General features: G+C 55.5%; 2 protein-coding genes across 2 annotated transcripts; both read left to right on the top strand.

Moving 5' to 3' along the window:
• The first annotated feature begins 4,282 nt into the window (after positions 1-4,282).
• Positions 4,283-21,093, top strand: MAP1S (microtubule associated protein 1S). The gene is made up of 7 exons (XM_047849601.1): positions 4,283-4,429; positions 5,756-5,857; positions 7,326-7,408; positions 8,414-8,554; positions 9,215-11,564; positions 19,776-20,011; positions 20,848-21,093. The coding sequence occupies exons 1-7, from the start codon at positions 4,303-4,305 to the stop codon at positions 21,001-21,003; spliced, it is 3,195 nt and encodes a 1,064-aa protein (XP_047705557.1). The 5' UTR covers positions 4,283-4,302; the 3' UTR covers positions 21,004-21,093.
• Positions 21,094-34,358: 13,265 nt separating this feature from the next.
• On the top strand, positions 34,359-60,656 carry FCHO1 (FCH and mu domain containing endocytic adaptor 1). Its single transcript, XM_047849824.1, is given in 29 exon segments — positions 34,359-34,376; positions 39,375-39,419; positions 40,175-40,245; positions 43,346-43,437; positions 44,470-44,544; positions 45,589-45,730; positions 47,373-47,525; positions 47,625-47,729; positions 49,050-49,148; positions 49,242-49,338; positions 50,273-50,317; positions 50,435-50,513; positions 51,017-51,041; positions 51,363-51,420; positions 51,851-52,029; positions 52,115-52,139; positions 52,479-52,504; positions 52,506-52,531; positions 53,376-53,467; positions 53,824-54,099; positions 55,953-56,065; positions 56,181-56,268; positions 56,405-56,513; positions 57,219-57,374; positions 57,692-57,824; positions 58,300-58,499; positions 59,390-59,445; positions 59,815-59,979; positions 60,391-60,656. Coding segments are annotated over 27 exon segments (2,664 nt in total). The 5' UTR covers positions 34,359-34,376; positions 39,375-39,419; positions 40,175-40,218; the 3' UTR covers positions 60,414-60,656.
• The last annotated feature ends 8,430 nt before the right edge of the window (positions 60,657-69,086 follow it).

Here is a 69,086-nt window from a genome sequence, read left to right on the forward strand (position 1 = left end):
CGCACGTGTGCTCAACTCCTCCTCCTCCCTCAGGTCCTGACTCAAGTGCTGCTTCCCCCCAGGAAGTCCTCCTAGATCTCTTCAGATCAGGTAAGGACCTCCCTGTTCTGGTCACAGGTCTCAAATGTCTCAAATGCATAGACCTCCATCAACAAGTCCTCCTCCATCACCATTACACCACCAGGCCCATAGGGAAGGGTTATATGTTTTTCCTCCCATATATCTCCCCTAGAGAGACATAAGCTCCACTGGTGGGAGGTGGCTTGGAGGAGGTCCAAGCATCTCTTTGAGGCAGAACCATGTCATCTTGGCCTCATTTAACCCAAGCAATATATTCCAAGGCAAAATCATTCAGCACCCGCTGCTTCTGCTCTGGAGGAGCAAATTGGAGCCACACCCTCCTCCTAGGAGACCCCTGTTGGGCCCCTGAAGAACACCCATGTTCCTTCCCTCCAGGGCATCTTTATGCTCTCCCTCTCCTTGCAGCTCATCCATGACCTTTAGGGAGTCTGTGACTGGTTCTGACTCTCCCAGCCCGGGGACTCCTTGGGACCAGGCTGGGGTGAGATTGGCATAGAGGTTTTGGCTGGAGGTGTTTGCTGAATTAACGAATACACCTTCTGCCCAGTGAACTCCTATGCACTCTTCAAAAGCCTAGTTCCAATGTCCCTTTTTTGAGGACACCTTCCCTGTCTCCCCAGACAAAGCCCTCACTCCCCCTACTCCCAATTCTTCCAGCTCCTGGCCCCACCCTCCAGCCCAACCCTGACTCCACAGGGCTAGGGGACATCTGTGGACAGCTCTTCCTCCTGCAAACTGAGGTCTCCTTGGGGACCAGGACTGAGACCTCTTAGGGGCACGGGAAAGTTGTCAGGAAGTATTTACTCAGCAGATCAATGAACACATGAATGAGTGAATGAATGAATAACTGTTTCAGGGCTTGGAGTCAGTTGTCCTGGGTTCGCATGCTGGCCAGGGTGCTGAACACTGAATCTGTCCCTTGACCCCTCTGAATCTCACTTCCCCATTTATTAAATGTGTTTACTCAGAGGGGCGCCTGGGTGGCTCAGTCGGTTAAGCATCTGACTTCGGCTCAGGTCATGATCTCACGGTCCTTGAGTTTGAGCCCCGTGTCGGGCTATGTGCTGACGGCTCGGAGCCTGGACCCTCCTTCAGATTCTGTGTCTGCCTCTCTCTGACCCTCCCCCATTCATGCTCTGTCTCAAAAACAAATAAACGTCAAAAAAAAATTTTTTTTAATGTGTTTACTCAGAGACTTTGCCCCACGTTGCTGCAAGGATGAAATTAACAATACATAAAGCACACAGCCTCGGGGACCTTAGGCTTCCTCCAGTCCCAGCCCTGTGCACCCAGGACCAGCAGTTTTGTTCCCCTCCCCAGCGCCCAGAACTAGTGTCCTCGACAGGTACACTTAATGGATGCTGAAGTACAGGGTTGGTGAGAGGGGTAGAGGAAGGGGGGAAGACAGGCAAATATTACAAAGGCTGAAACCTGGAGTGCCTGGGTGGCTCAGTCGGTTAAGCGTCTGACTCTTGATTTCAGCTCAGGTCATGATCTCGTGATTGTGAGATCGGGCCCCGCGTCAGGCTCTGTGCTAGGCATGGAGACTGCTTAAGATTCTCTCTCTCCCTTTCCCTCTGCCCCTGCGCCCTCGAGCTCTCTCTCCTTCTCTCAAGAAAATGCCTGAAACCTAAGGGTTGCCGAGGATGGAAGTGGTCTGGCCTCCCTCACGGACCACTTGGGCAGGCAGTCTGGCCGTCTCTTACCCCATCTCCAAGCCATCCTTCCCCTAGGCATTTACTGGGAGAGAATGAGGTATAGTCCCCGTAAGACAGGTACAAAAAAGGCTCAACACAGGTTTATCCGTGATAGCCCCAAACTGGAAACAACCCAAATGTCCACCAACAGGCGAAATGAACAATTAGTGAGGCAATGAAAGTTTTATGGAGCTGGTATTAAGTGAAGGTTATACCACACTGGGAACTAAATGTACTGTCATTGAATGACAGACTTTAAAATCCTCAAAACGATAGGTTATGTGTTTTTTGTGTTTTGCCACAACGTTAAAAAATGGTACCCAAGAATACTCCAGAGCCATGAAAAGGGGCAACGCCAGCTTCTCACCGTAACATGGGGAACAAGGGAAGCCAGATCCAAGAACACATACCCTCTGTGATCCCCTTTAATGTGAAGTTCGAAACCAGGTAAAACTCACCTATCATGACAGAGGTCGGGGCAGGGGAGGGGAGAATCAACTGGTGAGCCCCAAGAACTGCCAGGAGCTGGGAATGTCCTAGATCCTGACTGGAGTGTCATTGCCCTTGTCAACCTCCACGTTTGACATTTGTGAACTTGACCATGTGTATGTTAAGCCTCAAGAAAAAAAAAATGTTAAAAAGAGAAAAGAATTGCCAGGGTGAGAAGACAAGAATGTCCATCAGTCCTGAGGGCTAAGGGTTCCATTTTCCCCACAAATGCTATTATCTGATCCCTCTAGGGACGGATGACCTAGAAACAGGCCTGGAGCTGGGTGGGGACAAAGGCAGGAGGGCAGTGACCTTAGTCTTGCGCCTGGGATTTCAGAAATGATCCCCAGATGCTTCATCTCTGGGGAGTTGCTTCCCACATTCCCCATACGAGGGTCCCCAGTCTGGATGGCATCATGAGACAGGAAATCCTCAGGACTCCAGAACACTCAGAACACCAGCCCCCAGAGTCCTTGGAGAGGACCTTTCCTCCCAAATCAGACACCCTGGTGAAGACACATTCTCACACTTCAGGGCCCTTTAAGACAAACTAGAATTAATTAGCAACAACCATAACTCACAGCCTTGGGCAGAAGGAAGAGCACGGACTTCAGTCAGAAGGTCCTGGGTTCAAGTCCTAACTTAATCACTACACGTGAAGGAATAAATGAATGGTGGAGGGATGGGCTTTTCATCCCCATTCCACAAGGCCTTATGATGCATTTGCAGGATGTTCAGCCTTGTCCTACAAAAGGCTGGGGGTCCAGAGAGGCCTCTGCCTGGCCTGGCCTCCAACGAGCTCCCAGCCTAGTAGGGGAGACGGAGCCTGACAGAGACACTCCCATTCCTATTATTGCTCAAAGCAATAATACAAGAAATCACAGGCAGCCAGGACACAGGGGAGGCAGCTAAGAAGGAGGGACTAGGGTAGAGGAAGTATGCCAGGGCCAAAAGAGAGAGAGGAAGTGGAGTACTAGAACATTAGACAGCACGTGGCCAGTGACTGTTACACACTGACCAGGGAGGAAGTTGGGCTGAACGACCCCAGATAATGAAGGGCAGCAGAAGGCCAATCCTGCTTCCCAGGCCTTTTCACTTCTGTCTTGATTTGTTTTGTATACCTCCAGAGATGGAGGCCTCAGCGCCAAGAGAGACGGCCCAGCCCTCCCTGGGCACAGGCAACTGTCAGAAAGTTTGGTGCAACATGATTTTTTTTTAAAGCAGTGACCACCATAGTTAAAAGGGCTGGGTGCGATTGTTTGGGGAGGAAGGGTTACTACCGACGTGAGGCAGGCAGTCGGCACCTGCTGCAGACTGGATTTAAAATCAGACTCCCCTGGATTCAGCTCTCTGCTCTCTACTTAAGGGGCTCATGACTTCATCTCTGCAAGCCTGCTTCTTCTCTGAAACGACCATGATAACATCGCCTACCTCATAGGTTTATTCATTGAGCTAATGGAGTAAAATGCCTGACACTTAGGTGCAAGCGTGTCACCCTGCGCCAGGGCCCAGAGTGCTCTGGAATGCGTCCCAACCGCAAATGTACTTTCCTACCTCTAAAGCGTTGCGCATGCTCTAACTTGCCTCAAATGCTCTTGCCCCACCACTCATACCTAGCAAACTCCTACACATTCCTTAAAGCCCTAGCTGTAAGATACCTCTCTTTTCTCTGTTCAAGCCCTGACCCAGGGACTTAGGGGCATGTGGGCCTGGTTCTCACTGGGCCCACTCTTACGTGATGAGTTCCCTGAGAACACGTGGTGGGCATGCAGTCAAAGCTTCTTGAATGAACGAATGGATGGATGGATGAATGAATGAATGAATGACCACTTGGGAAGGGTGGTCAAAGCGGAGGCCCAAGAGCCTGTCAACCACTTCGGTGCCCACGTCCCCAGCTCCCAAGACCTGAAGGGGCCAGCGGTGGCACACGAGGGGCGAGGGGGCTTCCGGGCGGGGTCTTCAGGTCTTCCGGTACGGCCCCTTTAAGGGGCGGGGCCAGTGGGGTGGGCGCTCGGAGCGTCAGTGCGGCGCGAAGATGGCGGCGGCGGCGGCGGCGGCGGGCCCCGGGGCGACCCAGGCACCGAGCTCGCTGCTGCTCGTGGTGGGCGGCGAGTGCGGGTGCTCGGGGCTGCTTGCTTATGTGCTGGAGGAGCTCGAGCGAGGTCGGGTTGGCCTGGGGCCACGGGGTGCGAGAGGCGGGCGCTGCCGCGCGTCTCGGCCCGAGGGTGGGGGGGGGGGCGGCGGCCGGGCTGGGGGCGGGGAGGCGATGGGCGGCGGCGGGATCCTGGGGGCCCAGAGGCTCGGTCTTCCTCACGGTTAGGCTTACGGCGCGGGCAGAAGCCTTGGGCGCGCACGGAGGAAGCGGTACCCGGGCCTGGATTGGGCTGCCTCGCCCCGCCCCGCCTCGGGTGTAGCCCGGGGACGGGACGGGGGCCCGGGCTTTGGGACCCGCGCGATTGGGCAACGCGGGCGACGGCTCGGCTTCCCGCCCAGTGGGCCCGCCGAGGGGAGGGTGGGGTCGCCTCGAAGCCCCGGGTCATAGCAGCTTGGATGTCCCGGAGGGAGGAGCTGGGATGGAGAGACTGGGCCTGGAGCCCCGGGGCCCACTTTCCGTTGCTCCACAAGGAGCGTGCTAATTGGGGTGTGGGCGGGCGCAGCCCGCCCAAGGGATTTGGCATCTGGGGAGATGAATCATGTAGGTGCACCTGCGAGGTTCACCTGCAGCCACTTGGCACAGGCGTCGTGCACCCCACACCGTGTTTGGAGGGCATTCATCCCCCCCCGCCCCCATTCAGATGGGCAGGGCCTTCGGTCTGGCGCCTGCAAAATGGAAAGGCAGCGCACATCTCTGCGTACTTGGGAATGTCGTCGTCTGTGCCCATGTCCTCCCCCACCTCCACCCCGCCCCGTGCGCAGGGATAGTGTGGAAACCACAGGTTCAGCTCTGCCCTCACGGTGCTAATAGTCTGATAGGGTGCAGGATCCAAAATGGGTGAGGACAAGTTTGAAGCTCCCAGGCTGTCAGGAGTGCTCAGAAGGATGCGAAGCGCTGAGGGCCTAAAGGGTGGGTCGGGAGACAGAGGGAAGGACCTCCTGAGAGCGGGAAGAGCTGGTGCAAAGGCCAGGAGGTGGGAACATTCCTGGCAGGGCAGAAGGGGCTGTGTGACAGTGGTGGGGGTGGGGAGATGATGGAGGGGACCAGATGACTGTTCAGGAGCTGGGGGCTCTTTTGTTGATGTTGTGAACCTTCTCTGTGAAATGCCAGATTAACGCTTTGGGTCCCTTGGTGCGGATGCAGAGAGAGCGCCAGAGGCACCTTAGGTGGTTCTGAGTCTCCAGGCTGTTGCGTACAGGGGCAGGTTGAGGGGAAGGGGCTGGGAGGGCTCCCACCTGCCAGATGCTAGTTAACTGAAACATTGCGGGAGCTGGGGAGCCTAGTTGACTTCCTGCCTCACCTCTCCGGCCACCACCCCCCTTGCCCCCAACAGGCATCCGGTCCTGGGACATTGACCCTGGCGTTTGCAGCCTTGATGAGCAGCTCAAGATTTTCGTGTCCCGGCACTCTGCCACCTTCTCCAGCATCGTGAAAGGTGAGACTGGAGACCCCCCCATGTCCCAGCCGCTCCCCTTCATTGGGCAAGTGTTCTCTGAGTGCCAGCTGTGTGCCAGGCACGGGGGAGGGTTCGGGTATGGCTGTAAACAACCACAGTAACAATACAGCCGAGATCTGTCAAGTTGGAGCAGGGCTGGGCCCCGACCAGCACTGCTAACTCCCTTGGTCATCAAGTCCACACATGGCAGGAACTCGTATTTTTGTCCCCATTTTGCAGATGAGGCAGCTGAGGGGTGGGGGACAGGGAGACCTCCAGGAAGTGGGCGTTTTGGATGAGAGGCATCTGGGGGCTGATGTGTCAAGTGGAGGGAAGGGCCCAGGCAAGGTGAGAAGATATTTGGAAAGCGAGGGGCTGCTGAGTGGGTCTGGAGGGTAGAGTGTGGGCCCCGTGTGGCAGGGACTGTGTATGGTTTGTGGCTGTGACCCCTGTATGGTAGGTGCTCAGTGGATGGGGAGCTGGGAGAGGAGCAAGATTGAGGGAGGGGTTGGGACGCCTGGGCCAGCCCCACACGGCCCAGGATGACCCACAGAACAGAGCAGCTGGTGGGCGGGTTCCGGGTATCACCGGCAGCCCCTCTTGCCTCAGCCAGCCCGTTGAGTCACCTCTAGGCCGCTGCAGGAGGGGAAGGAAGTGTCCTTCGCCTCATTGTCCCAGCGGTTCCTGGTGGCTTCCTGACCCCTCGCAGGATTTGGGGGTGGGAAGGGGCTGGAAATCCCATCGGTTCTGTGTGACCTTGGCGGCCATTTCCTCTCTCTGTGCCTTGGTTTCCCCACCGGAATGGGGCAATATCCGTACATGATGATAAGCGTGTGATAAACTGATAAAGGTTGACCAGTGCCGAAAGGTCCTTGCCTCTCTAGCCTTAGGCCTGGTGCTCCATTTCTGAAACCTCTGGGCTCTGAGGGACAGACGAGGGTTCAGATCCGGGAATCATCCCCACTCCCCTCTTCCTGGCCCACGAGGCCTCCCTGGCCCCATGCTCCCCCATGCTCCCCTCGCTCTAGCCTCTCCCGCCACTTCCTGATCCTCACTTGGAGCCCAGTCCTGCCTCAGAGCCCTTGCCCGTGTTTTGCCCTCCTCCTGGTGTACCTCGTTGGCCCTCCCTGGGCTCAGGCTCCTTACCTATATGGGGTGACAGTGACGTCCCCCATAGGGCTGACTGCTGTGAATTGGGGCCTGTAAGCAGGGATGGCCTTGTTGTCACTGTTTCCAATGTGAGGCCTGCCAATGCTGGTTTCCTGTTCTGGCCTCATCCTGACCCGCAGCTCTACCACGTGCCTGTTGATTCTCAGATGACCCCCTGGCTGGGGTTTCCCGGAAGCAGAGTCCCGGAGGGGCTTGTGGCTGCCTGGGGTCACACAGGGAGGCAGGGCTCGACACCGGGACCGCCTGACCCTGTGCGCAAGGCCCAGCCCCAAACTCACAGAGCCCAATACCCCCACAGGCCAGCGGAGCCTGCACCACCGCGGAGACACCCTGGAGACACTGGTCCTCCTGAATCCATCAGACAAGTCCCTGTGCGACGAGGTAGGGAACAGTCATCCGCAGGGGGCAGGCTGTCGGGACCGGCACCATCCCAAGTCCTGACTTCCTACGTCCCTGACTTTGTGCTGTTTGAAATTCTCTTGACACTCAGCAGCCTCACCCCCTCCTTCAGGAAGTCTCCCTGGATGGCCTCAGCTTCAGCTTGTCACCCCCTCGGAGGTGACGGTGGGAGGAACAGGCGAAGTCAGGAAAGACTGGAGTTTGCAAGGAAGGTCTGGAGGCAGGAAGGCAGGACTCGGCTGACGTTTGCATCTTGTGCCTCTCTCGCTGGCTGGGCCCCCCGGGAGTTGTCTGAATTGACTTTTTTTGTTGTTTTCTTTGTTTGTTTTTTAGTTTGTTTATTTATTTTGAGAGAGAAAGTGCGTGAGAGCACAGAAGGGGCAGAGAGGGGGAGAGAGAGAATCCCAAGCAGGCTCTGTGCCATCAGCTAAGACGAAGAGTCGGACGCTTAACAGACTGAGCCACCCTGGAGCCCCCGAATTGACTTCCTAATCCTTCTAATTCATGGCCATCTTATGCCCTTCTCCTAGTTACCCATAGGAAAAATGGCCAAGATGAAGCCCAGGACGCCCCTCTAGAGACCCCGGTATAGGTGGATTCCTCTGATCAAAAATGCTCCGTTTTGTGCCCTCAAGGAGCTCTGAAGGAGATAGAGCCAGACACAGATACACTCTTCTCCATGGCCTTGAGGCTGGGCCAGAGAGAGAGTGGGCTCCAGGGAACCCAGAAAGGGTATGGTGGGCTTCTAGGAAGAGGAGGCCCCGGAGCCTGGCTTTGTAGGAAGAGCAGCAGGAATTTGTTGGGGGAAGGGTGTTGGGCTCAGCAGGAGGCCCGGAGGGTACCCTTCCAGCTTCTAGTGGAGTACTGGGGTGGGGACAGGGATTCGGGTGGTTGTATGTAGATTTGGGGCTGGGAGCCGTCTCAAAGCAGGGTGTAGACCTTGTCACGGCACAGAGTGGGGCCTTTAACAGTCTCCCCCTTCCTCAGCTCCGGAACCTTCTGCTGGACCCTGCCCCTCATAAGCTGCTGGTATTGGCTGGGCCCTGCCTGGAAGGGACAGGGGAGCTGCTGCTCCAGACGGGGGGCTTCTCGCCCCGCCACTTCCTCCAGGTCCTAGGGGACAAAGAGGTAAGCCACCTCCTCCTCGTCTTGTTTCCCCTGGCTCTGAGTTCGGGCTGTGTGGCCCTAGTGACCTGTCCCTCTCTGCACCCCATCCCTTCCTCTGTGGAGCAGCAGCAGTGACACATGTCCCTCCCATTGTCGGGCCCCAGTTCCCTCACCCACGACGGTGTGTGGTTTGAGGCTAGGCCTGTAGATCAGCAGACATCCCAGAGACCTCGAGTGGCACCCCAGCTTCCAGGTCCCAGCTGGGTAGGGTCCTTTCTAAAGTCCTTCGTCCGGGTGTGGCAAATGAACAAAGCCGGCCGATAAACCACCTTTTTCCGTTGTAGAGAGTGAGGTGACGACGGTGAGCTAAAAAGCAGAGGTGGGGAGCATGGAAGGTGTCCCTGGAGGGAGCTGTGCTGTAGAGAACAGCAAGTGCAAAGGCCTTGGGGCAGGGAGAGTGAGAGGGGAGGGGAGGGGAGGGAAGCAGGTGGTGAGTCGGAGCATGTGTCTCTGCGGACCGTGGGGATGGCTGGGTTTTGTCGTAATGGTGACGAGGGTCGGCCAAAGGACTCTCCCAGCCCCAGGAATCAAGATGGAGGGGCCCTTGCCCACTTTTCCCGAGGCGCTGGGTGTTGCCCGGCTCCAGGGGGCTTCTTAACCGTCACCCCCGCCCCTCTGTAGATCCGGGATCTTCTGGTGTCCACACCCCCACCTGCAGACCTGCCGAAGCTCACCATCACCTGCCCAACCTTCGGTGACTGGGCCCAGCTGGCACCTGAGGTGCTGGGCCTCCAGGGCGCGCTCCGGGTGCAGTGGAACCCACCCGTGCAGCTGCCGGCTTCCGAGGGCCTGCGCCAGTTCCTGGAGTACGTGGCTGAGTCGCTGGAGGCCCCGTCTCCCTTTGAGCTGCTCGAGCCGCCAGCGTCCGTGGGCTTCCTCAGGCTCGCCCGGCCTTGCTGCTACATCTTCCCCGGCGGCCTCGGCGACGCCGCCTTCTTCGCCGTCAATGGCTTCACCGTGCTGGTCAACGGTGGCTCCAACCCCAAGTCGAGCTTTTGGAAGCTGGTGCGGCACCTGGACCGGGTGGACGCCGTGCTGGTGACCCACGCCGGCGCCGACAGCCTCCCGGGCCTCAACAGTCTTCTGCGGCGCAAGCTGGCCGAGCGAGATGAGGCGGCGGCCGGCGGGGGCTCCGGGGACGACAGGCTCCGCAGGCTCATCTCCCCCAACCTGGGGGTCGTGTTCCTCAACGCCCGCGTGGCCATCTCGCGTCTGGTGAGCGGCGAGGACGAGGCGGAGCTGGCCCTGAGCCTCTTGGCCCGGCTAGGCATCGCGCCCCTGACTCTGAACCGCGGGCCGCTCCCGGCCGAGCCCACCGTGCTCTTTCAGAAGATGGGCGTGGGCCGGCTGGACATGTATGTGCTGCACCCGCCCGCGGCTGGGGCTGACCGCTCGTCCGCCTCCGTGTGCGCCCTGCTAGTGTGGCACCCCGCGGGCCCCACCGAGAAGGTGGTGCGCGTGCTGTTCCCCGGCTGCACACCTCCCGCCCGCCTCCTGGATGGCCTGGTCCGCCTGCAGCACCTGGGGTTCTTGCGAGAGCCTGTGGTGACCCCCCAGGACCTAGTGGGGCCTCGGCGAGCTGAGAGCAAGGAAAGCGTGGGCTCCCGGGACAGCTTAAGAAGAGAAGGCCGGACAACGGCAACGGCCAGGCCTGCCCCGGAGCGCCCTGTGGGGGCCCGGAAGGACCTGCCTCGAGTCGAGGCCCCCCGCAGGGCTGAGAAAGAAGCCAGGCTCCCCCGGGAGGTGAAGAAGGACCCCAAGCCAAGCGTCCCTCGGACCCAGCCCCAGGAGGTGCGCCGGGCAGCCTCCGCTTCGGTCAGCGTGAAGAAGGCGGGTGCCCAGGCCGCCCCCAGGCCCCGCAGGGCACCCAATATCCCCCACCCGGGCGTCCCGCCGGCGGAGAACGGGCCCCACAGCCCCCCCAGCTTCCGCTGTGGAGAGGCCAGCCCGCCGCCGCCAGAGGCCTGCGGCTCCCCCGCCCCCCAGCTGGTGGCCACCCCCAGCCAGGAGAGCAGCCTGGAGCTGGGGCTGAGCCCGGCCGGGGAGGACGGCGGCACCTTGGAGGAGAAGACGCTGGAGCTGCTTTTGGGTGCCAGCACCCCCCGGCCGCGTACACCCTCGCCTACTGGAGCCCACCAGGGCCCGGCAGAGGGCAGCGGGCGGCTGTCGCTGAGCCCGCTGCGGGGCGGGGAGGCTGGGCCGGATGCCTCGCCCACGGTGACCACACCATCACTGCCTGCCGAGGTGGGATCCCCGCACTCCACGGAGGTGGACGAGTCCCTGTCCGTCTCCTTCGAGCAGGTGCTGCCGCCGCCGCCTGCCACCACGGGCGAGGCTGGGCTGAGCCTCCCCCTCCGCGGCCCCCGGGTACGGCGATCAGCCTCCCCGCACGACGTGGACCTGTGCCTGGTGTCACCCTGTGAGTTTGAGCACCGGAAGGCTGTGCCGGTGGCGCCCGCGTCCCCGGGCAGCTCTGATAGCAGTGCCCGGTCCCAGGAGCGGGCGGGGGCCCCGGGAGCTGAGGAGACCCCACCCACCTCCGTCAGCGAGTCCCTGCCCACCCTGTCTGACTCGGACCCCCTGCCTGCCGCCCCCGGCATCGCGGACTCGGATGAAGACATGGAGGGCGCAGGGGTCCCTCGCCGTGACCCGCTGCCCGAGCCCCTCAAGTTCCCCCCGCCGCTGCCCACCCCGCCCAGCATCTGCATGGTGGACCCCGAGGTGCTCCCCCCTGAGCAGGCCCGGCTGACGGAGGGCCACGGCCGCACCCGGAAGTCCGGGGTTCGCCCTCACCCCGGCACTGCCGCCTCCAAAGCCACTCCCGCGACCACTGCCAAAACCAAGGGACTGGCCGGTGGAGACCGGGCCGGTCGGCCCCTCGGCACCCGGAGCGAGCCCAGTGACAAGGGAGGTCGGGCACCCCTGTCCAGAAAGTCCTCGGTCCCCAAGACGACCACTCGGGGCCCATCCGGTAAGTACCCAGGGGCTGGAGTCCTACAGCAGGGTTACCGGCCCAAGTCTTTGTTCCCTGTTTGCTGTGTGGCCTCAGCCGTGCCTGCCACCCTCTCTGAGCATCAGTTTCTCCTACAAAATGGAAGCTCTGGCTCGCTTGTAATTCCGAGGCATTCAAGCAGTGCCACCCGCGGAAGCATCACGCGAGCACATCTGTCATCATGAGGTCGCTAGTGCCACAGCGAGTAGAAACGGGTGAAATTAATTTTAATAGTATATTTAACCTGTTTGCGTAGAGATTCCCAAGCCCCCCCCCCCACCAGGCTCAGTGTTGCAGTCAGGACTCGGGATGCAGTCCTACTCCTGGCTCAGCTGTGTTGGAGCAAGAGGATACAGAACGGAATCGGCAAAGAGAAGGGGCATGGGGAGGGGGGCTCGTGGGGGGGGGGGGGCAGGCACAGGCTTGTAGAGTCGTCTCCCAGTGTGGTCCCACCGTGTGCTTAATGCCCGAGCAGCGTGCCCTGGTGACCCATACGAGGTGGTGTCCACCAGGGATGCTCGTTAGAGACTGAGCGCCCAGGGTGTTGCTGGTCGCGTTGGCACCCTCTGCCTGACATGTGCCAACATCCCAGACTCCTCAGCAAGGGTGAAGCAGGCGTTCAGCCTGAGCCACGCTGCTGCGGAGCAAACAGGCGCGGTGAGCCACTCTTGTCGCTTAGGGGTGGGAACCTTTCTGAAATCCAGGCTCCCCAGACTCCAGCCAGGGCCACCCCGTAAGCAGACCTACCTAAGGATAGCAGTTTTAGGTACGCTGCGGTAACTTTTCTTCCCGGTTTTCCGTAGTTGTGATGAGATCTCTTAACAGGACATTTAGCACCTTAGCCATTGCTAAGTGCCCAATTCCGTAGCGTTAAGTACGTTCGCATTGCTGTGCCACCAGCCCCACCAATTGGTCTCCAGGGCTCCTTTTTCTCTTGCAAAACTGAAACTCTGTCCCCATTAAAAACTAATTCCCACTCCTCCTCTCCCAATCCCTGGCACCCTCTGGTTCTGCTTTCTGTTTCTATGAATCTGACTCCTCTCGGGACCTCCTGCAAGCGAAATCATACTATATTTATCTTTTGTGACTGGTTTATTTCACTTAGTGTCATGTCTCCATGGTCCATTCACGTTGTAGCCTGTGTCATAATTCTCTTCCCCTTTTTTTCGTTTTTAAGAATTTCCTTCCTTTTTAAGGCTGAATAATACCGTGTTGCACGGATGGACCAAATTTTGTTTATCCGTTCACCCACTGATGGACTCTTGGGTTACTTCTGCCTTTTGGCTACTGTTGAATAATGCTGGTATGAACGTGACTGGACAGATACCTTGTGGAGACCTTACTTTCAACTCTTTGGGGTATATTCGCAGAAGTGGGATTGCTGGATCACACAGTAATTCCATTTTTGAGTTTTTAAGGAACCACTGTGCTGTTTTCGACAATGGCCGCACCGTTTTACATTAATGCCACCAGCCGTGCAAAGAAGGTTCCAGTTTCTCCACATCCTCGCCAGCACTTGTTATTTTTTGAGTAGCCACCTGATGAGTGTGAGGTGACACCTCGTGGTGGTTTCGATTTACATTTCCCGAATTAATGATGTTGAGCATCTTTTCGTGTGCTGTCGGCCATTTGTATACCTTTTTTGGAGAAATGTCTGTTCAGGTCTTTTGCCCCTTTCTGAATCGGGCAGTCTTTTTGTTGTTGGGTTATGAGAGTTCTGTATATATTGTGGATATTAACCCTTTGTCAGGTATATGATCTGCAAATATTTTTTTCCCATTCTGTGGGGTTGCCTTTTTATTCTGTTGATCGTGTTCTTCGCACAGAGGTTTGTAATCGTCGTAAAATCCAGTTCGGCTTTTTTTTCTGCCTGTGCTTTTGTTGTCACATCCAAAAAATCATTGCTAAATCCAGTCGGGTGAAGCTTTTGCTTTCTTCTAAGAGTTTTATGGTTTTAGCGCTCACATTTTGTTCCAGGATAAATTGAGTTAATTTTTGTCTGTGGTGCTGAATAAGGGTTCAATTTCATTGTTTTGTACGTAGACCTCCGATTTTCCCAGCACCATTGGTTGAAAAGACGGTCCTTTCTCCTCTGATGGTCTCGGCATCGTTGTCAGAAATCATCTCATCACATACGTGAGGGTTTATTTCCGGGCTTTCTGTTCCATTGGCCTATCATGTGTCTGTCTTTTTTTTTTTTTTTTTTTTTTAATGTTTATTTACTTTTGAGAGAGAGAGAGAGAGAGAGAGAGAGAGAGGGAGAGAGAGGGAGAGAGGAAGGGCCAGAGAGAGAGGGAGACACAGAATCCGAAACAGGCTCCAGGCTCTGAGGTGTCAGCCCAGAGCCTGACGCGGGGCTCGAACTCACGAACCGCGAGATCATGACCTGAGCCGAAGTCAGACGCTTAACCGACTGAGCCACCCAGGCGCCCCTATCATGTGTCTGTCTTTATGTCAACACCACACTGTCTTGATTACTGTCCCTTTACCATAACTTTACAGATCAGGAAGTGTGAGTCCTCCAACTTTGTTCTTCAACATTGTCTTGCCTCCTGGACTCCCTTGAGATTCCATATGAATTTTAGGATGGTTATTCTATTTCTGCAAAAAGCCATCGCTGGCACTTTGATCGTGACAGCACCGAATCTGTAGTTTGCCTCAGGTAGTGTCAACGGCTCGGCGGATATTAAGTCTCCTAATCCACAAATATGGGATGTCCTTTCTGTGAATTTTTACGTTTTCATTTCTTTCAGCGGTGTTTTTTAGTTTTCATATATTTTGTTTTCTTGGCTAAATTAATCCCTAAGTATTTTATTCTATGTTAATACTATTGTAAAGACAGTTGTTTTCTTAGTTTCCTTTTCAAATTGTTCACCATTAGCATATAGAAGCATAATTGGTTTGTGTGTGTTGGTTTTGTGTCCAGCTACGTTGCCGAATACATCTATCCTAACAGATTTTGTGTGTGTGTGTGTGTGTGTGTGTGCGCGCGCACGCACACGCATCATCTTAGAGTTTTCTACACGTAAGAGCGTGTCATCTGTGATCAGAGATAACTTTAATTTTTTCTTTTTTTTTTTTTAATTTTTTTAACGTTTATTTATTTTTGAGACAGAGACAGAGCATGAACGGGGGAGGGTCAGAGAGAGGGAGACACAGAATCTGAAACAGGCTCCAGGCTCTGAGCTGTCAGCACAGAGCCCGACACGGGGCTCGAACTCACAGACCACGAGATCATGACCTGAGCTGAAGTTGGCTGCTTAACCAACTGAGCCACCCAGGCGCCCCTAATTTTTTCTTTTCTAACGTAGATATATTTTCTTTTTCTTGCCTGATTGCTCTGGCTAGCACTTCTAGTACTGTGTTGACTCTAAGTGGCAAAAGCCAACATTCTTGCCTTGTTCCTGCTCTTGGAAAAAAAGCTGATAGTCTTTCTCCATTGGGTATGATGTGAGCTGTGAGTTTTTCATACATGGCTCGTGTTATGTTGAGGCAGTTTCATGCTATTCATAGTTTGTTGAGGGTTTTTATCATGAAAGAGTGTTGAATTTTGTCAAATGCCTTTCTGCAACAGTTGAAATGATTGTGTTGTTTTATTAATTCTGTTAACGTGGTCTATTATATTGATTTTTCTTTTCCTTTTAAGACTTTATTTTTAAGTAATCTCTACACCCAACATGGGGCTCAAACTCACGACCCTGAGATGAAGAGTCGCATGCTCCACCTACCAAGCCAACTGGGTGGCCCATACGTGTGTGTGTGTGTGTGTGTGTGTGTGTGTGTGTGTATGTGTGTGTACACATACATACATACTTTTTTTTTTTCTTTTTTTTTAAGATTTCATTTTTTGGAGTGTCTGGGTGGCTCAGTCGGTTAGGTGTCCGACCATGAGGTCATGATCTCATGGTCCGGGAGTTCAAGCCCCGCACCAGGCTCTGTGTGACAGCTGGGAGCCTGGAGCCTGTTTCAGATTCTGTGTCTCCCTCTCTCTCTCTGCCCCTCTCCTGCTTGCACTCTGTTTCTGTCTCTCAAAAATAAATAAACATTAAAAAAATGGTTTTTAATTTCATTTTTAAGTAATCTCTACACCAAACATGTGGCTATGTTGATTTTTCATATGTGGAACCATCCCTGCGTCCCAGGGATTCCCGCTTGACCAGTGTCTGATCCTTTTAATATGCTGCTGAATTTGGCTCGCTAATATTTGTTAAAGATTTTTGCATCAAGGTTCATAAGGGATATTGGTCTGTAGTTTTCTTTTCTTCCTAGTGTCTTTGACCTTGGTATCAGGGCAACACTGGCCTCCTAGAATGACTTAGGATGTGTTCCCTGCTCTTCAGTATTTTTGGAAAAGTCAGAGAGGGATCGATGTTAGTTCTTCTTTAAATGTTTGGTAGAAACAGGCTCAGGAGGATTTTGATTACTGATTCAATCTCCTTACTAATGATAGATCTGTTTAGCTTTTCTGTTTCTTTGTGATTCAGTCTTTGGTAGGTTTTGTGTTTCTAGGCATTTGTATGTTTCTTCTTGGCTGTGCAGTTTCTTGGTTGTACAGCTGTTCAGAGTACTCTCATCATGCTTTTTATGTCTGTAGAGTAGGTAGTAGTGTCCCCCTCTTATTTCTGAGCTTATCAATTTGAGTCTTCTCGCTTTTTTCTTAGTCTAGCTAAAAGGCTGTCAGTTTTGTTAATCTTTTTTTTTTTAATTTTTTTTTAACGTTTATTTATTTTTGAGACAGAGAGAGACAGAACATGAATGGAAGAGGGTCAGAGAGAGAGACACACACAGAATCCGAAACAGGCTCCAGGCTCTGAGTTGTCAGCACAGAGCCCGACGCGGGGCTCAAACTCACTGACCGCGAGATTGTGACCTGAGCCGAAGTCAGATGCTCAACCGACTGAGCCACCCAGGCACCCCCAGTTTTGTTAATCTCTTTGAAGGATCAACTCGTGGTTTTGTTGGTTATCTTTTGTGGTTTTCATTCTCAATTAAAAAAAAATTTTTTTTTTAACGTTTATTCATTTTTGAGAGACAGAGACAGAGCATGAGCAGGGAAGGGACAGAGAGTGAGGGAGACACAGAATCCAAAGCAGACTCCAGGCTCTGAGCTGTCAGCACAGAGCCCGATGCGGGGCTCGAACTCAAGAACTATGAGATCATGACCTAAGCCAAAGTCGGACGCTCAACTGACTGAGCCACCCAGGCACCCCTCTATTCTCAATTTTTAAAATCTCTGCTCTAATCTTTATCATTTCCTCTCCTCTGTTAGCTTCAGATTTACTTTTGTTCTTTTCTGGTTCCTTAGGTTAATAGTTAGGTTGTTGCATGGAGATCTTCTTTTTTAATACAAACACTTATACCTAGAAACTTGCCTTTTATCTCTGCTGTCTCTCAGAGAGATTCTCTTTCAGCAGTTGGACTATTCGTGTGTCTCCTACTTGGAATTTGTTGAGCTTCTTGGACCTTTACTAACGCCATTCATCAAACATGGGAAGCGTGGGGCCATTATTTCTTCAAATAATCATTCTGCCCCTTTTCTCCTGGGACTCCACATGTGTATGTCGGCCCTCTCGATGGCGTCTCACAAATCCCTCACGCTGCCGTTCACTTTCTTCTGTCCTTATTTCTCCCTGTGTGAGCGGGGGAGGGGCAGAGAGCGAGAGGAAGACACCAAATCGGAAGCAGGTTCCAGGCTCGGAGCTGTCAGCCCAGAGCCCGACACGGGGCTCGAACCCACAAGCCACGAGATCATGACCTGAGCCGAAGTTGGACGCTTAACCGACTGAGCCACCCAGGCGCCCTTTCTTTGCTTAATTATCATGTGCTGTTTCTGTTTTCATGAGCCTGCACCTTTCTGGGTGTGGTGGTGATTTTCCCAAATCTCCCATATATACAGTGGCTTTTTTTTTTTATTATTAAGTTTTTAATTTTAATTCCAGTATAGTTAACAGCTATGTGAGTTTCAGGCGTAGAGGATAACGATTCCATGTGGTGGCTTTTGAACGGCTTAGTCCTTACGTGTCTGGCTCCTTAAAAGGGGAAAAAGTGAAAAAATGAAGTGGGGAGGGGTAGATGGGAGAAGAGGAGAAAAGAATGTTCCCGTTCTCTCGATCTCCTGGAAGTCAGGGAGAGGCTGCCAGCACGACTCTTGTCTGGAAGGGGAGACGGATTCCCGGTGCTTCCCAGCCGCACCGTCATCCCCCGGGGTCCTCCTGCCGAGTTCACACTCTGTACGCGTGCTATGATCGCAGAATATTCCAACATGCCGTCGGTATGAAAGATGACTAGCTAATTCCCCTTCTCGTGGCCACGCTGAGTCTTGGGTGCCTGGTGTGCGCTTTGCACCGAACCCCAGCTCGTGTCAGCTCGTCCCTGCCACGTTCCGGTGCTCGGTGACCACGGCGGAGGGCACTGCGAGGCTGGAAGTACCGGGGGTGGTGGGAAAGCAGCGGTGATGACTTGAGCTGGTGTCCCTGAGTGCTTGCTCACCGGTTGCAGGTGCCTTGGTGGCCCTGCCCTCCGGAAGCTGACCGATGTCCCAGGCTTCTCTCGCCCCGTGGCTTGTCATTAGTTCCCAGCCTCGGTGCCCCCCTGAGCTGCCCCCTCTTATCCTCGTTGGGCACTTTCCGGGGGAGACACCTGATGGGCCCCTGTGAGCTTTAGCAGCTCAGGGGTCCCCAGCCCAGAGTGGCTACCCAGGCCTGTGGCCGAGGCTGGCACCTGGAGGCTGGGAGTCATCCGAGCCCCTGTGTGCCTGGGCGTTTGGCCCCCTGAGGGTCTCCTCCTCCCACTGCCTCGGACAGACTGACCCTCTGCTAGTGTCAGCAGACTGTGTCTTAGGAGGGCCAGAGGGCAAACGTTGCCAGCTTTGCAGGCCAGGTGGTCTCTGTCCCAACAACTCGACTCCGTGCCGTGGCAGAACAGCAGCTTCGTATGGAACCCAAAGGGCGTTCCGGTAAAACTGCGTTTACAAAAGCAGGCGCTGCTGTAGTTGGCCGGTCCCTGCCCCACCCCGTCCTCCTGTCCTGCGGCCTCTGCCCATGTTCCCCTTGTCTGGCCGTTCTGCCTCTGCTGCTCCTGTCTCCCTTGGGCTCGTCACGGCCATGGCGGCTTTCTCTTCTTGAGACTTAAGATCCTCACCGCCGCTGTTCCCAGCTATGAGTGAGGGATGCCGCCTGCCCAAAGCTAGGGGATTCACTCACCCCGCAGATGCCGCGGCAGCCCTCTGGGCCCACGCCCTGATCCAGGCAGTGTTTACGGTCCAAAGATGTCAAGCATCTGGCCGGTTTCCTGTGCCTCAGATCCCGATTTGTCCTCAATTGATTATGATTATGAGACACTCGCCTGGGACCGGTGGCCTCATTCCCCTTTGCGTAAGCTCTAGGTTCAGGGCCACGGATGAGGCTCTGAAAGCAATGCCACGTCCAGTCTCCCTCTTGCAATTCTGTCCTTCCCACACCCACTCTGTCTCCCCATTGCCCTTGGGGGTAGGGATTTTTGTCTGTCTGGGTCACTGGCACGTCCCCAGTGCCTAATGCCCGGGAGGACTTGATAAATGCCCTTTGAGTAATTGAGCAGATGGATGCCGCAGAAGCAGCAGATTGTTCTAGATACTGGCTGCCTTGGGAGCTTAAGCTCTAAAACCCCGTCTTTCTGGAAGCCCTCCCTGATTGCCTCCTCCTACCCTCCTTACCTCTGGCCCTGGGCATGTCTGTGTCCAGGGACCAGCCAGGGGGGTCCAAGCACTGAGGATATGGCCAGGGGTCTTTGCAGAGTTCGTTGAGTAACTTCCCATGCCAAGGAGAGCTTTAAGATAGTGAGATCAGGCCTCCTCCTTGAGGAGGGAGCCACTCAGAGAGATGTAGACAGAGGTGGGAGCCCCTTCCCAGGCCCTGGGTCCCAGGAGCTCAGGTCTGACCCCGTCCTTTTTTTTTTTTTTTTTTTTTTTAATTTTTTTTTTTCAACGTTTATTTATTTTTGGGGACAGAAGGAGACAGAGCATGAACGGGGGAGGGGCAGAGAGAGAGGGAGACACAGAATCGGAAACAGGCTCCAGGCTCCGAGCCATCAGCCCAGAGCCCGACGCGGGGCTCGAACTCACGGACCGCGAGATCGTGACCTGGCTGAAGTCGGACGCTTAACCGACTGCGCCACCCAGGCGCCCCATGACCCCGTCCTTCTTGCCCGCAGGGTCAGCTGGCAGCCGGCCAGGTGGGTCAGCAGCCCCTCCCGGCTCCCCCGTCTACCTCGACCTGGCCTACCTGCCCAGCGGGAGCAGCGCCCGGCTGGTGGACGAGGAATTCTTCCGAAGGGTGCGTGCGCTCTGTTACGTCATCAGCGGCCAGGACCAGCGCAAGGAAGAGGGCATGAGGGCTGTCCTGGACGCACTGCTGGCCGGCAAGCAGCAATGGGACCGTGACCTGCAGGTGCGTGACCACCCCGGGGCCCCAGACAGTCTTGGCACGAGGTCGGGCCGCACACCTCCTGGCGCGTTCCTGCTGAACTTAGTCCTGGGAGGTCTGTGTGACCTTCACCCGCCCACAGAAGAGGGAGTGGGGCTCAGAGAGCCCGAGCTGTGTCCCCAAGGCCACGGGAATGAAGGCAGGTTCACGGGTCCCACCAGCTCTCAGGACTCTGTTCCCGTTGTCCCCTCCGTCTGGAGCAGCCCGGATGAGGGTGCAGGACGGGCCCGGTTTGATCCGCTTCCCTGACTCCTGGGCTCTTAACCATCCCAGTCACGAGAATTGGCCAGGAGGAATAGGCGAGGTGTCCACGTAGCTGCGAAAGTTGAGAATTGATCCTGTGGGCTGGGGCTGTCCCCCAAGGAAGCCTTGAGGCACATCCTTGAAGGGTGACGCAAGTCTGGCTTGAAGGTGCCTGGCCACCCATTCGGCGTGTGAGGTGCCGACGCCCAGCCTCTCGGGGAGCATGCGCAGCCCCTGTCCCCCCCACCCCCACCCCCCACCCCCTCCCACCCCACAGCTTGTCGGGAGCCAGGACGGAGGGTTCCGGGCACCGGAGGCAGGGCAAACTTGGTGTGTGCGAGGGAGGAGCCGGAGAGGGGCCCGGGTCCTTCGGGTGCCGTGGGGACAGGAAAGGACCTCAGGGATGGGCGGGGGCAGACAGCCAGGCGAGAGCTAAGGGAAGCAGAGCAACTGTGGTCAGAGAAGAAGGGCCTCAGATGCCGAGCGTGGAGCAGGGGCCCGGGCCCAGAGGTCACAGGTGCTCCCCCTCACCGTCAGCCCGTCTGTCCCACCCACAGGTGACCCTGATCCCCACCTTCGATTCCGCGGCCATGCACGAGTGGTACGAGGAGACACATGCCCGGCACCAGGCGCTGGGCATCACCGTGCTGGGCAGCAACAGCACCGTGTCCATGCAGGACGAGGCCTTCCCCGCCTGCAAGGTCGAGTTCTAGCTCGGCGCCTGACACCCGCCCCCGCGGCCCGGCACCCGCCCCGACCCTGAGATTCACCTGCGTCACAAATAAACCAGGTACTCCACCCGGCTGTGGCCTCAGTTCCTTCCGCTGGCGGGAGACTTGGCAGCCTCCGGGACGGTCATCGCCGCCGTGTCGGCCCCCAGGTCAGGCGTGCTCCGGCCTCCGTGTTGCAGGCCGCAAAAGCCAGGCCCGGGGAGGGGGTGTGCCTTTCCGGTAGTGACCGCCGGCAGCCGGTGCCCGCCGCTGACCGCGGCCCTCCGGCCCGACCCGGCAAGCGTGAGAGGCCGATTTTTACTGGCGGGGAAGCTGGAACCCCTGAGGGCAGCCGGACTCCACTCTGCCACACAAACCGGCCAGGGACGGGGTGAGACTGGAACCCCAGGCTCTGTGCTCCGAAGCGATAGAACAGGTCACTCTCCGTTCCTAGAGATACCTCATGCTCGTGCGTGGCAGGAGAGTCACATGCCACAGGGAGGTCTTAGAGGAGAACCTGAAACCCAGAGATTACAAAACATCCATTCCCGAAGAACCCCTTGCCTGCTCTCTGCACGCGTGGAGATAACCTAGCTAGAGCGTTAGACGAGGTGCCCTGCGTCCTGGGTTGAACGGCGACCCGAAAAGCGTACGTCTGAGCCCTGACACCTGGTATCTGTGAGTGTGACTGTGTCTGTGTCTGGAGAAAGGGATTTTCAGATGCAGTTAAGTGAAGGCTCTTGAGATTCTCTGGATGGGCCCTAAATCCAATGACGCGTGTCCTTATAAGAGACAGAGGAGGTGACACAGAGGGGAAGAGCACGCGGAGACGGAGGCAGAGACTGGGATGATGGGGTGATGGGGCCACAGCCGAGGAATGCTGCAGCCCCAGAAGCTGGTGAGGAGTGATTCTCCCCTGGAACTTTCTGAAGGAAACGACTCTGTGCACACCTTGATTTCAGAGCTGGGCCTCCAGAACTGCAAGAATGAACTGTTGTGTGTGGGACCTTGTGACGGTCCCGGGAGATGTTCTGAGCCGGTCGGCACACGGCTCGCTTCCCCGGACACGGCGGCCTGAGTCCCTGTGCGTGGCCGCGTAGGTGTCCTGGTACAGACTCCTTCCTCCGGCCATCTCGGGCCCCAGCTCGGCGCGTCCAGGCTGCTGTGGCACAATACCAGGCGGTTTCCCCGACAGACGCTTCCTTCCCGCAGCTCCGGAGGCTGGACGGTTGAGACCAGGGTGCATCAGGGTGCCAGGGGTCGGCCGAGGGCGGGCCCTCCGGCTTCCAGATGGCTGCCTTCTGGCTGTGTCCCCGCGTGGACAGGGAGGGGGCGTGGGGGCACATCCTCTCACAGCCCCTCCTTCGGCAGCACCAACCCCGGGATGGGACCCCCACCCCCCTGGCCTCCGCGACCTAACCCTCTCCCGAAGCAACCCCCTCCAGACACCATCACGAAGGGGAGTGGGGCTCACGCATAGGAAATGAGGGGGTGTTTTGCACTAGTTAGGGCTCAGCTGATCGATGACTAGTGTCGTGGTTGGACTGGCCTTTGTGGTTCTGCTTACAAGACGCCCTTCCGCCGGACACCCATCGGGAAACTGAAAAAAAATAAAGGTTTCTCACTTACCAGACCCGGAGATCACCCAGGGCGCCCAGGGCCACATAGTGAGAGGGGAAAGGGGGGACTGAGACAGAGCTGCTTGTTCACTGGCTGGGCCTCTGCTCTTATTGGGTCCAGGATGGGAGCCCAGGGTTTCCAGGGCCCATTGTTTCTTGGTAAACTTAAAACCTCCCAGTGGGAATTTAAAGCGGTGGGAGGGAGCAAAAACAAAACAAAACGAGTGGCCCGAAAGGCCAGTTACCAAAATCAACCAAGACCTCTAAAACAAGGAGCCACAGTCGGGGCAGGCGGCCTCTTTCTCTAGAGGCGTGGTTGGCGAGTAGGTTCATTCCAGCTACCATCTTTGAAGAGGATGCCTGGGCAATCAAAGCTTACGTCCTGCACTCGCATCACAAGAAGGAAACAAACCGGCCTTACCCCACAGGGGGCACACAATTCCGTCTGGAGCTGGCAGGGCCGCAGCAGCCAGGGACACGTCTTGCCTACCAAGGGTCGGTTTGTGGGACCTGACTGCTTCGTGTGGGAGCCACCGAACCGGCGTCTGGCGGTCTTCCTGTGGGATGTCGGGACTTGGCAAGGCCGGGCATCAGGAAGGGCAGGTGGACGCCAAGGGAACCTGAGTGGGCGCCCACAGGGACAGGGCCCACAAGGGCACCGTCGGTGAGGCCGCGACCAAGGTCAATGCGCACCCGGCCGGGGACAGGTGCGGCAGCCGCCTGGGGAGCTCCCCAGCGCCTGGGACCTGGGTCTGTGACCCTGCGCCCTCTGTCCGTTGACCGGGAAAGCGGAAGTGCTAGGATCCGAGCGCCCCCCCCCGCCAGGCGTGTCCTTCGCAAAGCCGCGCATGCGGGTTAGGGTTACGGCCCTTTGTCTTGCCTTTTCCTGTTGCGGGTAAGGGTGGGCTTCTTCGCTCAGGGCCTGGGGGCGGGCCGCTGTTTATAACACTGCCCGAGGTGACATTTTGGCCAGACTGCCCTGTGGCAGGTGCTGCCTCCCATTCTCCATTTCGTTTATCACCAGGGAGGGTTTCGCATTGGTATTGTTTAATTAGCTGCTTCCACTGTTTTATTATAGGTGTTTCTTCTCACTGATACGTCACAACTCTACTTTTTCAAGACACGTGAGAAGGTTTTTAATTGTGCTAAAAAACACATAAGATTTACCATCTTAACCATTAAGCTCTTGTGCGGTGAGTTTGTTTCTCCCCCCCCCCCCCCCCCCCGCCATCTTTCCACTTTATGAACAGTTTTTCTGTAAGCATTTTGTTTTCATGGTTTTCAAACCACAATCTTTAAAGGTCTTTCTTTTGTGCTCTGAGAGGCCTTCCTCGCGGCTGGCACAAGTTCTCCCATGGTGTTTTCTCTGTGTTTCTCATGTTAACTTTTATTTTTATCCGTCTAGGACTTATTTGGGGATGAAGAGAGATGGAGGGGTTGCCCCAGCCCCAAGGGCCAGCCGATTCTCCCAGGCCTGGTGCAGATTTGAAATGCTCCCTCCTCCCTGACTAAGACCCCAGTGGGTTTGCGTCTGTTTCTACATCTGCTCTAATCCATCACCAGCTTTTCTGGCCCTCTCCCCGCTATTTTCACTGGCATATAGTCTGGTGTCTCTTAATAGCTCCTTAGCAGGTTCTTTCTCCTTAATTTTATTTTTTCCCTTCTTAAATTCCCAGCTGTTTTCACATGCTCCTTCCTCTTGGGAGTTCTAGAATCTGCACAGAGGGGGCCCAAACACATGTATGAGAAATGTCACAGGGGCGCCTGGCTGGCTCCTCTGGTAAAGAATGTGACTCTTGATCTTGGGGTTGTGAGTTCTAGCCCCACGCTGGGTGTTGAGAGGACTTAAAAAATAAAAATCTTTTAAAAAGAAAGAAAGAAGGAAGGGATGAAAGAAAGGAAAAGAAAAGAAAAGAGAAAAAAAAAGAAAGAAATGTTATAAACTTCTGCTTTTGACCACGTCATAGACTAGATTCTCAAGCCGATCTTCCAAGAAAAACAGTGAAAACTGCCGAGTAAAAAGAGTTAAATCTTGATGAACGCGTCCGTGGGCAAACAGGCAAAGGAGCAGTCAGAGGCCAGAATGTCCACAGAGGCGGGAGGCAGCTTTTGCGTTAGGCTGGGTTTGGTCTTTCGTTTTCCCGGACCTTCACGATGGTGGGTCTGTTAAGTCAAGACCTCAAAGGGTGAAGTCACAATCGAAATAAGATCTTCCCAGGAATGGAAAGGAAACTCGGTTATCTCCAGCCTGTCTGTTGGGAGGAAGAGTGGGGGTAGAATCTAGTCCAGTGATTGGTGACCTCGCTTGAGTTTGCAGCTCTAGCGGTATCTGGGTGTCCAGAGGCCTCCAGTAGACAAAGCAGTTTAAAGTCATCCAGGGTGGTGGTGACCCTGAAGGTTTGCGGTTTGAGCCTCCAACCCCAGCCTTCGAGAACTCCCCCAGTCATGGGGCACCTGGGTGGCTCAGTCGGTTAAGCTTCTGACTTCAGCTCAGGTCGTGATCTCGTGGTCTGTGAGTTCAAGCCCGGTGTTTGCTCTGCACTGACAGCTCAGAGCCCGGAGCGTGCTTCAGAGTCTGTGTCTCCCTCTCTCTCTGCCCCTCCCCCACTTGTGCTCTGTCTCTGTCTCTCTCTGTCTCTGTCAAAAATAAACAAACATTCAAAGAACTCCCCTAGTCACGTCCCAGGAACTGTGTATGAACTGCTATCGAAACTCAACCTGTCCACATGGCGGGGGAGCCAGCGGTCCTGAAGGCAGCAGAGACTTCCAGCTCAGCATCATTAGACCCAGAATTAGTGCGTTTAATCCTGAAGTGTGGAACAAAGGGCAAGACATATGGAGAAGAGCCAAAAATAACTAAGAAATTAGCAAATAATGGAGGTCTCAAACACTGGATGCGGCTAACCATGGATTTGAGCTCTCTGAAGAGAAAACTGATGAGTTAGAAGATGGAGCAGAGTGTGTTTCCCAAATACGGGAAGAAAAGGGAGGGTAAGAGAGAAAGAGCAGAGGCAAACTCTGAAGAGGATGAAGGCAGAGAATTTTCCAGAACGAACGCGAGACGTCAATTCACCAGTATTCAGAAAGCCAACTGCGTCCCAAGCAGGGTGTATAAAAAGACACGGCCGAGTCAGCGCGGAAAATCCAAGTCAGCAAGAAAAAGCGAGCCTGAGGATGGAAAGCCAGCTTCTCAGACCCAGAGCCTGGAACTCAGGACCCAGAGGGGCACCACATTCAAGGCTCTGAGAGAAAGCAGCAGCCCAGAAATGGTAGAGAAGTGAAGATCCCCGCTGGAGCAAATTCTGAGGGAACTGTTTCAGGCAGAAAGAAAATGAGCCAGGTGGAAGGGCTGACACGCAGGAGGAGACAGCAGAAAAGGTGGGAAATGCCTGAGCACAGGTGAAGAAACATCACCTTCATTAGCAAGGATTAAAATGTCCAATGGGTACGATTAAAGTCTAAATTAGACAACAATGGCAAAACATAGCCGATTGGAGTCAGGCTTTAAAATCTTTGTATCTAGCAATTTTTACGAGCTGAAGGTTTGGAGCAGCCCTGTGTTGAGCAAGTCTGTCAGTGCCATTTTTCCAACAGCATCTTCCACTTTGTCACATTTTGGTAACGCTTGGTAGTATTTCAGACTCATATTTGTTATGGTGACCTGTGATCAGTGATTATTTAAGGTATGTGCATTTTCTTAGACATAATGCTATTGCACGCTGAATAGACTACAGTATAGTGTAACTATAACTTTTATATGCACTAGGAAACCACAAAATTTGATTGACTTTATTGGAATATTTGCTTTATCGTGGTCATGGTCTAGAACGCAACCCACAATATCTCTGAGGTATGCCTGTATTGTTTGAGAAGAGTGTGACATATTACCCGGTTGAGTGGAGTAGGAACATTAATGGTTGTGGTAAATAATAAGAGACTAGAACTAGTCTGTAACTTCCAAACTAGGAAGGAGCAAAAATTAGAATGAAAAGGAAATAATCCAAAATAATCCTTCCATAGGGAAGGAGGGACAGATAGCCCAAAATAAAATAATGGAAATGCATAAAATTTACTAGCGATTACAATAAACGTAAATGGTCAAGATAAAAGACAAAAGATGGTCAGACTGTTAACTTTTTTTTTTTTCTTCAAGTGTATTCATTTATTTTGAAAGAGACAGAGGGAGAGAGAATCCCCAGCAGGCACTGCACTGTCAGCACAGAGCCGGACCCAGGGCTTGAACTCACAAACTGTGAGACCATGACCTGAGCCAAAATCAAAAGTCAGATGCTTAACTGACTGAGGCACCCAGGTGCCCCAGACTGTTATCTTTTTTTTAATTCAAGTGTTTAAGCCATCCATAAGAAATACCTAAACATTTATGCTTAGATGCTGAAAACTTTAAAGGTAGGGAAAAAAATAAACCTGGCAAATACTAAAGAAAGAAAGCTCACATACATTAGTAAAGTTATATTTTTGTGTATTTTTAGAAATAAGGAATGTCAATAAGGAATATCATATCAGAACTTTTAATTCACCAGGAAGATGTCACCATTCTGAACTTTTATGCACCTAACAATGGAGCCTCAAAATAACCCCTGGAGGGGATCATAAGTTTACCTTTTTTTTTTTCTTTTTACCCTGTTAGTAGGTTTTCTAACACTGATCTATCCTCACATTCCTAGGAATAACTCCACTTTGTGTTTTTATTTTAATAAACCGGGAAGGGGGCGGGGCCAGGGGCGGGATCTGGGCTTTTGCCCTCAGTCCTTGGTGTATCTTTCCCTACCCTTCAGATTTCTGATGTTGGCTCATCACCCTCACTGAGCCCAGCATTACAGGACTCTCACTGCCTAGAATATCAGGTGGCAAGGCGGGAAAGGAACACGGTGAGTCAGGGCTTCCTACCAGAAAGTGACAATCCCACTTGTCATTTCGTTGATGGAAGTGGGTCACATGACTCTGCCTGATTCTGGGGCTGAAGGGAACACTCCTCCCTGGATGGAGGAGAATCAGAAACAGTGGTGAAAATCAACTGATTACTGACAGGCCCTTCTTGCAAAGACAGAGTTTTGTCTTGGCCAGGGGCTGGCAAACTTTCCGTAGAACCAGTTAGTAAATTTTTTCGGTGTTTCGGGCCATACGGTCTCTGTTCAGACAACTCAACTCTGCTGTTGTAGCTGAACAGATGGAAATGACTGCATTAAAACCTCAATGAAGCTCCGCAAAGAGGGGACGGGGCACCTGGGTGGCTCAATCGGTTAAGCGTCTGACTTCAACTCGGGTCATGATCTCATGATTGGTGTGTTTGAGCCCTACATCAGGCTCTCTGCGGTCAGCCAGACCCCGCTTCAGATCCTTTGTCCCCCTCTCCCTGTGCCCCTCCCCTGCTCTCTCTCAATAAATTAATAATAAAAATAAATTTAAAAAAACTACACAAAGAGGCTGTGGACTAGAGTTGGACTCTGGGCTGTGGCTTGCCAGCTCCTGGTCTGGGGCATCTGACTCTTTCCCATCTATAGCTAGAAGGGGTTGGGGCCTGGGGTCTCTCCCCTCTCTCTCTTTTTTCTGTGTCTGTCTTCTTCCTCCCTCTCCCCACAAGCCGTCCTGACAGCTGTCTGGCCCAGCCTCTGCCAGAGTGCGCACTAAAAATATCCCGGCAGCAGCCAAAGCACCTGGGGGCCCTGGAGCATGCGCCAGGAGCCGGATGTGCGACCTTGGCCCGGGCACTCTCAGCACAGCCTGCTCACGGGCAGCCCCTCCCTGCTTCCCTGAGCCTGGGCCACAACTGCCCCCTGATTTCTCCATGTTCCTTCAGCATCCAGGTCAGACCTCCAGGCCTCTGCACCCATGCTGTCCTCTCTGGGAGGCCACCATCCAGCCATTCATCAGTCAACAAATACTGGGTCCTCACGGGGAACGGTGTCCAGTGGGAGAGTCAGACACGTAGGGCGATACAAGCACCCACGGTGTCAGGGGCGGGGGGCGGGAAGCACGGGGCCAGAGGAGGACCCACGTGCCCCTTGGGGATGAGAGAAACCCTCGAGAGGAAGCGGAGAATTAAACCACTTTAGGGGAAGAGGAAGAGCACACCTGGTGGAGGGACCACAGAGGCCCAGGCTCGGTCTCTTAAAGGAATGGGGGGGGCGGGGGGGGAAGACTGGTAGTGTTGAAGCTCCCCAGGGGGAGGCTGCTGCGGGGCAGGGTGGGCCCTACAGCTGCCCGGACACCCCCCACCCCAAACACTTGGGGCTTCTGCCTCAAGGGGCTCGGGGGAGCAGGGTGGGGCTGGGAATCTGGGGCATTTTTCTGGGAAGAAGTGAGCTTTTAGGAGGTGGTTATGAAGGAGGGGATGGCTGCCTCTCCTGGGAACAGCAGTGCCATAAGCTCTCGTCTTCCAAGCCCCACCTGCTAGGACCTCTCCTTCAGGAAGCCCTCCCTGTTCTCCCTCTGGTTCTGTCCTTCCCCACTCCGGGCCCTCCTCTGGCTCTTCCCCACCCACTCCCTTTAAATGCCAAGCTGTCCACCAGAAGTCACCCTCCTCCGTTTCCTTCTCATCTGTAGCCTGGGTTGCAGCCAGGACAGGACAAGGTGGGCACCCATCTACACACGATATGTGCCTTTACCCTGCCTGGCACATAGTAGGTGCTCAGGAAATGTTGATTGCACTGCTGGTGACCTTGGGGACCTTACTTAACCTCCCTGTGGGCCCCTGCCCCCACCTCTCCCTATCTTAGAAGGAAGAAAATTGGCCTGAATTTCAAGGTGGCCTCAGGGCCTGAGGCCTCCCCCCCACCCCCACCCCCAGGGCTTCCTTCCCCAACAGACAGTTCTGCATCCTGTCCTTCCCATCCCCACAGCATCGGTTTTTAGGATCCAAGGTCAGGGCCGGTGAGAGCTTTGGCACCAGTGCACCCGAGTCAAGTCTTGCCTCTGACCTGTCTTCGGAGTGGGACTTCAAAGAGTAGCTTCTTGTCCCGGAGCCTCAGACCCTCAGTCCTGTAACATAAGAATCACCACCTCCTTTCCCCTGGCCCGGGGCTGGGGTGGGGTGGGGCGGGTAGCTGTTCAGCATTGGGCCAGAAAGAAGCCTGGCCAGGGCTTCTGTGTAGGAACTAAGAGCTAAGTCACCGGGTCAGATGTAGGGCTGGGAGGAGAGCACTGCAGGCGAGGGAAGAGCAGGGGCAAAGGCCCTGAGGTGGGACTGGTTTTGTTAGGGCAGCAGTGAACAGGCAGGGAGAAATGAGGACAAGGAGGTGCACAGGGCCCTCCTGCATAGGTCTGGAAGGTTGTGGGGAGGGTGTGGGGGTCTTTACTAAGGGTGCTGACCCCTCAGGAGAGGGCTTGGAGCTGGAAAGGAAGGTGATCCGTCTCTGTCTGGAAACTCCGCCCAGACCCAGGGGCCCATGTAAACATCCTGAAGCCACCGTGCACACACTGGAATGGGGGCACTTAAGCAGAGGGTGGGGGCCAGGTTTCTCACTGTTGGAGAGGCACGCTATAGACAGGCAAGGGGAGGAGACTAGAAGGATCCGTCTGCTAACGGATTAGGTGTGGAGACATCTGCATGAATTCATGTGTAACTTAATATAGACACAGTTACATATAAGGTATTTACAGATCTGTGTATATGCACAGTTCATAGACACATTTTGGATCCTTGCTCCGTCAGCTATGAGGGCCTAGAGGCAATGACACCCCGGTGGCAGGCCACACACACACCCGCCCAGATCTTGGTTTATATTAATACAGCACCGCGCCCTTTATCTGTGGGGAATACATTCCAAGATCCCCGGTGGATGCCTGAAACCACAGAGAGTAATGAACTGTATATCTATCCTATGTTTTCTCCTCTCCATCCATACCTATGATAGAGTTTAATTTCAATTTTTTTTTCAACGTTTATTTATTTTTGGGACAGAGAGACAGAGCATGAACGGGGGAGGGGCAGAGAGAGAGGGAGACACAGAATCAGAAACAGGCTCCAGGCTCTGAGCTGTCAGCCCGGAGCCCGACGTGGGGCTCGAACTCCCGGACCGCGAGATCGTGACCTGGCTGAAGTCGGACGCTTAACCGACTGCGCCACCCAGGCGCCCCTAGAGTTTAATTTCTAAATTAGGCACACGATAACAATTTACTGCGGTCTGTCTCTCAGATTAGCATCTTGTACTGTACTCGCTCTTTTCGCTCTTCTCGTGGTGATGTGAGATGATAAAATGCCTATGTGAGGAGATGAAGTGAATCGAATGACGCAGGCGTTGTGATGTAGCACCGGGCTACCGTTGACCTTCTGACCATCTGCTTCTGGACTGCGGTTGATCACAGACCACTGGCACTGTGCCAAAGGGGAGACTATTTGTACTCTCCAGCAAAAGGCCCCAGGGCTGCTCCTTGGAGAAAAGGCCGACGGTCAGAGGGGGGGCAGGAAATATACAAGAGGAGCATGAAGTGTTTCGTAGGGACAAAGTAGGGAGGTACTAAGAGGGGGAAAGCATGGGTGTCATGGGGGCACGTCAAAGAGCCCTGGGAGCCAACTGAATGAGCTTCCGAAGGCCAAAGCCAACACAAACTTGAGCAAGAAAATCAATAAAGTAGTATTGGGTTTTAACCCAAAGTAGGAAATAAATATCCATGAGTCCATACCCATGTGAATGATTGAAGAGATAAATAAACAGGGAGAAGAGAGGAACTCAAAATAATTTGTGCAGGGGGAAACATGACTCCCCACCCCTTAGGCGTGGGCTGCACACCCCGACTTCCTTCCACGGGGCACAGCGCCAAAAGAGGGAAGAGAGTAACTTCACAGTGGAGACACTTGAGAGATGCCACTTCCGGCAGGTGAGCAAGGTCAACGTCACTGTCAAGAGTCACGCTCGTGGCATGTTCTGCGGACTTGGTGTGACAAGAAGGGCACTTCACCTCTGTGGCCTTCCCCAGAGCTGTCACCCCCCCCCCCCCAGGCCAACCATGAAAAAACACCAGACAAATCACGGCTCAGGGATTTCCCACAATACACTTGACCAGTTCTCAAAACTGGCAAAGACATCAAAACCCAGAGAGCCCAAGGGGCTCCTGGGTGACTCAGTCAGTTAAACCTCCGACTTCAGCTCAGGTCATGATCTCCTAGTTCGTGAGTTCGAGACCCCCATCGAGCTCCCTGCAGCCAGCTCAGAGCCCGCTTCGGATCCTCCGTCCCTCTCTCTCTCTGCCCCTTCCCTGCATGTTCTCTCTCTCTCTCTCTCCAAAATAAATAATAAACATTAAACAACTACAAGGAAGTCCAAGAAACTGTCTAAGCCTAAGGAGACCTGAAGACGAAGTGAAACATGGAGTCCTGAGACAGAGAAAGGATATTAGGGAAAGTGGAGAAAATCTGAATAATATATGGACTTTAGTTATTAGTAATGTCTTGGTATTCAGTTCACAATTGTGACAAATATACCGGATTAATGTAAGGTGTTAATAATCGGGGAAATTGGGCATGGGGTACACAGGAACTCTGTACTATTTTCACCATAATTCTGGAAATCATAAACTAAAATAAACGCGTATTTTTTATTTTATTTTTTTTTAGAGACGGTGTGAGCGGCGGGGAGCAGAGGGGGAGAGAGAGAGAGGTAATCTTAGTCAGGCTCCATGCTCACCACCCTGGGATCATGACCTGAGCCAACATCAAGAGTCAGGCTGTTTCGAAGGGACACATGCACCCCCATGTTTATAGCAGCACTAGCGACCATAGCCAAAGTATGGAAAGGGCCCAAATGTCCATCGATGGGTGAATGGATAAAGAAGATGTGGCCGAGGGAGTATTACTCGGCAATCAAAAAGAATGAACTCTTGGGGCGCCTGGGTGGCTCAGTCGGTTGAGCGTCCGACTTCGGCTCAGGTCATGATCTCGCAGTTTGTGAGTTTGGGCCCCTCATCGGGCTCTGTGCTGACAGCTCGGAGCCTGCAGCCTGCTTTGAATTCTGTGTCTCCCTCTCTCTCTGCCCCTCCCTTGCTCATACTCTGCCTCTCTCTGTCTCTCAAAAATAAATAAATGTTAAAAAAATAAATTAAAGGGGCGCCTGGGTGGCGAAGTCGGTTAAGCGTCCGGCTTCAGCCAGGTCACGATCTCGCGGTCCGTGAGTTCGAGCCCCGCGTCGGGCTCTGGGCTGAGGGCTCGGAGCCTGGAGCCTGTTTCCGATTCTGTGTCTCCCTCTCTCTCTGCCCCTCGCCCGTTCATGCTCTGTCTCTCTCTGTCCCAAAAATAAATAAACGTTGAAAAAAAAATTAAAAAAAAATAAATTAAAAAAAAAGAACTCTTGCCATTTACAACTATGTGGATGGAACTGGAGGGTATTATGCTAAGTGAAATTAGTCAGAGAAAGACAAATATATGACTTCACTCATATGAAGACTTTAAGACACAGAACAGATGAACATAAGGGAAGGGATGCAAAAATAATATAAAAACAGGGACAGGGGCAAAACAGAAGAGACCCTTCAATGTGGAGAACAAACAGAGGGTTACTGGAGGGGTTGTGGGAGGGGGGACGGGCTAAATGGGGAAGGGACATTAGGGAATCTACTCCTGAAATCATTGTTGCATGATATGCTAACTCATTTGGACATAAATTTAAAAAATAAAAAAAAAATTTTAATAATTAATTAATTAATTAATTGTAAAAAATAAATAAATCAATGGGGAAAAAAAAGAGTCAGGAACTCTACCAACTAAGCCACCCAGGCGCCCCTAAAATAAATCGTGTATAAAAGAAAAAACAGAACAAAACAAAAACCCTATAGTTGCCATGGGAACAGGGACTGTTCTGGGCAGGGGTGGAGGCAACCAGAGGCCCAAGTAGGAAGCCAAGACAGCATCCAGGCTGGAGATGACTCGGCCTGACCTTGAGCCACGGGGTGAGGAGTTACAGGAAAATGGACAAATTGGGGTGTTTCAGAAACACAGGGCCAGCAGGACCAACGTGGATGACAGGAAGAAAAGACTATGGGACTCGGGGCGCATGCTCTTCGGCTACCCTTACTGAGCTAGGGGAGCAGGCCTGGGGCCGGGAGATCATCCTAGTGTTCCAATGGAGGGCTGAATGACAGGTGCATTGTATAAATCTCACTTTATGAGGGCCCAGGTGAGGGGGGCGGAAGCCTTTCTGATTTGTGACATGACAGCATTCTTGGGGATAGTTCTTCCCAGTCCTGGGGCCAAGGATGCGGACTTGCTGTGCGGCCTCCAAGGGAGTTCTTCCCTTCTGAGTCTCATTTTCTCCATCTATAAACTGAGAATCAATAAGGTCCGATAAGGTTCCGCCCACAAGCTTGTCGGTGGGGGACATCAAATAGCTCTGTTCAGTACGTGGCACACAGTGGGCCCTCAATAAACTGTGGTCACCCCGTCCCTCTCCCCCTGGGTCTCAGGTGGCGGGAGAGGCGCCTGTTGCTTTAACTTATGCAAATAAACTGCGGGTGGTGGAAGTGGGGGTGATGAAAAAAAGGAGCCGCTCCTCTGGATCAGCCAATCAGCTCGCCGGACCGACGGAGCCAGCCGCCTGAATGGCCCAATGGCGGACCGCGCGGACTCCAAGCCCGCCCCTGCCCCCGGGCGCCGTCGGGTGGGTGGGGACTCTCTACGCCACGCCCCGGGGGCGGAGCCAGGCGGCTGCCGCGCCGCAACCGCGGAGGTAGGGGCGGGGCGGGCTCGGGTGTCAGAGACCGAGCCGCAGGTGGCGGCGGGCGCGGGGCTCGGCCAGAGCTCGGGAGGTGAGTGCAGTCCTCGGGACCCCTCGAATCCCCTGGCCCGCGCACTCCCTCATGCGTACCGCGCCCAGTAGCCCAGGAAGCCACTGGGGGCAAAGGCGCGGCAGGGCATGAGGGATGGCGAAATTGGGGGTTGGGGGCTGCACGGTGGGCGCCCGGCCTCCCAGCGGCCATAATCGGGGGTCTTTGGAGGGAGATAGGGACCCTTCTCCAATTCCCCCGTCTCCTGGCCTAGAATCGGAGCGTGCAGGAGGGCGGCTATCACGTGAGACCCCTCCCCAAATCTCTTTATTCTAAGCCTGGATTTGGGTGCAGGTTCCAGGGCTGCAAAGATGGGGGCGCCGCTCTCCCTCCAGCCTGGGACCCAGGACAGCCGAAGTGGAGACCACTCTCAATTTCCCTCTTCCCAGCTCTGGTCTGCAGACCCCTGAGGACAGAGATGAAGAACCCCCTTCCCTTTTTTCTCCACTGTGAACCCTGATCTGCCTGGAGGAGGAGCTGGGGGGTGGGGGGTGGTCCCCGGGCCCCTCCCCTGGACTGTTCTATCCCAGCCCCCTACCGCAAGGATGAGGTGGGGGGCGTTTCACGGGCATCCTCTGCAGGGACCCCCCCAAAGTTGGAATTCTGGGGAGGGGTCAGCATGGGGACTGGCCAGGCAAGGCCTGGAAGGGCCTGGAGCACGGACTTGGGGGTGGTCCCTGTCTCAGTGGGGGGTGGGCAGCCAGCATCTGTTCTGGAGATTAAAATAAATCGAGGTAAATTAGGATCTTGCCGGAGGCTGACTGCGAGTGGGGTGCGGAGGAGGGTTGTGGGGTGGGCGGCCCCTCCATCTGCCTCAAATCTGGGAGTTGCCTGCCCCAGCCGCAGTGGGGACCAGGAGGCAGCTTTGATGGACCTGCCTCACTGGTGACCTTGGGCAGGTGACAGCACCTTCCTGAGCCTTGGTTTTCTCCTTTGAAAATGGGGCTGAGGGCTTCAGAGGCTGTATTCCACAGATTCTGAAACCCACACACTCCATCATTAGCCAAACTAGAGCTTCCCCTTTTGCTTAAGATGTCAGTGGTTTGGGGGTGAGAGGGCAGTGGGTTGGGAGACCCCCTGACATGCCTTGCCGGCCTCTGAGCCTCAGTTTACTGCACCGCAGAATGGATTCGTGGTCACTCTGGCATTGCCGGAAGGGCTATTCTGCCGGACGGTAAAATATATTACCAAGCTGCGATCATTGGAACAGGGGCTCCACCACCCTGGTCTTACCGGTGGGACTGCCTGGGGCACACCCTGACCCACATATTGTCGCCCACGCCAGGGGTAAGCCAGTTCCTGGGTGGGGTCCTGGGTAGGAGGAGGTGGGAGGCACCAGGCCAGCCCATCTCTTGTCTCTGCAGTGGACACAGGGGTGAGTGTGGGCCTGGGAGTCCAACACCCCCAGGTTTAAATTCGATTCTCCCCCCCCCCACCCCCACCCCAGGACTTGGCGTGTTCTTCTGTGAAATGGGCTGAATCCCCCTTGGAAGATCATAAGAGACGTGGGAAGATGGGAGCGCTGTAAATACAGACATGGTCATTATAATACTATTACAAAATTAGTGATCATAAATGGGGTCACAGCTGCCTGGGAGCAGGGAGGAGAGAGGAGAGTCTTCAAGGGTGTTGCCTGCTGTGTCTCTAGAGCCCGGCAGCCAGGTACACAGTTGGTGCTCAATAGGTGTTTGCCAAATAGATGACAAAGAGGGAAGAGACTAGTGGGGAGGACCGAAAACTTCCTGAGCCTGACAGTTTGGGCGCCGTATGACATGGGGCGCGTGCCTCAGTTTCCCCAGCGGGGTAATGGCCACGCTGAGACACCGCCTTGAAGCGAGAATCAACCCGGATTGTGCAAAGGTCACTGGTGGCTGGGCCTGGAAGGGAGGAAGTTCATGACAGAGGATGGTCATTGAAACAGCAGGGCCAAGAGGCCAGTCACAGGAAAGGAAGAGAAAAACCCCAAACGGGCCCTACTGGGTACAGAACTGGAGTCTGCGGGGAGCAAAATGTCAGAGCCTCTTCCATAGGACCCTGGAGGCCCAGAGGTCAGGGTAGGCCCAAGGTCACAGCAGGAGGTCAGGGGCTTTGGACAGGTGGCTTAGAGTTAGTGAGCCCTGCCTTCTTTGCTGACTCTATTCCTGTCTTTTTTTTATCTGCTCCTGGGTCTGCTCACATGCTCGACCCAGTGCAGAGCCCCAGGTTTTGGGGGGAATTGGTGCTGGCAGCTCCTGGGGCAGGCGTCAGACAGGCTCTGTTCTCTCCTCCAGGCAGCCAGAGGATGGGGGCATCCCGGTCAACTGACAGCCTGCTGTGTGACCTTGGGCAAGTCCCTGTCCATCTTTGGGCTTTGCCCTGGTGCTATGGACCTCTTTTCTCCATCAGATACAGAGGCCACCGTGTCTCAGACACGATACTTTGAGAGGTCCGTGGAAGTGTCTTAAGCTCTTTCAAAATCAGAAGGGAAGAAGATGAGCTTTGGGGTCAAAGAAGACATTTTAACATGTAATATTAATATATGCATTTCTGTGCCAATGCAATCGTAACATGTAGTTGAAATTCTTTTTTTTTTTTTTTTTTTTTTTTGCTAGGGGAAGGGGCCCGTGAAAGTTGTCACGCAGCCCTGCGTTTGAGCCTCGGCTGTACAAACACGAGCATGTGGTCTCCCCCCGCTCTCTGAGCCTTGGTTTTCCCTCTGCAAAGCAGGCATCATTAGCCCACCTCAGGATGGGGAGATGTGGAAAGCTGAGCCCAGGACAGATGCAATTTAGGGCACGCTGTTATTTCACCATTGTTGTCATGATTGTTATTTGTTGGGTAATAACAGCCCCAGCCGTGGGGCCCCAGGTTCAGGTACCTCAGTTTACCCGTCCTCGGCCGGCCCAGTTCCAGGGAGGTCCCAGGGGTGCTGGTCTGGTGGGGGAGGTGAGGTGGCGGTTGGGAGGTAGGCGGGGCAGGGTAAGCTTCCTGTCCCCCAGGCACACAGGCCTCCTTGGGGCTTGGTGCTGACTGACGGAAGTGGCAGGGGCCCGCGTGGCTATCTCCTGGTGCCCACCCTGTCTGTCGGGGGGCCCCCAGCCCCGCTCGCTGCCCTGTCTGGTGAGTTCGAGCCCTGCCAGGAGGTCCCCATTGCCCCCCTCAGGAACAGAAGTTGGGGTGGGGGGGGCTCTGCCTGGCCTGGGGTTTCTGGAGAAGCAGCAGGTGTCACTTCCTGGGCCGGGCAGGAGCTTGCGTGGCGGCCACCTTTCGCTCTGCCCCTCTGCCCCCCATTACGGTTCGGAGTGGTGGGCCTGGCTGTGGGGCAGTAGGGGGGGGACACGGACCCCCAGAGCCGCATGCGGTGGTTCCAAACGAGAGTTCTTTGGCAGGCAGGCCAGGGACAAAATCACAGGGACCTCGGGACAGTGAGTTCTTTCTCTGTGGCTCAGTTTCCTCATCTGTAAAGCTGGGGTGGAGCCCCATGGTGTGGCTGTGAAGGCTGAATGAACGGGTACCTGTGGGGGGGGGGGGGAGCTGGGTACCGACCCACAAACATACTGGCTCTCGGCGCGTTGTGGGGGGAGGGGCAATCTAATCCGAGCTGTGAAAACAGTTGAGATTCTCGGTTTCTGAGGAACTTGGGCCCGGGGGCTCCTAGGATCCTCTAAGCAGCATCTTCTAACAGAACTTTCTCTCTCTGTGCTGTCCGATATGGTGGCCACCAGCCCTGGAAGCAAGGTTGGCTCCAAGGAGCTGGGATGATGGGGGGGGGGGGGGCGGGGGGGGGGCGTTCATTGTATTTCATTGCACTTCGTTTAAAATTCACTTGCCACGTGAGGTTAGTGGCTCCCATATCACTCAGCTCAGCCCTAAGGGATCTGGAGATACTCCGGGTCCAAATCGTGGTCAGGAATGAAGAAATGAGATGGGAATTTAGGGCTTTTCCCCCTTGGGAGGTCAGCCTAGCTCCGGACCAGACTGGGTTTCCTCTGGGAGGGCACAGTGACTAGGGTTTCTCAAGGTCCCCAGCATCACCCGGCACAGGTTGGCTATTGGAAGTAAATATTTTTTTAATACACGTATTTTTAAGTTGACTTATTTATTTTGAGAGAGACAGAGACAGCATGAGCGGGGGAGGGGCAGAGAGAAACAGAGAGGGAGGGAGAGAGAGAGAGAGAGAGAGAGAGAGAGAGAGAGAGAGAAAATCCCAAGCAGGCTCCGTGCTACCAGCACAGAGCCCAATAGGGGCCTCGAACCCACCAAGCCGCGAAGATCGTGACCTAAGCCAAAACCAAGAGCCCGGCGCTTAACCAACTGAGCCACCCAGGCGCCCCGGGAATATTTGCTGAACGGAATAATGTTTTGCCTGGTGAACTCCTATCCATGCTTTAACCTCCCACCTCCCACGGCCCCCTCCTTCAGTCCAGGCTCCCACAGTCCCTTCTGACGTTTGGCCCAGCCCTGATCCTGCAGGACTGGTGCGTCTGGCTCTACACCCCTAGGCTGGGGGCTCCTCAGGGACCAGACCCAGGACCCAGACCTCGGGTCCCTCTCGTGGACCCTTGCATTGCCCTGGCCACATGGGTACATGGTAGGTGCTGGGTGACTTAGAGAAGTCAAAGGACCTGGGGCTAGACGACAATGGTTCAAATTAAACTCACTTTTAAGATTAGCTAAACTGAGGCTCGGTGAAGGCAGCCTTGTCCAAGGTCCTTGCTTGGTCCTTTCCCAGTGAGGCCCAAGGAGCTTTCCCTTTTGTGGTCACCAGCCCTGTCCCTGCTGCCACTGTGCCTCCTAGGCTCCCAGCTGCTGCTGAGCTGCCCGAGGGGTCATGAATTATGGATGAGGCCTGCGGGCTCCTGTGACAAGCCCAGCATCGAGAACGTGCCAAGGACACCAAGTGTCCCTCCTTTGCCAGGCAGCTTGGCCCAGCCCCCCTCTGCGGGGAGGCCTGGGTTCCCCCAACAAGACCCCTTCTAGGCATTCCCTCTTGTTTTGCAGATGGGGAAACTGAGGCACAGAGCTGGATAGTGACTCAGACACCAGGTGAACAGTGGCTTCTGGGAGTCGGGCTTGGGACTCATGGGGGCCCCACTGCCGGCTGGGTCATCGTGGTGAGGGGTGAGCTCTCCATTCCAGAGCGTGCATGAGATGCGGACTGGTGTAGAGGGATTTGGGAGACCCCCAGGGGTCCTTGGGGACACTTCAGGGACCCCAGCCCCCATGTGGCTGATCACAGTCCCAGTGTCCATTTCTCAGCAGACCCTTTCCAACAGGAGCGGCCCAGCGTGGAGCTGAGTGCTCAGGTCTCGATTCAGCTGGCCCAGGGTGAAAATCTGTCATTTCCTGGCTGTGTGACCTTGGCAAGTGGCTTCCCTCTGCAGGGGGCGGGGGGCTCAGTTTTTCCATCTGTGAAATGGCCCTGAGGTTTTCTGCTCGGGCTGAGGGGCTCATCCAGTATTCCAGCCCCCAGTGAACTCCTATTTGTGCTTAAAAACCCCTACTCTTGTGCCTTTCCCTCTAGACCAAGCTCCCCAGCCCCTATCCTTCTATCTAGTCCAGCTCTGACTGCACAGGACTTGGGACATCTACATCCTGATCTGTCCCCGCTAGAATGGGGGCTACTTTGGGCCAGGCCTGGGGATGAATCATCTCAGGGGCCCTGGCATGCCAGCCTTGGGGCTTTTGGTTCCTCCTCCATCCTTTCTCTTCCTCTTCCACAGGGAGGACAGTTGGAATTTCCCCTCTTAGGCCCAAGCTGGCCATGGCTTTGTAGCTCAAATTTGCCTCTCTTTGGACAGGCACTAAACAGGAACCTGCGGGGGTCTCCACAGAGGCCATCAGGATGTCGTATTTTGGGGAGCATTTTTGGGTAAGTAAGATGTACTTTTATTTTGATGGGGGCTCCTGGAAGGGCTGTGGGGACTTTTACAGAGCTGGGGGTATGTGGCGGCCTATGGGCAGAGCCTTGGACAGGTGGAGGGTCTGCAAGGTGTCGAAGTTAATGTGGGAGGAGTCAGGCTGGATATGAATCTATACCCTCAGACCTCACGGACCTTGTGACCTTGGACAAGTCCCAGCTTCAGCAGGGAGACTAAGGCCCAGAGTAGGATTCTCTTTCCTAAAGTTGCCTAGTGAGAAAGTGCAGAGTCGGGGCTCAAACCCAGCGCCCGACTGAACTTCCAGGATCCAGGGTCGTTTCAGCCAGGGAATTTCCATGTCTTTCCCACCCTGGAGAGTTGGGGGGTTTCTTGACTTGGCCCCTAGTGGCCCCCCTCAGCCCTGTGCCTTCCGGGCTGGGGACCACATACTGTGACCCAAGGCGGCCAGAGAGACAGAGTTGTTTTCATTCATTCATTTGCTCCCTCCCTCCCTTCCACCATTACTCCACACCCAACCTCCTGTGGAACCTGAGGAGGCCCCCAAGAGGCTTCATCCTGGCTCTGACCCCAAGAAGCCCCCAGTCTGGGAATCATAGAGCCAGCCAGAGATCCGCAGCCCTGCAGGGTCACGGCTGGGCCCCCCGACTTGGGGGCAACCAGAGGAGGGCTGAGAGCCATGTTTCCCATGGGCTTGGAGGGCTGAGATTTTCCAGGATGTAAGAAAGGCATGCCAGGCAGGGGGAACAGCCTGAGCAAAAGCCCAGAAGCGTGACAAGGTTGACTAGTTGAGGGCACAAGGACTCCTCTTCCAGGGCCGGGCTACTGGGAAGCCACAGGGAATGCATGAACAGAAGAATCTAGGAAGGACCAGGGCAGAAAGCCCCTTCCCCAGTTGCACGCCCTGAGCTTGCCAGAGGAAGCTTGTTGCTAGGTAACTGGTTGCCCCTGGCAACAGGCCTTCTCCCTCCCTTTCCCCTCCCCAGCTGGGGCTCCTCTTACTGCCACTTGCTTTCTTAAAGGGGCCTCACCCCCTTGCCACCTGCTGGGAGGGAGTGGGGGGAGGGGGCAGAGGGGGGAGGGGGCCTGACCTCCACCGGCTCCCCAAGGGTCAGATTCCCGGGATTTGTCTCTGAATAGCTATGTGACCCCAGCAAGGGGCCCCCGCTCCTCTCTGAGCCCCTGTTGGTGCCTCTATGTAAGGAGGTTGACTGTTTGCCGATCAGTTGTTGCCCACGTTTTGGAACCCTGACAGCGGCACCTACATTTATTTTAAATTCCACTTAATGGCATGAGGCACCTACATTTATTTTAAATTCTTTTTAATTGCATGAGGCATGCAAGCTTGCTGCAGAAAATCCAGATCAGCAGGGAGAAAATAGAAGCCACCCCCGATGCACTCCCCACCCAAAGATAGCCTGGTGCAGAGTGGATAAGGGCTTTGAGTTCAGGATTTGATCGGGGCTCTGCTGGGAGCCCTTGGGCAAGTGACTTTGTGTCTCCAGGCTTCAGCTTTCCCATCTGGGAAAGGGGATATAATTCCTGCCTCCCAAGAGGACTCAGGGAGTACCCTGGGATGTCTTTCACTGGCAAGGTTTCTTTTAATCAATTGTCTGTATTGGTGGCTCTTTGCTGGGTGTCGCTGGCCTGAAGGAGGCTCCTCCAGTCAGGGGAGATCAAGCCAGAGAGGGAAGCCCTGGTCTCACTGGGCCAAGGCAGGGCTGGAGGCATAGAGGGCACTGGGGAGCCATGAGGGAAGTGTGAGCAGGAGAGGGACATCATCAAGCTGTGTTAGAAAGATCCCTCTGGGGTTGGCCTGGGGGCAAGACGAGTCCAGAGAGGTTCTGATAAGAGACACAGGCCCAAGACACCCCCTCCTAGGACCCTCACTGCCAGCACAGCCTGAGAGAGGCAGATACCACTGGGGGCCTTGCCAGGTCTGGGAAACGGGCCAGTGGTTGGCTGCAAGTCAGCCCCAGATGCTGGCCTGGGCAGCGGTGCCTGGTGCAGCCTTACTCGAGGATCCCCTGGGTGGGGTGGGGGGGGGTGGGGGGTGGTGGAGGTGGGGGCTGCTGGGCCTGTTTGCTGAGCCCTCCCCACCGTGCAGGAAGCCCTGTGTTCAGCACGCTGCGAGCCTCATCCCACCGAGACCTGTGGGAGGTGGGTGCTGTCCTTGTCCCCATTTGTCAGATGAGGAAACGGAGGCCCAGAGAGGTGAAGTTACTAGCTCAGAGTGACCCAGGGCACAAAAGGAGGCTCTGAGACACATCCCTGGGAAGCAGGAGGGAGCACCACTGAACATTCAGGGAAGTGAGCGTCTGAAGAGGGTGGGCCTGGAACGGATCCTTGACAGGCGCGGAAGGATTTGGACGGATGGGAAGAGAGGCACCCTGGTGGGCTGGAACAGCCCAGGCAAAGGGACAGTGGTAGGAAGGCACAGTATGTCTTTGCACTGTTTGCCATTTTTCTGGCGAGGCCAAGAGGAAGAAGCTGGGGGATGAGATTGGAAAGCCAATTTTGAGGGGCGCCTGAGTGGCTCAGTCGGTCAAGCGTCCAACTCTTGGTTTCAGCTCAGGTCATGATCTCACCGTTCACGGGCTCAAGTCCCGCGTTGGGCTTCGTGCTGACAGTGTGGAGCCTGCTTGGGATTCTCTTACTCTCCCTCTCTCTCTGCCCCCGCCCCTCTCTCTCAAAATAAATAAAGAAACTTCAAAAAATGAGGGGCACCTGGGTGGCTCAGTTGGTTAGGCTTCTGTCTTCAGCTCGGGTCATGATCTCATGGTTCATGAGTTCGAGCCCCACACTGGGCCCTCTGCTGTCAGTACAGAACCCGCTCCGGATCCTCTGATCCTCTGTCTCCCTCTCTCTCTGCCCCTCCTCTACTGGTTCGTTCTCTCTCTTTCTCTCCCCTCTCTTTCTCTCAAGGCCCCCAAGGGGATAGACAGCAGGCTGATTGGCTCAGGCCTGAAGCAATCCCCGCCGCCAAGGGGTTGGGCTTCCGCTGGTTGGCTCCTCCGGCCACGCCCCCGTTGCTAGGCAACCTTTGATGCCTCCTCCACCCCTTTTCTCAGTCTCCACGTCCATCCCCTGCAGGGTGAAAAGAACCATGGCTTTGAGGTCCTGTACCACAGCGTGAAGCAGGGGCCCATCTCCACCAAGGAGCTGGCCGACTTCATCCGGGAGAGGTGAGGATCCCTAGGCTCGGTCCGCACCTGGCCACGCCCCGCAGCCCAGTCAGCCCCGCCTGCCTCGTGGCCCCGCCCTGGCTCCGCCCCACCTCTCCCCGGCCCGTCCCACGGCCTCCATTCCACACCCTGCCCAACCTGCTCGAACGCCCTGGAAACCAGCGGTTCTCAACACTGTCAGCCCTGTGCCCGCTTGTCAACAATTCCCAGGTTTCTGACGCCTCCTCCTGAAGAGACGGTGATATGACCTACTTACAAGGGGAATTCTGAAAACTCAGTCTCATGCCCTGAATATGATAAAAACACACGTATGAGGAAATAATCGACATTTCGGCATGGAAATGCTCATGCTCCGACATCTATATCCCAGAAAACATAATACATTGAAATTGCAAGGCAGCCTTCTGCCCCCCGGCCACTCGCTAGCTGAATGCGCGTTGAATCCGGGCAGAGTTCAAAAGATTATAACCAGGTTTTTCTCTTTGTGGCCGTCTAGCGAGACCTGTCTGCGCTGTCTAGGACAGGGGCCACTCTTTATTTAGAGAGCCCTCCCGGACCCATCCACGATTGCCCGTGGTACCCTCTGGGTGCCTCTATCAAAAAATGAGCCCATGGGTAGTTGGTTTTCACGGGGCATATTGTGGCCCCAAACAAAATCGAGGTTCTGTTAACCTGGACAAAAATGTGAGTGGAGATTAGGTAGGCATTAGCGGTGTCTGTCCAGAGGGAAAAAGGTAATGGAAGTTCATCTCCCGCAGTTAAACAAGATGAAGCATATAAAGCATTTGTAGTATGTGCTCAAAAATTTTTTTATCTGATGCTGTTACTGCTGTTACTCCTGCTGTCGTTAGTAAAGCATATTACTTAACCTCGCCCGTGACTTTCCAAAATGCCTCCTCCCAGCAGGGGACTATACCATCCTCCTTGAGAGCTACTGCGCAGCTGTCTGAATGAGGAAACTGAGGCCCAAGGGGATGGAGCGTCTCCCAAGGGCGCCCAGAACCTTCTGCATCTTTTCTCCATTCTGTTCAGGGCCACCATCGAGGAGACCTACTCAAAGGCGATGGCAAAACTTTCCAAGCTGGCCAGTAATGGGACCCCCGTGGGGTGAGTGGGCCTTGGCTGAGGCAGGGGTCGCCAAGGATGCAGGGTCCTGGGGTATCAGGGGCCTACTCTTGGGTGGACATCTCTTCACACAAGTGATATGTAGAATAGGGAGTCAACCCTCCCCCACGCAAGGGGCTAATTGGACAGGAGAATATAAATCATTCATTCGCTTCCTCCTCATTCATTCATTCAACACATATTTATCTGTTGTGTGCCAGGCACCATTCTAGGTACTGGAGGCCCAGGACCGATCAAGACAGATAAAACCCCAGTCACCTGCATGCCACGTTCATGTAGGGCGTGCGGCAAGATAGATGTTAACTACAAACATGAACAAAGTCCCTTCCTGGGGTGAACAGCTCTAGGAAGGGGATGAAATGGGAGCGTGAGACAGGTGCTTCCTCTGGGGGGGGGGGGGCTTGGTTCCATGAGCTGAGACCTTGATAGCGGCGTGGAGCCAGCTACAGGGGTGTCTGGGTCAGAGACCCAGGCGGGCAGCTGAGCCAGTGCAAAGGTCCTGAGGCAACCATGGGTTTTGCATGTTCGAGGAAGAGCAAAGAGGCTGGCTGCAGGGTCTGAGTGAGGGACAGATGAGACGGGAGGTTGGACAAGGGTGGGGGGGCAGTGCACGTCCGATTCACAGGTGACGTGGTCCCATTGGCATCTGCAGGATTTCCTGGGGCTGCTCTGGGGCAAAGGTTCTGGGGGGGGGAGGCCAAAGAGGTCTTCTGCCGATGTAGCCCTGTGAACTTGATTTGGGCAAGTTGAGCCTTAGCTGCCCTTGAGTATCAGCTGGGGCCTGGAGTCCAGAGTGAGGATGCTGGGGGCCTCAGAGCCTGGGTTTCAATTTCCTAAGGAGCCTTGGGTGAATTGTGGAGCCTCCTATGCCTCAGTTTCCCCATCTGTCACAGACCTGCCTCCTAGTTGTGGTGCAGCTGCCTCAGCAGGGCCTGGGGCACGTGGTGGGTGCTGGCGGTGCTGTTTGAGGGGAGCCCCTGGGGGGTGGGCCCCGCCGGACCCTGGGTGTGTGTGACCTGTTTCCAGGACCTTCGCCCCGCTGTGGGAGGTCTTCCGCGTCTCCTCAGACAAGCTGGCGCTCTGTCACCTAGAGCTGACACGGAAACTGCAGGACCTCATCAAGGACGTGCTCCGCTACGGCGAGGAGCAGCTCAAGATACACAAAAAGGTGTGTGTGTCGGCGCGGGGCGGGTGGTGACAGTGGCAGGAAGGACCCCAGAACTTAGGGGGGGCTTTGAACCTCCAGCGCCTGGCGTGTGTTCCTCCGCGAATTCAGTCGATTCCACCACGTCAAACCCAGAGTCCCACAGACCTGACCCCGGTCAAATTCCAGACTCAAAATTCTAGACCAGGGGTCTGCACGCTATGGGATACCGACCAGAACCAGCCTGGTTTTGCACAGCCTGAGAGCTAAGAATGGATTTCGCGTGCTTTTTTTTTTTTTTTTTTTTTTTTAATTTTATGTGTCTGTTTGTTTAGCTCTGATTTATTTTTGAGAGAGAGAGAAAGAGACAGGGTGTGAGTGGGGGAGGGGCAGAGAGAGAGGGAGGCACAGAATCAGAAGCAGGCTCCAGGCTCCGAGCGTCAGCACAGAGCCCGACGCGGGGCTCGAACTGGTGAACCGCGAGACCGCGACCTGAGCTGAAGTCAGATGCCCAACCGACTAAGCCACCCAGGCGCCCCTGGTTTTTACATTCTTAAGTGGTGAGGGCGGGGGAGTCAAAAGAAGAATATTTCATAATAGGTGAAAACTCTATGACCCTTAGATTTCAGTGCCAGTAAATAAAGCTTTATTGGCCTAGAGCCGCATCTATTCCTGTCCAAAGAGGGAGTTGGGGGGCTGCCTGGGTGGCTCAGTCAGTTAAGCGTCTGACTTCAGCCCAGATCATGCTCTCGTGGTCCGTGGGTTTGAGCCCCACATCGGGCTCTGTGCTGACAATGTGGAGCCTGCTTGCGATTCTCTCTCTCTCTCCCCCTCTCTCTTTGCTCCTCCCCTGCTCTCTCTCTCTCAAAAGAAAGAAATAAATGCCTCCCCCAAAAGAAATGTTTTTTTTAAAAATGGCTAACATGATAGATTTTATGTTATGTGTGTTACCCTGAGTTTTCTTTCTTTCTTTCTTTCTTTCTTTCTTTCTTCTTTTCTTTTTTTGGAACTGGGGGACAAGGAAGTTTTCTGCGGGCTAATACAGAATAACCTTGGGAATAGATTATTAAACTGAATAAGCTGTGACTTAAACAGAGGTTGCCCCTACTTGTCATTAAAAAATGGCCTAGGGGCGCCTGGGTGGCGCAGTCGGTTAAGCGTCCGACTTCAGCCAGGTCACCATCTCGCGGTCCGTGAGTTCGAGCCCCGCGTCGGGCTCTGGGCCGATGGCTCGGAGCCTGGAGCCTGTTTCCAATTCTGTGCCTCCCTCTCTCTCTGCCCCTCCCCCGTTCATGCTCTGTCTCTCTCTGTCCCCAAAATAAATAAATGTTGAAAAAAAAATTTTTTTAAATGGCCTAGAACAAACACATCTGCTTGTCTATGTGCTGATTATTTCTGGAGACAGATCTACTCCTAGGCAGAGGCTTGGGAGGCTGGGGATCAGGGAGGGGTAGGTTTTTCCCTGAGCTCACCCCGTGAAACTTTCTGAGATAGGAACTATGTGTGACTCTCCCCTATTTAAAAAAGTTAAAACTTTTGAAAGCAATAGAATACTCAGAAAAAAGTAATCGGTGGAACCTGGGTTTAAGAGCCTGGAATTTCCCAGTGGACACCTGCTGGGGGCTTCAGGGCCTACCCATGCTCCCCCTGCCCCCGCCCCCTGCAGTGCAAAGAGGACGCGGTGGGCACCCTGGATGCCGTGCAGGTCCTGGCAGGTGTCAGCCAGCTCCTGCCCAAGTCCCGCGAGAACTACCTGAACCGCTGCATGGACCAGGAGCGGCTGCGGAGGGAGAGCACCAGCCAGAAGGAGATGGACAAGGTGGGCCTTCGGCTGCGGGTCCCCGGCTGCCGTCGGCCCTCTGCTGACCCAGGGGATGCTTGTCCCCTCCCGACCTCATCCCCTCCCTGTGCCTCCTAGGCAGAGACCAAGACGAAGAAGGCGGCAGAGAGCCTGAGGCGCTCGGTGGAAAAATACAACTCAGCCCGCGCAGACTTTGAGCAGAAGATGCTGGAGTCGGCTGTGGTAAGAAGCAGGCTTCGGTGCCTTGGAGACCCACACATCCCTTGGCCCAGGATCTATGGGCGTCGGAAGTCCAGAACCTCTGAAACCCTCGCCTCCCGGGAGCCTTAGAATCACAGGTTTAAAGGCATAGAATTCTAGAGACTGTTAGCTGTGGCGGTGGTGGTGGTTGTTGTTGGCATTATTATTTCAAAAGCCAAATCCTTTTTGTGCCTCGGGTTCCCCATCTGTAATTTGGGAACAGTAACAGTACCTGCCTCACGGAGTTTTTGTGAAGATTAAATGAGCCACTCTATGTGATGTTTTCAGACTCGTACTGGGTGCACGGACACCTCTCTAGAAGGGATTACAATTTCTATCGTTACGGATGAGGTTTTTGAACAGGGCAGGGCAGGGTTTAGAAGCCAAGAGCCTACTGATGGTTCATGGTGGCTGAAAGACCTGGGTTCCGCCCCAGTCTCCATTCTTCACCAGCTATGTAACCTTTTTTTTTTTTTTAATTTTTTTTTTAACGTTTATTTATTTTTGAGACAGAGAGAGAGAGAGCATGAACAGGGGAGAGGCAGAGAGAGAGGGAGACACAGAATCGGAAACAGGCTTCAGGCTCTGAGCTGTCAGCACAGAGCCCGACGCGGGGCTCGAACTCACGGACCGCGAGATCATGACCTGAGCTGAAGTCGGCCGCTTACCCGACTGAGCCACCCAGGCGCCCCTATGTAACCTTTTTATAAGACGCTATGCCTCTCTGGAACTCCTCAAATATGTGAAGAGCAGATTGGAATGTCAGGATTAGGAACCGGATTTTTTTTTTCTGACTTTCTATCCGCAAGTGATAGAAAGTTGCAAATGATAGAAACCTTCATTCAAACTGACAAGGAAGATTAAAGGCTCAGGGGACTGAAAAGTTTGCAGGGAGAGCTTCAGGCATGGCTAGATCCAGGTACTCAACTGGTGTTAAAGTTGTGCCTCTCTGCTTTTTGAGTCTGTTTTTCTCCCTGGGGACTTCACTCCCAAGCAGAGATGCCCCTCCTGGGTGTGCGTGGGTGTGTGTGTTTGTTGCGGGGGGGTGGGCAGTGGCACCCGCTCGCAGCAAAATGGCCAGCTGCAGCCTCCACATGGATCCCACCATCTCATTGACTCAGGGTATGAAAGTGTCTCTTTTCGCATAGTTTTAGCCAAAGTCCCAGGGAAGACTCTCATTGGCTCTTCCCCGCCCAGTCACTGAGGCCAGGGGGGTTGGAACGTTCTGATTGGTCAGGCTGGGTCACCTGGCCACTCCTCGTGGCCTCCACCTTCCTGTTTGCCCCTCCCCTCCCGGCTCAGCGTTTCCAAGCCATGGAGGAGACCCACCTGCGGCACATGAAGGCACTGCTAGGCTCCTACGCCCACTCCGTGGAGGACACCCATGTGCAGATCGGGCAGGTGAGTGGCCCCAGGGGTGGGAAGCGAAGCAAAGGGTGCCAGGCAGGAGGGCCCCGGCCGTGCCTGGTTACACGCTTCATCCGCCTGGCCCAGGTGCACGAGGAGTTCAAGCAGAACATAGAGAACGTCAGTGTGGAGATGCTGCTGAAGAAGTTTGCAGAGAGCAAGGGCACAGGCCGGGAGAAGCCTGGTGAGTTGGGACATCGTGGGGATTGAGCTCTGGGGCCACAACTACAGGGAAGGAACAGGACTCAAGAGGCAGGAGACTGAACCTCCCTGCACCTCGGTTTCCTCATCAGAAAAACGGGCCGATGACAAATCTAACTCCCCAGCCCACATAGGAACAGTATTTGATGCCCCATCTTTTTATTATTTATTTATTTATTTATTTATTTATTTATTTATTTATTTATTTAAGTAATCTACACCCAGGGGTGCCTGGGTGGTTCAGTCGGTTGAGTGTTGGATATGGGGCTTGAACTCACGAACCGTGAGATCATGACCTGAGCTGAAGTCAGACGCTTAATTGACTGAGCCACCCAGGCGCCCCTTCGTGGCCCATCTTATGTGTAAATCTCTTACAACCAGATACCAGAGGGACCTTGAAGGCCAGGCCCAGCCTTTCATACTTTACCCTGAGGGCCCAAGGGAGCCATTGAGGACTGTTGAGCAAAGGACCAATTTGAAAAAACAATGTCCAAATGAGAGGTCAGGGAGGAGTTAAAGAGCAAAAGTGTCGGGGTCAGATCTGGGTTTGTGTCTGTTCCTCACTACTTGCTATGTGACCTTGGATGTCTGTCTTGACTTCTCTGAGCCTCAGTCCCCTGTACAGACTCACGGTCCATCCCCTGACCCACTCAAGTGCCTGTGAGCAATGCCGGAAGTAGAAAAAGTAACTCGGGCATCGCTCCGTCCGGTGCATCCCCAAGGGGGACCTGGACCCCTGGCCCATCCCACTCATGACCATCTCTGGGGCTGGCTCAGCCCCTTGGCCTCAGCGCACTGGATGCCCGCTGGCCTCGAGCTCCGATGCAGGTGCCATTGTGAGCCCGCGGGTGCTTCGCTGCCCTTCCCCGGGCCGGGTCTCCCAGCCAGGCTGAGTTTCTCCGTCTCTTCCATCCCAGGGCCTTTGGATTTTGAGGCATACAGTGCAGCCGCCCTGCAGGAAGGCAAGTACGTCTGGGCCTGGATGCCCAGGCTGGACGGACGCTGGGGGTGCGGGAGGCAGATCTGAATGGGAAGGGGGCACCCCCAGGGCTCAGCTGCACCCCCTCATCTGTCCTCAGCAATGAAACGTTTGCGGGGAGCCAAGGCCTTTCGCCTCCCAGGACTGAGCCGGCGGGAGCGGGAGCCCCCTGCAGCTGTGTGAGGAAGCACCCCTGCCCAGCCCCGGCCCAGGCTAGCCCGAGATCCCTTCCCCCTTCCCAGGCTATCCCAGAAGTCCCCTGCTGAGGGTAGCCCCGGGAGAATTCCTGTCCCAGGCTATCCCGGAACCTCTGTCCCCGGCTAGCTCAATTTGCCACTCCCCAACCTAATCCCAAATCCTTCCTCTTGTCAAGGTCAGTCCTGGTGGTTCCCTGCCGAGGCTAGCCCCTCCATTCCCGACCTCCTCGAGCCAACCCCTCAGAGTAGCCCCAGGTTCCTCCCCTGCCAAGCTGTTTGCGGAGACCTTGTGCTCAGCCAACTCCAGACTCACTGCCCCCAGCCCCAGGCCAACCCCTGGGTCCTATCACCAGGAGGACCAGCTCAGGACATCGTGGCCCAGGGGCCACCCCCAGGCACCATGTCTAGTGTTGGGGGGGGGGGGGGTCGGGAGCATGCAGGTGAGGTGGGAGAGCTGACATCAGTATCTCTTTCTCCATCCCCAGAGATTCCCTGGAGCCCGATTCAGGGGTGAGTACCGGGCTGCGACTGTGAGGGGTTCAATCCCACCTTGGGCCCCAAGCCTGGAGCTCAGGGGGCTAAATCTCATCCCGGCTGCGTGTGGAGCCATGTGGGAGGGACTGATGTCCCCACTTAGCTTCAAGGTGCCCCTCAGTCTTAATGCCATGGCGTACTCGGTTCCCTCAAGCCCCTGCCTTCACCAGGGAAGACTGTTACTGCCACTGGGGCTGTTTTTAGGTCTGAGTCCGGGCCCAGAGGTGGGAGGGGCCGTGGCAGGGAGAGACGGGAGGTTCGGTAGCGGGGAGCCTGACTCCCTGCCTGTCCCCGCAGACGTGTCCAGAGGTGGATGAAGAAGGTTTCACTGTCCGGCCTGATGTGACCCAGAACAATATCCTCCTGGTGCCCCCTGGCGGCAACTGTGGGCACAGCAAGGACAAAGCGCTGTGGGGCAGTGATCCCTCCGCGAATAGCGACCCTCTCTGCGTACATCCTGCGGGGGGGGGGGGGGGGGGTGCCCTCCAGGGTACACAAAGCAGATTGAAACGAAGAATCCTCAGAGCTGAGGAAGAGAGGCAGGGCGAGAGCCAAGGGGGCTTCCTGGAGGAGAGGGCACCGGTGTTGGGGTTTAGCCTCTGACCAAGAGTTTGCTGGTTAGGGCCGGGCGTGCTTGTGCAAAGACTTGGGGGCAAAACCGTGGTGTCGAGGCCGGGGTGGCAAGTGGTGATAGACCGGATTGTGCAGGGCCTTGAAGGGTTTGAGCAGGGAGGGGTGGATGGCCCCCGTGTCGGGATCCGCTTGGCCCCTTGACTGCGGTGCACGCACGGCGGAGCCCTCTCGCTTTTCCTCCAGCGACTCGGACTTCGATGATGAGGAACCCCGCAAGTTCTACGTGCACATCAAGCCCGCCCCTGCCCGCGCCCCGGCCTGCAGCCCCGAGGCAGCTGCGGCGCAACTCAGGGCCACAGCTGGCAGCCTCATCCTTCCTCCCGGCCCAGGGGTGAGGCGTAGGAAGGGTGTTCGTGGGTGGGGCCGGTGGGGCTGGCTGGCTGCGCCCGACCTGACGCCACCCACTTTGTCCACAGGGCACCATGAAACGCCACTCTTCACGTGAGCAGCCTCCGAAGGGGGTCTCGGGTGTGGGGAGGAGCACGAAGAGGGGAGGCTGGGCCTGGAGTTATGAGCGTGGCTTTGAATCCCAGCCCTGCCGTGTAAGCAGGCTGCTTACCCCTTCTGACCCTCAGTCTCTTCTTCTATGAAATGGGGTCATTGCGAGAGTTAAATGAGAGCTGAGACAGGTTGGCTCGGGCGCAAAGCCCTCTCTGCCCGACTGGCTGATCACCTTGGACAGCTGGCTGGACAGGCCCAAGCCTTAGTCTCTTGGTCTGTGACAGAGGGGGCACTGGAGGCAGGGTGACAGGAAGGCTCAAGGTGGTGTGTCTCTCATAGGGGACGCTGCTGGAAAACCACAGAGGCCCTCGATCTGCCCCAAGAGCCAGCAGGTGGGTCCTATAGCGGGTGGGGGGTGGGGGGTGTTTGATGGGGACACACTGGGCCAACATGAATGAGCAGCTGGGGGCTGTCCCTGACTCCTCTCCCCTCTTCCCCTGCTGCCTCCCTGTGTCTCTGCCTCCCCTCCTCTCACCCTGGCAGGGAGTTGAGGGCATGCTGTATCTGAGGAACCACTTAGTCGTTCATTTGACGAGCATTTATTGAGCACTCGCTGTGTACTCCTTCTATTCTGGGTTCAGAGACATATGCCCAAGATAGGTCTTCCTTCTCAGATTCACATTCTCGTGGCCCAGGTTTTTTTGTTGTTGTTGTTTTGTTTTTAAGCGTTTATTTATTATCGAGAGATAGAGAGACACAGAACATGAGCAGGGGAGGGGCAGAGAGAGGGGGAGATACAGAATCAGAAGCAGGCTCCGGGCTCCGAGCTGTCAGCGCAGAGCCCGACGCGGGGCTGGAACTCACGAACCGTGAGATCATGACCTGAGCCCAAGTCAGCCGCTTAACCCACTGAGCCACCCAGGCGCCCCATCGTGGCTCGGGTTTGAAGAACAGCAAACAAGTTAGAGCACCTTGGATACTTCCAGATGCTGTGAAGAAACTAAAGCAGGCAGTGTGGTGGGAGATCCCAGCGGGCAGCTTTAGTTGAGGCCCGGGAGGCTGCTCTGGGATGGGGGTGGGAGGTTTTGAGCCCAGCCTTGAAGACGGCAGGATGTGGCCTCAGGGAGGGCTGGGGATACAGAGCTCGGGACCAGGAACGGTCTGTGCACGGGCAACGAGGAGGGGAGGAGACATGGAAAGGATAGAAACCATCCCTGTGTTCCGCTTGGTCCACAGCTGTGCGGAGAAGCTGCAGTCAGATGAGCAGTTTTCCAAGAACCTCTTTGGGCCGCCCCTAGAGTCGGCCTTTGACCACGAAGACTTTACAGGTGATGGGGGTGGGGACTTCGGGGCCACAGGCTTGGCTAGCGAGATGGGTGGGTCCATTGCCAGGGCAGGTTTGGCGGGGGACAGGCTGGAGGGAGCACTTGGGGGTCCTGTGTAGGCAACTGAGAAGATAGACTTGGCAGTGAGATGGTGGGCGGGGCCGACGAGAAGGCGGGTAGTTTAGGTGACGATGGGCAGATGGGCGGAGCATCGGTGGAGGTGGAACTGACCAGAGGGCCTGGCCTGAGGGGGGTGGGCCCCTCCTCGGCGTGGGCGTGGCCTGCAGGAGGAAGGAAAGGGCCTCCGTGTGGGCGGGGTCTGGAGCTGGCGCCCCCACCCCCCCCAACCGCCCCTCTAGGCTCCAGCAGCCTCGGCTTCACCTCCAGCCCCTCACCTTTCTCCTCCTCGTCGCCCGAGAATGTGGAGGACTCCGGCCTGGACTCGCCATCCCACGTGGCGCCTGGCCCCTCCCCGGATTCCTGGGTTCCCCGCCCCGGCACCCCGCAGAGCCCACCTAGCTATAGGGCACCGGCCTCCGAGTCGAGGGGGACACGGCCCCTGCCAGCATCGGACTCGCCGCAGCCCCTCGCCCCATCCCCGGGTCCCTGGGGGCTGGAGGCTGTGGCTGGAGGAGGTGAGTCCAGGAGTCTGAGAGTCATCAGAGCCCTGGGTGGGGAAGACTGAGCGCCTACTGTGGCCAGGGACTGAATGGGCGGCTGGGGACACAGCCCAGAACCTTCACCCTGGCAGGGACAATAATGAGATAGACATTTAACAAAGTGGAGGTCGCAGGTGCCTGGTGAGGGCTCCGAAGGTTGGAACGACCCTGAGGAGGTGACATTTGAGCTGAGATTTGTTGGAGGTGAGGAAGGAGCCATTGGGATGTGGTGGGGGGTTGGGGGGGGGGTTGCTTCCCAGCAGAGGGCGCATCTGTACAAAGGCCTTGTGGTGGGTAGCTGCCTAGGCCCTCTGAGGAACAGCTCGGGGGCTGGGGGGTGGGCCATGAGGCCAGAACAGAGTGATGACCGGAAGCAGAGGGAGAGGAGGGAGTGATGTCAGCAGGGAGATGGGCCCGTGCGGGGTCTGGGACCTGATGGGAGTGATGTGAGCTTTACTCCTAGCAAGGTCTGGGCCACAGAGGGGCTGTGAGCCGAGGAGTAGCAGCACCTGACTCAGATCGCAGGCTCCCTCTGTCCACCTGGGGGGCGAGGGTGGGAGCTGGAGACCAGGGACGGGAGTCCAGGGAGGTGGGGAGACGCGGGCGCGAGGGCACAGGGCTGAGACAGCAGAAGGGTCAGGGAGGAGGGCTTGCGGGCAGCTGGCTGTTCTTCCAGGAAGGGACAGGAGGGGCAGGGAATGTGGGGCGGAAGAAGCCCGGGGCGTGTTGGGACTGGGCCTTTAGATGTCAGGCGGACCGTGGGCCCTGAGTTCGGGGGAGTCCAGCTTGGGGCACCCCAGGCACAGCTGTGTGAAGCGGGAGGGGAGGCCCCCCGGGAGAGGGCAGGGCCTAGTGCTACAGGTCGGAGGAAGAGGCAAGTGAAGGGGGTGGGGGATGGGCTCTCCTGGGGGCCTGAGTCAGAGGGCTGTGGGCTTCGACCCCATGAGGTCCCCAGAAGTGGTGACAGGGGTGCTTGGCACCATCCATGAATAGAGAAAAGAGCCGGTTCGGAGCTGGGTCAAGGAAGGGCCCAGGAGAGTGAGTGTAGACCACGGTGTAGACTAGTCCAGTTGAGTGGTCTGAGCGGCACTATGGAATTAGGGCTCTCACCCAAGCCTGTTCTGCCTCCTGGGGGACACTTGGCAGTGTCACCCGTGATATTAGACTGTCACCACTAGGGGGGGTGGGTACTAGGGACATCTGCGGTGGGTGGAGGCCAGGGAGGCTGGTCAGCGCCCCACGGTGCCCAGGACGGTCCCCCCGGAGAATGCTCCAGCCCCAGGCGTCAGCAGCGCGGCTGAACAGCCCTGGGGAAGGGAGGAGCACGTCTCGGGGGGGGGGGTGGGGATGGGGGTGGGGGTGGCAAGGGTCACCAAGGAAGCAGGGAAACGAGAGGAAGCTGAGTTTTATGCAGTCACTAGTTAATCTTAACGGGTGAGACTCGGACAGAGGCCAGGGTGGGAGGCTACCTCATCCTCACAGAGAGGATGAAGGTCACGGAACTGCTGATGTTGGATGAAAACGCCTGCCGCGTCCCCCTCCCCCCCCCCCCCCCCCCCCCCCCGGACTGTGCCTGCCTCCTGAGCATCCAGCCCTTGCTCGCGCGCTCCCAGTAACCTCCCGTCGGGCTGGTGTCTGGGAGGCTGGGGGTTGTGGATGGCCTCTGCAGTCCTGTCCGGCAATTCTCTCCGCGGCCCCGAGACCTCAGACCCAAGGGGTGTCCCCAGAATAAGCCCGACTCCCAGTCTGGGGCCGAGTCCCTTCTCTGGGGCGGCCCGAGAGGCCCACGGCAGCATCTGAGCTCTGTCTGTCTAACGCTTGCTCCCCAGACCTGATGCCTGCCCCTGCTGACCTTACAGCCAGAGACGGTCTGGCAGCCCCGCCCCGGAGACCCCGCACCAGGAAGGTGTCCTGCCCCCTCACGCGCAGCAACGGGGACCTGGTAGGGTGAGGGGGCGCGCGGCAGGAGTGGGGCTGGGGGCGCCTCTGGTGGGGGCACGGGCAGCCCCAGGGCACTGCTCCTGGGTGATCGCAGCCCGGCCTGTCTCCTTCCCCAGTCCCGGTCTCTGAGCCCCTCCCCGCTGGGCTCCTCGTCCGCCAGCACCATCTCAGAACGGCCTAGCTTCTCGTCACAGGCAGGACACGGTATGGGGGGCGGCCCTGGGCCCTTCTCGGGCGTCACTAAGTGATGCGTTGGAGGCCCGGCGGGCAGAGGGTGGGTTCTGGAGCCTGGGACCTGTGCCCACTCTGTCTGTCCCTGTCCCCTCCCCTCCGCCACCAGGAGTCTCCCGGGGACCCAGCCCTGTGGTCTTGGGCTCCCAGGATGCCCTGCCTGTGGCTACAGCCTTCACCGAATACGTCCACGCCTACTTTCGAGGCCATAGCCCCAGGTACGCAGTGGTCGGGGAGAGTACAGACAGTGACAGGGACAAACAGGACTCTCTGGGGCCTGTGCGTCTAGGGTCCAGGAGAAACAGCCTTCCGGTGTGTTTCCTGACCTGCTTTACCACGGAAGGGCCTTGAACTCTGGGCCAGGCAACCAGGCCCCTGTCCCGAGGGCAGTGGGAACCACAGAGGCTGTTTGAGCAGGGGCCGGGCCTTGCTGTAACCACAGTTGAGAGCAAGTCCCCTAAGGCTGCTGTGGGCATCACACTGAAGGGAGCAAGGCCCTTGGCGGGGTGGGTTAAGGGTGAGTTGAGGGGCCAGGAATAATCTGGGAGCAGTGCTCAGCAGGAAAGATCAGACCACACATAGGAGAGAGTATTAGGCCTGAAACCCAAGCTGAGGACCGTATTATAACTGTTTTGCTTTGAGCTTCCTGGCGGCCTAGAGGAAAAGAGAACTAGGGAAAGGGGATGTTTCTGCCTTCTTCAGCCCAGTGTGGTTTCTTCCCGGTGCCTGGATGGCTGTCCAGGCAAGGACACAAGGAGGGGAGGCTGGGAGTGAGGATGCCGGGCACGGTCAGGGCCTTGCTTCTTCTGGGGAGCCTGGGGGGCCACAAGCTGCAGCAGAGCCAGGAGAGAGGGGAGGACGAGGTACCAGGCAGAGCCCTGAGCCAACACGCAGTCTCCTCACTCCCCCCCCCCCCACCTCAGCTGCCTGGCTCGAGTAACTGGGGAACTGACCATGACCTTCCCTGCTGGCATCGTGCGTGTGTTCAGCGGGACCCCACCCCCACCTGTCCTCAGCTTCCGCCTCGTGCACACGTCTGCCATTGAGCACTTCCAGCCCAATGCTGACCTGCTCTTTAGGTACTATAGGAGTGGGGGGGTCAGAGGCAGGGGGGCCCAGGAGCTCCCCGGCGGTGAATTCCTGCTCTGCCTCCTGGGATTTGCTGTGTGGCCCTGGGCAAATCACTGTCCCTTCTGAACCTCATTTTTCTTTTCTCCTTTGCTTCCCATCCCCCCCCACCCTCCCCCCGGTGGGTGGGGGGGGGGTCATGCTCTACTGGCCCCAAGGTGAGCCAGGGAATCTGCATCTTTAGGAAGCCCTTGGGGTAGGTCAGATGCCGAGGGCCTTGGGGAAGGGGCCTCCCAGGGGTTGGGGTGATTATTCCTGGTCTCCGTAGTGACCCCTCCCAGAGCGACCCTGAGACCAAAGACTTCTGGCTCAACATGGCGGCTCTGACTGAGGCCCTGCAGCACCAGGCGGAGCAGAACCCAGCTGCCTCCTACTACAATGTGGTGTTGCTAAGATACCAGGTGGGCCGTGTGGATGGGCCCAGACGGAGGGACCAGGGAGGGGCTGGGCTGGCAGGGAGAGCAAGCAGTGGCAATGGGGGCGGGGGGGGGGGGGTGGGGGGCGGGTAAAGAGAGCAGAGGGAGCAGGGGAGGGAGTCAGGGAGGGAGCCAATGAATGGTGGCTGGGTGGGCATTTGCCGCGGTGCAGATGGCACCATTATGGAAATTAGAAGAGGGCCTGTCCCAAGGGCCCTGCACCAGCACCTGCCCACCGCTCTGTCGAAACCGGGCGCTCTCTCGCCCTCTGCTGGAAACATGGCGTCACGTGGACCCCGATCTGCGGTGTCTCTGAGGGAGAAGGATTAGGCCCCACCGAGTGGTCTATGCAGCGGTGACGCTGAGCTGGGTCTGAGTTAGGTCCCGGTGGAACAGCACGTGCTGGGGCAGGACCAGAGGGCCTCAGCTGTGTGCTGTCTCCTGTTCTCGCCCCTCCTAGTTTTCCCGCCCGGGTCCCCAGTCTGTGCCTCTGCAGCTGAGCGCCCACTGGCAGTGCGGGGGGACCCTCACTCAGGTGTCGGTGGAGTACAGCTACCGGCCCGGCGCCACGGCCGTGCCCACGCCCCTCACCAACGTCCAGATCCTGCTGCCCGTGGGGGAGCCCGTGACCAACATCCGCCTACAGCCAGCCGCCACCTGGTGAGGGTGTGCGGGAGGGAGGCCGGAGGAGGCTCAGCACTGGCCCAGGACCCTCCCGGGCCTCCCCTCGATGCAGCAGCTAAAGGGTCCCCCGTGGGTCCAACCGTTCCGTGTGCACTCGCCGTGCTTAGAGCCGAGGACGACACGCTGAGCCATAATAATGTTGGACACCAAGGGCTCCCTGTGTGTCAGGCGTGTTCCACGTGCTCCATACACGCTGACCGGCTCAGGGCTGCTAGCAACCCCTTGAGGTGCGGACTGCCATCATTCCCACTTACGGAGGCAGAACTGAGGCACAGAGGGGCCGAGTCGCTTATCTGAGGTCATACCAGGATTTGAACCCAGACAGCCCCTCTCTGCCCTGGGCTATGTTTTTGGAAGTTTCTTTCTTTTGAGAGAGAGAGTGCACACGGGCGTGTGCGCGAGCGGGGGAGGAGCAGAGAGAGAGGGAGAGAGAGAATCCCAAGCAGGCTGCACGCTATCAGCACAGAGCCTGACCTGGGGCCGAACCTCAACGAACCGTGAGACCACGACCTGAGCCGAAAGCCAGAGTCTGCCGCTTGACCGACTGAGCCGCCCTGGCGCCCCTGCCCTGGTCTCTTAGTCGCCACGCAGCGTTGCCTTTGTTTCGTGCCAAAGCTAGGACCTGGCGCAAAGAAGCCAGGCTTAAAGGACTTGAGTGTATGATCTAAAGATGCTGCGAGGCCCTGGGGTCCCCGGGGACCAGCTGCTCCATACCCCACACCCATTTTACAGATGGGGAAACTGAGGTGGGGGAGAGGGGACCTGGCTTGCCGGGGTCGTGTAGCTTGAGAGGTGACCAAGCTGGGACCCTGGGCTCCCCGTGTCCTCTCGGGGAGAGGGCTGACCAAGCTTTTTCTTGATGCCAGGAATCTGGAGGAGAAGCGGCTCCTTTGGAAGCTTCCAGATGTGTCTGAAGCAGGGGGTGAGTTATGGCTGTGCAGGAGATCGCGGGGGTCTCGGGTGGGAGGGGCTTATTGAAAATGGGGGAGAATTGGGGATGTGCTCGGGGTGGCGGAGCGTGGGCACGAAGGAAAGCTTGAAAGGGCTGTGACAAAGCTGTGAGGGAGGACATGGCGGGAGGCAGGCATAGCAGGTACAAAGGCCCTGAGGCAGAACTCCTTTGCAAATTACACATAGCCCCACGGGGCCAAAGGAGGAGGGTACGGGGCACAAGTGGAGGTCAGAAGGGGCAGACGGCGGCCACAGATCAAAAGGCCCGGGAGGAGCCCAGGTCACAGCAGGACTCGACTCGGGCTGAGGCTGGGGCACAGCTGACCTCAGGCCTCCCCAGGCTCTGGCCACCTATCCGCCAGCTGGGAGCCCTGCTCGGGGCCCAGCACGCCCAGCCCTGTGGCCGCCCAGTTCACCAGCGAGGGGGCCACTCTGTCTGGCGTGGACCTGGAGTTGGTGGGCAGCGGCTACCGCATGTCGCTTGTAAAGAGGAGGTTTGCCACAGGTATGCCCCCCCCCCGCCATCCGGCTGCTGCACATCCCTGGAGCCGGGCCCCCTGCTTCTGCCAGGGTGTGGGGGGAGGGGGAGGAGTTGGGGTATTTGGGAAGGTCGGTGGGCGTTGGGCCCTGGAGGCCCAGGTTGGTGGGCACAAGTGGGGAGGGGTAGCAGGGCCCCAGTGGGAGGGGTCAGGAAGGGCCCCCGTAGGGTGTCCTCGCCAGGACCCAAGGCAGGAGGCCAGAAGCCTCACTGCCACGCGGCTCCCAGCCCATTCTCCTGCCGCCACAGGGGCTGCTGGGGCCCACGGAGCACCCGGAAGAGTGAATTACAGGGGTGCTTTGAGGAAGATTGGGAGGTCCCAGGGTAGGGGCAAGGGATCCCCCCTCTTCCTCCCTGCTCACGGTGCCACCCGCACAGGGATGTACCTGGTGAGCTGCTGAGCCCGCAGAGGCCGACCGGCACCGCTGGCCCCAGCTCTGCACTGTCCTGGTGCTCGCTGACTGATCCCCGCCTTCCTGCCGGACCCTGGGCGCCCCCCCCCTCCGCCCCCCGACTCCACGGAGAGGAGACCCACACCCAGCCTGGCTGAGCCACTCCTGCTCCAGCCAATTCTCACGCGGGTCCTCAGACTTTTAATGTTCTTTGAATAAACACTTTATTTTCTAATAAAATAAATAAGCCTTTTCCTGCTCCAGGGAATTTCCTTCACGTCGCCGGAGAGGAGAGGAAGGGAAGATGGCCGGATGGGTGGGGAAGATATACTAGCCCTAATGTTCCCTCATCACCCCGCCCCCCGCACTATGCAAGGCGGCACCAGGGGGAGAAAAAGCCAGACACAGGCGCCCCAGGCTCCATGGACATCTGAGCTAGCAGAAGGGACTAGAGGAACCCAGAGGGGGATGTCAGATTCTTCCTAAAGAGAGGGCATTATAAATGGGGCTCTGACGTATAAATAAGAGTTTGCAAGATGGGGATGGGCATCCCAGGCAAAGGAATGGGGACTTGTGAGTCCTGAGAGAAATCAATTAGTCAATCCACAAACATTAATTGACTACCTACTGTATGCCAGGCTGTGAGCAGGACAGCACTCTTGGAAGCTATGAGGCTCTGAAACCAAAAGGTCTGGGTTTAGAGCCTGCTTGGCCACCGGTGGCCGTGTGACTTTGTGCGAGTGACTTAACCTCCCTGGCCTCAAGTTTCCTCCCCCGGAACCCACCTCAGTCGGAAGCTGTAGGGAGGTTGCACACTTTGAAGACCACCTGATACAGAATGAGCTCCCCTGCAGGGCTGGGCTGGCAGCTGATGGGAGCACATGGGCAAGGGGTGTGGCCTGAGCGGGCCCCGGGTCAGTCCTGAATCCCGGTGGACACGTGAGGATCCTGAGCCCACACAGATCCTGAGGACCAAGCCGGGGCCAGATGGTCCTCCCACTTGGTCCTCCCAAGACACAAGGCACCGACCGTGTGTGGGCAGGGGGGCGGGGGAGGTCTGGGTGTGCCTCAGTTTCCTCATCTGCAAAACGGGGGGAAAGCCTCTAGCTGGGAGACGTCTGGGGAGCATCAACCACCCAGTGCATCATCGTCGGTGCCTGCATGGACGGCAGTTTACAGGAGTCGCTGTAACAAACGGGGGCGTTCCAGGCGGCGACGGCTCCAGGCTCCAGCGTGCTCACTTTGTCGCCTCCAACAGGTACGGCGTTGAGACTTCAGAGCCAACTGGGGCGCCTGGGGTGAAGCGTCCGACCTCGGCGCAGGTCATGATCTCACGGTTCGTGGGTTCGAGCCCCGCGTCGGGCTCTGTGCTGATGGCTCACAGCCCGGAGCCTGCTTGGGATTCTGTGTCTCCCTCTCTCTCTGCCCCTCCCCTGCTTGTTCTCTCTCTCTCAAAGATACATAAACTTTTCTTAAGTGAACGATTCAGTGACGTGGCACAGTCACAACGTTGTACAACCATCACCTCTATCTAGTTCCAGAACATTTCCATCACCCCCCAAAAGGGGACCCCGTCCCCATCAGCTGTCACTTCCCCTCCCCTCCCCCAGCCCCTGGCAACCACCAAACTGCTTGCCGTCTCTGTAGACCTACCTGTTCTGTACATTTCCTATGAATTGAGTCGCGCACTATGTGTGGCCTTTTGTGTCTGGCTTCTTTCACGCGCCGTGTTTTTGAGGTTCAGGCATGTCGTAGCGTGTCAGCGCTTTATTCCTTGTTATGGCTGAGTAATAGTCCATTGCAGGGGTTGCTAAACTTAAAAATAAGACAACAAATATTTTACCAGCAAAATTGGTTTATTCGAGATCAAGAGAGGAACTGCAACTCGGGACACGAAAGCTACGGCAAAACCTAAGCATGTCCAAGAAACAAAGGAGAGGTATGTTGTTTCATAGAGGAGGAGGAAGCCCGGATGGGGTTGGACTAAAGTCCATCGGAGAGAAGTGGGAGTTGAGGGGACAATTTCTTGTAGGAGGTGCAATGCCCATTCTTTCCTGTTGGGGTCGCTAGTTGATTCTTTCCCCTCGAGGATTCTTCTGTCCGAGTCTGTAATTGACCGTCCTTCCCGTCACTGACGTTGAGGGGTAGGGCTCCCTCTCCCGCCACTTTTTGTTTCTGTTTTGGGTTTTTTGTTTCGTTTTGCTTTTGTTTCAAGGTTTCCTTTAAATTCTAGTTACCATATGGTGTAAATTTGCCCAGATCTGAGAGTAGCCAACTAAAAATATTTATTGGCCCAGGGGCTCGTGCCTGGCTCCGTCGGTGGAGCATGAGACTTTTGATCTCGCGGTTGTGAGTTGCAGCCCCATAGTGGGTGTGGAGATTACTGAAAAATAAAATCTTTAGGGCACCCGGGTGGCTCAGTTGGTTAAGCGTCCGACTCTTGGTTTCCGCTCAGGTCATGATCTCATGGTTCGTGGGTTCAAGCCCCAAGTTGGGCTCTACGCTGACAGTGCGGAGCCTGCTTGGGATTCTCTCTCTCTCTCCCTCTCTCTCTGCCCCTCTCCTGCTAGCACGCACTCGAGCTCTCTCTCTTTCTCAGAATAAACTTAAAAAATATTTTTTAATGCAAATAATTTTAAAAATTAATGTATAGGCACTTATTCCAACAGGGGAGAAAAGTTCTCTCTATGGAGGCAAACCCAGAGTCGTGTATGCCTCCTGGAAGTCCCTGCTTAAAGCGGGCATGAAAACAGAAGAGTGACTACGGCCGGAGTACGCTGAAGGAATTTACCAGATGCATTTGGGAAGATACGGGGCAGGCGACAGCTAGTGAACTTTTTGCAAAACAGCACAACTCCTAAGAAAAGGTATGCAGGCCGGCTCCGCGGACATCGTGGGGAAGTCGTCACGTCAGATGTCACCGGCTTCGGTTCTGGGAAGTCTTTACTTACGAGTCACCAGACGGTACGCAGGCCCAGCCAGGGTTAGACGGGTCACGCGAACCCAAGCCTGTTCTCTGTGGCGTCTGGTGGCACAAGGGTGGTTAGTGGTACCTGAGAAGGGCCTTCCCAGCGAGGCTGAAGACCGCCTCCCCGGAGGTGTCTCTTCCAAGAGGTGAAATCACCAGGTTGGCAAGGGGTGATTCTTAAGGTCGTCGGCCCCCGGGGAGCAGGCCGTGAAAAGATCTTTCTACCACAGCAGGGTTAGTTTCTCCTAGAAGCTATTAGGGTTTTACAGTTTTGTTTTGTTTTTTTTTAACGTTTATTTATTTTTGAGACAGGGAGAGACAGAGCATGAACGGGGGAGGGTCAGAGAGAGAGGGAGACACAGAATCTGAAACAGGCTCCAGGCTCCGAGCGGTCAGCACAGAGCCCGACGCAGGGCTCGAACTCACGGACCGCGAGATCATGACCCGAGCCGAAGTCAGACGTTTCACTGATTGAGCCACCCAGGCACTCCCTTTTTATTATTATTTTTTTAATGTTTGCTTATTTTTGAGAGAGAGCAGGCACTGGAGAGGGGCAGAGAGAGAGGGAGACAGGGGATCTGAAGCAGGCTCTACACTGTCAACGCAAAGCCCGATGCAGGGCTTGAACCCACGAGCATCAGAAGCTGTGTGAAATCCATTGTGCAAACAGGTTTCCCAGGATTGTATTTTGAACAGGTGAGACAGGCGAGGTAGGCACTTTTGGTGGCTTTATTGCCATTTCCCACCAGCACTGGTTCATGGATGCTCTCATTTTGTCAAGAGACCAATGGCTTAATGCCTATACAGTGGTAACTCGTGGGAATTTCAGGATTTCTGCTAGGGCCGAATTCCTTGGTCCAAACCAGAGTTCTCTCTTTTTATCAAACCAACAATTATTAGATTCCCAATATTGTTTTTTCCTTTTCTGGAGCCAATTATTAGATGTCTCTGGTCAGTCGTTTCCAAATCATCGTGTGAGAGAATGTCCCTTTGGACCATGACAGAGGTTTAGCTATTGGCTTTCTGGAGAGCAGCATTTGGGGCAGAAACATCAGCGAGGTGGTTTATTTTGTCCTCCAGGGATTTGAGTCTGGAATGCCTGGCCATCTTAATAATAGCCCGAGAAACCAGCACATGTATGGCAGCTAATAAATTTTGGACACAGGAGCCATTTTTTTTTTAATTAAATTTTTAAAAATGTTTATTTATTTTTGAGAGAGAGAGACAGAGTGTGAGCAGGGGAGGGGCAGGGAGAAAGGGAGACACAGAATCCAAAGCAGGCTCCAGGCTCTGAGCTGTCAGCACAGAGCCCGACGCGGGGCTCGAACTCACGAACCACGAGATCACGATCTGAGCCGAAGTCGGACGCTCAACCGACGGAGCCACCCGGGTGCCCCAGGCCTGTTGTTTTTAGTAAGCCATATGGTGATTGAGCTTGAAGAGAGAAGCCTGGCACCCAGTTCTGCCAGTAGTCCTCCAGTCCAAGAAAGCCTCGTAATGGGCACTTATTTTCAGATTTGGGGAGATTCAGGATCCCTTGAAGGCTGCCTGGATCCAAACTTGTTCTGAGATCAAGGGAGCGAATAGCAATTTTTCTTTGGAGGCTTTATGGCCCTTTAAGGTCACAAATGTTAACAGGTGGATGCTGTCTTTCCCTTTCTTCAGAAAGGGGACCAGAGAGGCAACTCCTGGGCATATGGTAACAAAGCAGAACCTTCAGGAAAGGTTATGGTCATCCAAATCAGCTGCGAAGATTTGTGAAAAGTAAGAAGGACCCTCTGCGAAGCCGTAGGCGTTCCTGCCCAGGTATATTTCCATCCTTCCCAAGTGAAAGCAAAAAGGTATTGGCTTTCCTCATCAATTGCAATACTCAGAAAACTCACTGAGGGATGCCCGGGTGGCTCAGTGGGTCAAGCATCTGACTTCAGCTCAGGGCATGGTCTCATGGTTCATGAGTTCGAGCCCCGCCTTGGGGCTCTGTGCTGACAGCTGAGAGCCCGGAGCCTGCTTCGGATTCTGTGTCTCCCTCTCTGCCCCTTCCCCGCTCTCTCTCAAAAGTAAATAATAATAGGGATACAGGAGTGCTGAGGCATAGGGGCACTTGTACCCCAATGTTTCTAGCAGCACTTTCAACAGTAGCCAAACGATGGAAAGAGCCTCAATGTCCGTCAACTGATGAATGGATAAAGAAATTGTGGTTTATATACACAATGGAATCCTACGTGGCAATGAGAAAGAATGAAACCTGGCCTTTTGTAGCAACGTGGATGGAACTGGAGAGTGTGATGCTGAGTGAAGTAAGTCCTACAGAGAAAGACAGATACCATAGGTTTTCACTCTTATGCGGATCCTGAGAAACTTAACAGAAGACCGTGGGGGGAGGGGAAGAGAAAATAAAAAGTTAGAGAGGGAGGGAGCCAACCCATAAGAGACTCTTAAACACTGAGAATAGGGGCGCCTGGATGGCTAAGTCGGTTAAGCGTCCGACTTCAGCTCAGGTCACGATCTCGCGGTCCGTGAGTTTGAGCCCCGCTTCGGGCTCTGGGCTGATGGCTCAGAGCCTGGAGCCTGCTTCCGATTCTGTCTCTCCCTCTCTCTCTGCCCCTCCCCCGTTCATGCTCTGTCTCTCTCTGTCCCAAAAATAAATAAACGTTAAAAAAAAAACAAAAAACACTGAGAATAAACTGAGGGTTGATGGGGGGGGGGTAGGTGATGGGCATTGAGCAGGGCACCTGTCGGGATGAGCCCTGGGTGTTGTATGGAAACCAGTTTGACAATAAATTTCATATTTAAAAAGTAATAAATAAATAAATAATAAAACATTAAAAAAATTCGAAAACTCACTGAATACATCAATTACAGAGGAAAACATTGGCTTTCAGTGGGAATGGGTGTCACAGAACGGGAGCCACAGGGTGCTGAGGGGTGACAATGCTATTTATTGCTCGGAGGTCCCGGACAAACCTCCACCCTTGGCCTGTTGGGTTTTCTCCCAGGTAAAGTAGGGGTGTTACAGGACGCGTGCAGCGGATAATGAGGCCATGAGCCTTGTAGTCCTCTATCATGGGCCCGATGATAGGCTTATTATCATTATATATCATTATTTATAGGCTACTCATTAATTCCAGGGAGAACTTTTAAGGGAACTATTTGAATCTCGCCGCGAGGGGCTGTGAGTTCGGCGGCCATCCGTTGAAGATCTGGCCCGGGGAAGAGGACGCAAGCTGTTCCCAAAGGGACAAGTGCTCAGTGCCCGCAGACTCCACGGGTCGTGCTGTCAGACGCGGAGCAAATAAAAGATGTCAAAGGGTCCTCTGGTCCGCCTGCTGGGTGACTTTGACTACCACCGTCAAATGCGAGAGTTATATCCCCCTGTTGGACGGAAGAAATCCCAGCGTGGTACTTTTCTGAGAAATCTCGGCCCAACACATGAATGGGAGCAGAGGAGCTAAGGAGAAAAGGGTGTGCGTCTCTCAAAGGGCGCAAAGGGGCTAAGTTCAGAGACAGGAACATGTTGAAGGCTATCAGAGCCCCGGACTATGTGAACTGCTCTCTAGTCCTCCCAGGCAGGGGCTGCTGGAGAGCAGCGGGGTTGAGTTCTGAGGGTGGCTCTGGTGTCCATAAGGACACAGAGAGATTCATTCCCCAACTGGAGACAGGTTTCTCTGAGCCAGTTAAGAGGGAGGACTGGGAAGAACCCCGGTCCCTGAGAATTAGAAGGGCGTTGGAAAGGCTGGCTGGGGGCTGAAGGCGCCTCGGGCACTTAAATTGGTAACAATCTTTTTTTCCAATGTTCTAGCCCTTGGCAGTAATAGCGGAAAATGGTGGGGCGGGGGTGGCGGGGGAGGTTGGTGTGGGTTGGGGGCCTTCATTTGCTGGAGCTGAAAATTGAGAATTAGCAGGCTTTCCTCTGGCTGACTCATCTAGGATGTCAGAGAGGTGGTTTGCCAAATTAACTAAATCTGGAGCGGAGACAGATTTCTCCTTCCATCCTGGTCCTTTTAACTGGTTCAGCCCATTAATAAGACAAAGGGCTGGGGCGCCTGGGTGGCTCAGTCGGTTAAGCGTCTGACTTTGGCTCAGGTCATGATCTCGCGAGTCGTGAGTTCGAGCCCCGCATCAGGCTCTGTGCTGACAGCTCAGAGCCTGGAGCCTGTTTCAGATTCTGTGTCTCCCTCTCTCTCTGCCCCTCCCCTGCTCATGCTCTGTCTCTCGCTGTCTCAAAAATAAATAAAAACATTAAAAAAAATTTTTTTTTAAACAAAAAAACAAAGGGTTAAATGCTACCTGGGTGGATCCAACATCTAAAGGAAGACCAGAATTTTCTTTCAGGACAATTTAAGTGGCGCCCGGGTGGCTCGGTCATGAAGCGTCTACCTTCAGCTCAAGTCATGATTTCACGGTCGTGGGTTCAAGCCCCACGTCGGGCTCTCCGCGATCAGGGCAGAGCCCACTTCAGATCCTCTGTCCCCCCCTCTCTCCGCCCCTCCCTTTCTAGCTCTCAAAAACAATATGTAAGTAAATAAATAATAAAAAAAAAAATCAATTTGACATTGATTAAATGGCCCTGAACAGGTTCACCAGGCTTTTACGTACAAGCCTGAATTTTGTTCCAAAAGCTACTATAATTGCTCAGTGGAGATTTCCAGCGAGAATTCTAGCATCTTGCCACAAGTTAGGGGTCTGTTTCTCCAAATCCCTTTCAGGATGTTCTCACCAGGCTAGTAGTGTGTGTCATCCAGTGTTTGGCCTGGCCCTCCCCACTGAGCATGTGGATTAATTGGTAAAAATCTCAGAAACCAGCTTGTAAGTTTTGAATAACGAGGCTAAATTCATCAGCAAACCTATGGGGGTCCTCGGTCACCTTGGGAAACCCTGACCCTGGGGGCGCCTGGGTGGCTCAGTCGGTTAAGTAAGTACCTGACTCTTGATTTTGGCTCAGGCTGTGATCTCACCATTTAGGGGTTTGAGCTCTCACAGCAGACAGAGCCTGCTGGAGAATCTCCCTTTTTCTGACCCTCCCCTGCTCACTTGCTCTCTCTCTCTCTTTCTCTCAAAAAAAAAAAAAAAAAAAAAAATGGGGGGGAACTCTTGCTCATAGTTCATACTTAACCCAGAGAACTGTAAGAAATTTGGGGTTTCTTTGGTTCCTCAAGTACTTACTTTCATTATTATTTTTAACGTTTTATTTACTTTCAAGAGAGAGAGAGACTGAGCAGGGAGGGGCAGAGAGAGAGAGGAAGACAGAATCGGAAGCAGGCTCCAGGCTCGGAGTTGCCAGCACAGAGCAAGACACGGGGTTCAAACTCACAATCTGTCAGATCATGGCCTGAGACGAAGCTGGACACTTAACCCACTCACCACCACCCAGGCGCCCCTATTTTATTTTCAAGTTTATTTATTTTTGAGAGAGAGAGAGAGAGAGAAAGTAACAGGCAGAGAGAGAGAGAGAGAGAGAGAGAAGTGTGGAGCCTGATGCAGGGCTTGAGTTCACCCAACACGAGGCTCGAACTCACGATCCAGGAGATCAGACCGGAGCCGAAGTGAAGCCGGATGCTTAACCGACTCAGCCACCCAGGCGCCCCGGGACTGTACTTTCTAAAGTTAAAACCGGCCGGGGTCCCAGTAAGGGGAGCTCACAGCATTTTGATGACTAAGATCCCATTTCTTAGAAGTTTCCTCTAGAGCAAGAAGAAAAACTCCTCAACAGCCCA

Source organism: Prionailurus viverrinus, chromosome A2 (assembly GCF_022837055.1).
Source record: "Prionailurus viverrinus isolate Anna chromosome A2, UM_Priviv_1.0, whole genome shotgun sequence".
Taxonomy (NCBI): domain Eukaryota; kingdom Metazoa; phylum Chordata; class Mammalia; order Carnivora; family Felidae; genus Prionailurus; species Prionailurus viverrinus.

Excerpts from the sequence above, each read along its gene's own strand:
- MAP1S (XM_047849601.1), top strand. The coding sequence starts at position 4,303 with ATGGCGGCGGCGGCGGCGGCGGCGGGCCCCGGGGCGACCCAGGCACCG. Across the intron at positions 7,409-8,413 it reads ACAAGTCCCTGTGCGACGAG|CTCCGGAACCTTCTGCTGGA; the intron begins GTAGGGAACAGT and ends CCCCTTCCTCAG. Across the intron at positions 11,565-19,775 it reads GACCACTCGGGGCCCATCCG|GGTCAGCTGGCAGCCGGCCA; the intron begins GTAAGTACCCAG and ends TCTTGCCCGCAG.